The sequence below is a fragment of the Phragmites australis genome, chromosome 15 (genome assembly GCF_958298935.1).
Source record: "Phragmites australis chromosome 15, lpPhrAust1.1, whole genome shotgun sequence".
NCBI lineage: Eukaryota > Viridiplantae > Streptophyta > Magnoliopsida > Poales > Poaceae > Phragmites > Phragmites australis.
Window position 1 is genome coordinate 21386065 of NC_084935.1, and position 72089 is coordinate 21458153.

Sequence of the window (72089 nt, forward strand, 5' to 3'; positions counted from 1 at the left end):
GATGGACGGAGCATGGATGTATGATGCGCCAAGACATGGAGAAATATACATCAAAGGACTCTCTGTTTTTATTGAAGCCGCAGAGAAGGACGCTTTAATTAAGAAGACAAAGGAAATGTACTGTCCATGTTCTGACTGCAAGAACCAGAAATTGTGGGACAAATCAAGTGTAATCAAATCGTACTTGATCTTGAGAGGTTTTGTTGAGAATTACAAATGTTGGTCCAATCACGGCGAACAACGTACAAGCAAATCAAACCAGGACATCGCTGCTGATCAAGTAGATGGTGATGATGAGGGAGCAGTCGGAGCCGACAATGATTTTATGATGGATGATGAACCCGATGTTGATCGAATGATGATGCTGACTTTGATCTGGAGGAAATGTTACGCCACGCTGAACCGCATGTTTTAAGGGACACGAGAGGTTTAGATAATTTCGAGGCATTAAAAAAGGCATCGAACGAACTTTTGTATGAGGAATTGAAGGGCTGTGATAAGGAGTTCACGGTGTTGCATTCAGTCCTTGAACTTCTAAAGTTGAAGGCCAGCAATGGATGGCCCGACAAGAGTTTCTTGGATCTGTTGAGTCTCTTGACAAACATGCTTCCGAAGCCTAACTCCTTGCCCACCACCACTTATCTGGCGAAGAAGCTTATCTGCCCGTTGTCATTGGATGTGCAAAAAATACACGCGTGTTCGAACCATTGTATCTTGTACCGTAAAGAGTACGAAGCCTTGGATAGATGTCCAGTGTGCAATGCGAGTCGGTACAAGAGGAATGATGATTGCGAGGACGAAGTTTCTTTCGCCAACATGAAGAAGAAGAAAAGTAATGCTGGTCGTGACGAAGAAGACACTTCTTCCAACGCGGAGAAGAAGAGAAGAAGTCCTGCGATGGTGATGTGGTACCTACCAGTGATACCCCGCTTGCAGCGCCTGTACTCGAACCCTAGGGACTCTGAACTGATGCGTTGGCATTTCGATAAGCGCAAGAAGGATGGAACTAAGCTTCGACACCCCGCAGATGCTAGGCAATGGAGAAAGTTCGATGCCATGTATCTAGAGTTCGCTGAAGAACCAAGGAATGTAAGGTTCGCGTTGAGTACGGACGGAATGAATCCTTTCGGTGACATGAGCACCTCACATAGCACTTGGCCAGTAGTCCTTGCCATCTACAACCTTCCTCCATGGCTATGCATGAAGCAGAAGTACCTTATGCTGTCCACTCTTATCCAAGGACCGAAACAACCAGGCAACGATATAGATGTGTTTCTGGAACCATTGATGGAAGATATGGCGAAACTATAGAACGAGGGGGTCCGGGTATGGGATGAATTCCGACGATAGTACTTCACGCTGAAAGCAATGATTTTTGTTACCATCAATGATTAGCCTGCCCTTTTTAATCTATCTGGACAGGTTAAAGGGAAGCAAGGATGTGCAGTGTGCTTGGATGAAACAGCATCTGTGTACCTTCCGTACTCACAGAAGGTAGTGTACACCCGCCACCGACGGTTCTTACTCAGAATTCACAGATACCGCAATATGAAGAAATATTTTGACAACACGGTTGAGGAAGATACTGGCCCAAAACCTCGCAGCGGGGCACGAGTGTTTGAAATGGTCAATAGCATCAAGGTTGTTTTTGGGAAGCCGCTGAAGGGTACAAAGAAGAAGAAAAGTGAGACGTCGACCAGCACGCTGTGGAAGAAGATGCCAATTTTCTTTAAGTATTTGCCCTACTGGAAGGACTTGGACGTCCGTCACAGCATCGATGTGATGCACGTTGAGAAGAATGTGTGTGATAGCATCATTGGCCTCTTACTGGACATACCAGGCAAGACAAAGGATGGAATCAAGTCACATAAGGACTTGGTGCATTTTGAAATTAGGCCAGAGCTACACCCTAAAGACAGACTAAATGGAAAACATTATCTTCCGCCGGCTAGCTACTCTCTGACACCTGAGGAGAAAAAGGTACTGTGCAAGTGCTTACGTGGGGTGAGAGTCCCGACTGACTACTCATCCAACATTAAGAACCTAGTCTCGATGAAAGATTTGAAGCTAATCGGCATGAAGTCTCACGATTGTCATGTGATGATGACGCAGATGCTCCCTATTGCAATAAGGGGTATCAAGCCGAGATACATAAAGGTGGTCATCACACGGTTGTGTCACTTCTTCAACGCAATTGCTCAGAAGGTGATCGATGCTGAAAAACTGGGTGCTCTACATAGTTCGTTGGTAGAGACTCTGTGCCAACTTGAGATGTGCTTCCCTCCATCCTTTTTCGATATCATGGTACACCTCTTGGTTCACATTGTGAATGAGATAATTGCGCTGGGCCCCGTATTCTTACATTAGATGTATGCATTTGAGCGGTACATGGGCATTCTGAAGGGCTATGTACGGAATCGTGCTCACCCAGAGGGTTCAATGATCGAGGGCTACAGTACCGAGGAAGTCATTGAGTGTTGCATCGATTACATAAAAGATTCTAATCCCATTGGTGTACCTGTATCTCGACATGAGGGGAGGTTGTCTGGGAGAGGGACCAAAGGAAAGAAAAGATTCATCGATCATGATTACAAAGCAGTGGAAGAAGCACATTTCACCATATTGCAGCAGATCCAGTTAGTGGCGCCGTACGTCGAGCAACACCTAAAGGAGCTGTACACAAAAAATTAAGGCCGCTCGTATGATTGGATCTTGAAAGAGCACAAGCGTCGCTTCACCACATGGTTCAAGAACCAAAACCTTCCGGATAGTGAATCTCTAGATAAAAAAATGTTAAAATGTTAGCCTGTGGCCCATCAAGTTTAGTTACATCATGGCAAGCGTATGACATTAATGGGTACACATTTTATACCAAAGCAAAAGACAACAAGAGCACGACCCAAAACAGTGGAGTTCGAACAGAAGCCTATGACACAACAGGGGAAAAGGTCACCTACTATGGGTTCGTAGAAGAAATCTGGGAACTCGACTATGGAGTGAATCTACAGATTCCCGTCTTTCGGTGAAAATGGGTCAAACACCCAAATGGCGTGGCGGTGGACAACTACGGCTTCACAATTGTCAACCTCAACATCGTAGGCCACAAAGATGACCCGTGGGTACTCGCTGATCACGTCGCACAAGTTTTCTATATAATCGACCCCGCAAATGAAAAGAAGCACGTAGTTGTTGCCAGAAAACAAAGAATTATCGGAGTCGAGAATGTGGAGAATGCGGAAGAATACAATCAGTTCGATGACGTGCCGCCTTTTGGAGATCCAGAAAAGATCAAACTTGTAGAAGCAACCCTCGATAGATCTGTGATGCCGTACATGCGTCTGGATGGTGTAGGGAAAACAGTTCAAGGCAAATAGTGCAATGTTATGCGACATATTTTTCTAATGTGATAGAACCCTGAAATTTGTATACAATTAGGATAAGCTTTAATTTGTATTATGGACTTGTATGCATTTAAGATGCTTCAATATGTAATAGATTATTTAATATGCTTTAGTACGTAATAGAACATTTAAGATGCTTTAATATGTAATAGAATAGTATTTCCCAAACTAGCAAAAAAAAAAATTCAACAGGTTTCCACAGGCGGTTTACTTAAGGAACCGCCTATGGAAATGGATTTTCACCGGCAGTTCACCTAAGAAACCGCATGTGAAAATGATTTCCACAGCGATTTCTTAAGTCAACCGCATGTGAAAATCGTTCCTATTTATATAACCGCGCACGGCCCCGAAAACCCTAGTACTTTCAGAATACTTCGACCTCGCCGTCAGGCTGTCCGCCTCCCGCGCTCTCCCTTTCTGCCGAGTGCGACCGCACCGAGGACCCGCCGCCGCTGCCGAGTTCGGAGCGCCGTGGAGGAGCCGGCGCCGCCGCCGTTGCCGCCGAGTTCGACAGCGCCGAGGAGGAGCCGCGCCATCGAGGTCGACAGCGCCGAGGAGGAGCCGCCGCCGCCGGTGAGTAGTTCCATACCCCCTCCCAGCCGAGCCGTCGTAGTCGGTTCTCCGGCCGGTCGTGTGTTCCCCCCCCTTCTCTGTGATGCCGGCCATCGTGCCGTGGTGCAGCGCCGCCAGTGAGTAGCTTCGTTTCCCCCTCCCGGCCGAGCCGTCGTAGTCGGTTCTCCGGCCGACCGTGTGTTCCCCCCGCCTTCTCTGTGATGCCGGCCATTGTGCCAAAGTTTTAGAACCTAACATGTGAGAACTCACTCTTGTAATGAATATTTAGTTTGCATTTTCTCTTGCATAAGAACACATACAGAAACAGAATATAGCTTTGAATTGTTAGCTCAGCTTTGAATTCCCATGTCTTTTGTTGATTCTGAATAAAACACGAGTAGACCTACTTCCTGCTGAATCACATCATCGCAGAGGTGTAAGATAGTGCCTTTCCCACTATCTAGTTGTTTGTCATACATTGATTGAGTGATTAGGTTTTCCTAAAGGAGTCCAAACAGACACAGAGATCAAAGGTCTAGACTTCCAGCGCAACTGAAGCCTCCCCTTCTCATGTGCAACCCCACCTACTGAACAACCCAACCAGCATTCTGGCCTGAGCAATATTACATGCACTCAACTCACAAGACAAAAAACCTTCCATTATTCTTGAAATTTTTAAAAGCTAGATTTCATTTGAGTTGTTATTTCAATGCTAGAACACCATATTCTTCTGTTTCTAATTTCTGAACATAACTCCTACAGATATTCCATTTGATCTTTTGTTTGGTCTAAGTTGCTTGTCTATATCATGGCTATGATAAACATTGTACATGGGAGTACAAACAACACTATAATTGTGAGCCCCATTTGTTAACTAAACCTGACCATATCACTTATGAAATATAAATTGTTAGACCCTTAACTTGGTTCATCAATTTCACATCTATCCTTATCTTGGAGTATGTAGATGGATTGCCCAAAGATTTAAGTTCTCATTAAAAAATATGCATATGTGAAGGATGGTACAAGGGATAAGTTCAGTGTATATGACATTGTACCAATTCAGAATTCAGTTATCCTTCACCATAGACCATAGTAGACCAATCAGAGCATCTTAGGTACTTTTGGTACAAGGCATATATCAGTTTTCATTTGAATTGTTTTTTGTATGAATGATATACTAACAAATGAAAGTGATTCCCCAATCAATATAGCATGATGCTATAATGGGACAGCCAACATGGTAAGAATAATCGAGTAAGCATATTCTTAGGTAGTTAGCTGCTGAGATCAGGATTCGAGAAGAGGAAGGGTATTTGCATAAGAAGATTCTGAAAGCTGCAAAACTACAACCATAACTGAAAGAAAAAAATTAAGAGATGAAATCGGATACCTGTTTCTCTTGCTATCTGTCTTGACTTCCACCCCAGCCCACTTGATCCTCCCCTCAGCTATGCGACATACTTGCGCACGGAATCTGCAATCCATCACAGGTTAAAAAAACAAAGAAATCAACTGAGCTAAGTGTTGGAATGTAATATGTCAATTCCGTCCATCTCGGCTCTCCTTCCATTCTCGCCCGATAGTATTCTATAAATCGGTAGCTTGAGTATGTTTCTGAGGTAGAAAGCATAGTTGATACCAGGTGTATTAGTAACTAAGTACATGTAGAATAGCCAAAAGTTAAGTGCATAAAGTGCTATTAGAGCCAATTTTTTCTATAAATGGCACCACCCGTCTTGCAAACTTCACGTAGAAGCTTCCTTTCCCGTGTTATAGAGCAAATCCTTGTTCAAAAGCTTAATCTACCACAATGGTGATCACCAGAAGGAAGACCCTCATTCTTTACTTCAGGTTTCTAGACTTTGACATTGCGGCGTTCGAATAATCCAATATTGTCATTCTCTGCTCTCTAATTTCCATGCTTTTCTTGTGTTCTATGATACTCTATTTTGCATTTTACACTACTACTAAATTCCCCTTTTTTCGTACTAGCATACTTGTTAGCTTTTTCTGGACAATAATAATCCAGCAGTCGATTCAGTACTATGGGGCAGAAGAGGACAGTAACCCCGAAGAAACCAGAAGCAACCAGGATGTCGGATGTTGCAACAGAGGTCTCCCCGGCACAGAGGACGCTCGCAATAGAGGCCTCCCCGGCACAGAGGTCGGATAGGGATCCAAGCCCACACCAACCGTCCTCCTCCGACAGCAGCAAAAGCTCGGGCTCGTATCACAGCCCGAGCCCTGTTCCGTGCGAGCGGGAGATCCGTCATCGGGAAAGTGACAACGAGTACGATCCCGCCGAAGAGGTATTTAGTTGAGTCAATGCATTTCATACTTGTTACATGGAGGAATATCTTCTGTTGATTTCAACTCTCATTTATTTTCTCTCTAGAGGGTGAGGGTGCCAAGATCTTCACGTCGATCATCTGCGCCACAACATTCTGCGCCACAACCCACCGCTACATCTGTGCCCGAAACTGCGGGTCCCTCTGGGCCGACGCTGAAACGAAGAAGGGGCGAGCGTAGCAGGAACAAGTTGTCGTCCGGCATTTTTACAATAACACAGGTCGGAGTTGAAGGGGAGCCTATTGCACCTCGTAAGGCCTGCGCTAAATTCCGCAACGGTTGCGGATTCCTTGTCAAGGAGTACGTCCCAATCACTGTAACTGATTGGCGATTGGTGTCGGATGAGACGAAGGATTTTCTATGGGCAACATTGCAGAGAACCATCCGATTCCCCTCGGGAACAGAGGAAGCAGCCAAACAGAATGCATTGAAAACTATGGGAAAAAGTCTCCGGGGTTGGAAGAGTGAGCTCAACAAGGAATTCATGAAGAAGAATCTGGTACCCTTTAATAAATACGAAAAAATTACACCAAAGCAATGGGCAGAGTTTGTTAGGCAGAAGACCACACCTGATGCCATCAAACTGGGTGAATCGTTCAAGCAACTTGCGAAGAAGAATAAGCACCACCATCACCTGGGCACTTCTGGGTACGCCCCCAAAATTCCTGAGTGGAGGAGGCAAGAGGAAGAGGTTGCCCGGGTTGGGAAACCCAACCCTTTAGAAAATTGTGATGAGCGAAGCAGGAACTGGGTCTATGCTCGATCACAACGAATCGAGTCTGGGGACTTAGCCTTCAATAGCCCCGAGACCATGGAGGTGACCCAGACCATCCAAGGGCTTGCTAACGAAGGGTCTATAGAGGCTGACAGGGAGAATGACCTGCTTACCAAAGCCCTGGGGAACAAGGAACACCCGGGTCGCACTCGAGGCATCGGATCAAAAGTGGGCTGGAAGCATGGGTTCCCAAACGATGCGGGCCAGTACAAGACACGAACTAGATATAAGAAGACCCTAGAGGAACAAATACAAGAACAGGTTAAGGTCGAATTCATGAAGATGTGGAATGAAGAGGAGAAGGAAAGGGCGGCATTAATGCTGATAGAGCAACCAACCAGCCCAGGATTTCGGAGCAGCGTCGGGTCCACACATTTCGATAGCCAGAGATATCCTGTGGATGAAATCAAAGAGGCTACCCCTTGCATTCTTCATGTTCCGGTCGGCAAGGGAGACTTCACTGTCAAGGCTGCCACTGGCCAGGCCATTCCAGGCTGTGTGTTTCACAGTCAAGATATTCCGGCCGGTTACGCCAAGGTATAAGTGGACTCGGTGCAACCGATTTTCAGGAAGTACAAGCTCGAAATCAGCGCACCTGAGGGTATTGAGATTCTCGATGAGGCTGTTGGAAACTTCATTTTGTGGCTCAGACGGGATATCATAGTAAGCTGTCCGAAGTCACAATCGCCAGCGTCCCGCCTGTCCCAGGGCCCTGCATCTCTGCCTCAGGCACCACTGCCCTAGAGCCAACCCACTCCGCCTCAGGCACCTCAGCCCCAGAGCCAACCGACTCCGCCTCAGGCACCTCAGCTCCCGTGCCAACCCACTCCGCCTCAGGCACCTTCGCCCCCGCGCCTGGTATCTCCGCCGCAGGCAACTTCGCATCGTGCTTCACCGTCTACAACTCAGGCACATCCGCCTCCAGCGTCTCTGACTCCGGCGTCTCCGCCTCCTGCACATCCATCACCTGAGCATCGGAGAGTTCCTACAATGATTACCCCGTATGAGAAGATTGAGCTACCTGATCCGATGAAGAGGTGGCTTCTGTCCTCGTCAAAACCAAAGGCATCATCCGCACAGGAATCTCCAGCGAAGGGCAATCTCACAAAAGAGATCGTCAAAGCATTAAGTACGTCACAGATAGATTTTGTGCCTACACTGGATGTTCCCGAAAAATATGAGCACGGCAAGCCATTTCTGGCATCATTTCAACTCCAGGAAGGTCCGTGGGAGATGAGGAAATTCCACGAATGGTACATGAGGGCATGTCGCGCGGGCCTCTCCATAATCACTGCTTCTGTCCCCGCTAACGTTTATCTAAGCGGAGACAACTACCTCATGTTGGATTTCAAGGACATGCACGCTGTGTTCCGCCTCGACAAACTCGACATCAATCTCATAAGCGTCTGGTGCCTGTAAGTGCCAACAATCTATCTCTACGTTCATAAGTGTACCAATATATGTTATAGAAGCTAATGACTATTAATTTGTTCTGTAGGATGCAATTTAACGATGCAGATAAGTTAAAGAGGTATGTCGGATTCCTTGATCCGCAACGAATTTCCCAGCCAAACATGATCGTGAACATAAGGACTGATGACCCTAGGATTAAGGGGAAGAGTAAAAAGGACAAAGCACGGGTCATAAAAGAAGCAACCAAAACAAAAAGGCTCGAAATGTCAACCTACGTAGGAAGGGCTATGCTTGAAATGCAGGACAAGGACTGCATCTTCGCTCCCTACAACTTTAAGTAAGTGTGATACGTTATGAATCTAACATAAGTGTTCAACTTAGTTGATTGATCAAGAATCTAACAGAAGTATTCATGTAGCGATCACTACATTTGTATAATGTTGATGCCGAAGTCGAGTAGACTCGTGGTCTTTGACTCTGCCGATTTCTAACAAAAATCCTACCAAAATTTCATTGATATTATACAGAGGTAAAGGAAGTCTCCCATACTTAAAATTCTTATACATTATTTATGAATTGATAATTACTTGTTGGTATTCGAATAGGGCCTACAAGTGGTACGTAATGAAAGGTGGGATACACGATACGGACAGGCCGGATGCGATGACAGTCCGTACACATTTTTCGGTACTAACACAACTTCTAATTCTTGTAATCCACTATTAATGACGAATAGTTTTATTGAACTAACGAATACGCTGCGTTTTTTTAAGTGCCACAAGCAAGGTTTCAATACCGCTCTTTGTGGATACTATGTTTGCGAATTTCTTAGGATAAACGGGAGGTACACAACGAACCCTGAGGACGTAAGTCACCATTGCACCTGCACATTCTTATTTGGTTATGTTTCCGTTGTTAGTAGTGTTTTAACAATTTTAGTGTGTTTTCAAACCAGGCAAGGATAATTCAATGTGCGAACCAAGGTCTCACCGATAAAGAAATCCAAAACGTCCAACGTGACATGTGCCGGTTTATTATGCACGAAGTCATCCACAAGAACGGTAGATTCTTTAATCGCGGAGGCGAATTAGCTAGCCATCCGAGACTTTGTGTGTGGGACAACGACTCTTAGCTATATAGGCTTGTGATGTTGTAAATACTATTTTGTAAATATTGCTGTACTTGTGTTAAATGTTGAAATATGTGATATTATTCATATTGTTATTGAAACTGTGTGAAATCTGGATGAAATAAAATATATTCTATTTATTTTTTTTGAAATAAATACATACCACAGGCGGTTCTCCTACGGAACCGCCTGTGCAATCTTTATATCACAGGCGGCAGCTAATGTGGACCCCGCCTGTGGAAATCCATTTCCACATGCGGTTGTCTTAACGAACCGCCTGTGGAAATCCATTTCCACAGGCGGTCACTTTTGCGCCTGTGGAAATCGTTAGGCCTTCTGTTAGAGGCGGGTGCGCCAAACGCCTGTGAAAAGGCTTTTTCACCCGCTTGTACAGTATCGTTTTGTAGTAGTGATCGGGTCTGCAGTGTTTCTTGTGAGAGATGAATTTTCTTTCCCCTCCATCCAAGCTGTTGGCCAAGGGAAAGACTAAGAGTGACTTCATATGATTTTGTCACTGCATAGCAAGGCAACATTTTATCATATTTTGACACCTTGCCGCTTATTTTTAAATTTGGACATAACCAACCATCTTAGATTGTACTAATTTCGTCTCTGTTCTACCTTAGAAATTTGATATCTAAGGTATTAGTTTGTACTTTTATGTTTCCAAAATTTACGAACACTACATATCAACGCTTTTAAGTTTTGCAAATTCAAAATACAGATCTAAATGGACAACTTCTGGTTTTGAACATCCAATAGTAACATAAAAGTTACGACTTCAAAAAAAAAAGTTTAAACTTCCAACCATTATAAAATTGGATACTCTGGGTATAAAATTACATTTTTATTCTGACACTCTCTTATTGATATCCGACCTTGGTATTCGGGTTACCATTAAAATTTTGGTACCAACATGGAATTTAGGTGATATTTTTTGCCTAGCAATGGCGCCAAAAATGTACGGTTGAAGATTCCTCCATCATCAAATATACATATGGACACGTGCTTTCAAATTACTAGATGTGATAGCGCGTTACAGAAAAGAACTTGATGCAACTTGTGTTTGAGTTTTGGATGCTCAATGTCTTCAATTATGCGACTAGGATCTAAAATCCAACATCCAATCTATGTAACAAAACCATTTGATGAAAAACAAGTTGAATGAGCGCTCACGCACCCCTCTGACCAACCATGGAGGCATGGGCATCGAGTGGTAGCCACTCTTCTTTCATTTTCACCTTCGCCCTCATTTCTTTCCCTTTGACGAAGAACCTTCCTTTACTAGGATCCATGCGTCAAAAAAACTCAGTTTTGTTTGTAGTCACCTTGCAAGTAACATATGCATCCACAACCACCGTAGCTACTAAGTCCTGTTTGGTTAGGTTTTTTCTAGCTTTTATTTCTGTTGAGAAGTTGGTTTTTGAAAAGCTAGTTTTTGATGAAATAAACTAAAAGTTGAGAAGCTGGTTGAAAAAAACTTTGTAGCTTTTAGCGTGCTGAGAAGCTAAAAATTTATTACAAAAATCAATAGCAAAAGGCATTAACCATCAGCTAGAAATCAGAAGCTAACTTTTCAGCCCAAAAATCAAAAACCTCAACCCAACCAAACACAGCCTAAGTCGCCCCCACCATATTTTTGCGTTATTTTTTCACAGTAATATGTTAATATTGGGCTACGACAATATGAACTCAGCACGATACGATATGCCGTAAAATCGGTTTGGACACCTTGCTAATCAGATGGGTACCAAGTCTAATACAAATGACTGTCGTAACTCAATCAATTTGCAAATAGCGGCCCTTTGTATCACTAAGCTCATCTTCAGTAGATACTCTAATAATTCATCCCTTATAACACTATTATAACACCCATTAATACTATTATAGTACTATCTTTTTTTTTATCTCTAGCATATACTTTATTTTCTACCTTTTATTATTTTTCATCTCTCATTAAATACTGTAGCACTCCATAACTATTCCGCTAGAGTTGCCTAAAAGATTGATGTGTGATTTGTGGTTCCTGTTCTCAACTTGACCTGTGCGATTACGCCTTGGCTTGGGAGATTTGGAGCCAACCAACCAACCAACTACATTTCTTTGAAGTTACAAATTAGACAGCGAGCGTTCACTAGTTAGCAATCTCGTTTTCTCATCAGAGTGAAAATAAACTACAATGGGCCACAGTTTGGAGTAAAAGAAATGGCCGATTTAGGGGGTTTGTTTAGAGATTCCGAGAAAAAAAGAGAGCACCCACGATTCACGTCTACTTTGTTACTCCAGAACAAGTTTGAGCAAATTTTTTTACCAAGATTTGGAATTCAACTCCAAATCTTGTGAACTTTCGGAAAGAAATTCTTTCTAGCTCCTACAAGTTCTTTTTCCATTCTGTCCAAAGTGTGATCCAATCAGACTCGCTGGATGCAAAGTTTTTTTACATTGGACCTCTTTTACCTGATGTCTTTATTGGAGATCAACAAAGAATGCAATGCGGGAGGGTCAAATCCTGATGGACTCAACTCTACTACTAAACTTTATCACTAAACTCCTTACCTGTTCGCAACTGGAGGCAAAGTTTCTCGTTTTCTTTTACATTTAGGAGCAAAAGGTTGAGGTAACAGCGCAAAAGCAAATGCCATCCACAGTCCAACATTTGAGTGCAAGTGAGCAGACAAAAGACCCAAGAATCGCTCAAACATTACCCTTCCGTCATCCAGCATACTTTCAGAATTTCAGTACAGTACAGTACAGTACAGTACATACACCAACCCAAGATGCAATTCCGCAAAATCACCAACAATTCAGAGAAATCACTAGCTCGTTACTCCAAAAATCTAACAAATCAATCAGTCAGAATCGCCAGCGAGCTCGAGAGCTAGCAGTTCTTGTCGGGCTGGGCGAGCTTGCACTTGACCCTCTGGAACACGACAGCCGGCGTCCCCGGCGGTGCGAGCTGCAGCTTCAGCGGGCATGTCGCTGCCAGCTTGCACTTGGTGAGGTGCGCCTGGTACCTCACCTCGCCGGCGAGCGCCACCTCCACCTGGAACAACCCCGTCGCGTTCTCCCTTGCGAACTCGGCGAGGTCGGCGTTACCCAGCGCCACGTACGCGCCGTCGGCGCCGGAGGCCAGGTGGTACACCCGGGTCTTGCCGGTGGGGTGTACGTCGCCCTCGTCGGCGAGCCTGACGCGGTCGAACCGCTGGCCGTCGAAGCTGTAGTCCGCCTCGAGCGGCTCGGTGTTCTTGATGCTCATGGCCCAGTTCCGGTTGCGGACGGTGAGCGTGAGCAAGAGGTTGTAGGCGAACGCGGTTGCGAGCGAGGTCGGCGAACCTGGTCAGCGAGGCGTCCTCGACGGCGATCTCCACGTGGCGGATGAAGCCGTAGCGGCGACAGGGGCGGATTTTGGGTCTCGGCAACTGCGGCCACGGCCCCACTTGTGGCTCAAAAAATTCTAGTATCCCCTCAAATTTCGAGTTTTTTTAATTCTTATATTTTTTATTAAAAAATTAAATAAATAAATTCCTGATTTAACAAATTGCAAAACTTGGACGTCTAAGGAGACGATAAGACCTTTACCACCTCTGAAAGTGCAGTAAACATTGCCAAAGCCTCAAACCGCCCTTTCAGGAACGGTACAGCCTGGGGGCGGTAAGCATGAACAGTAATTCGCGATGAGCAGTACTTAAAATTCAATTTCCTCTACTATCTTCTCTATTACAGGCCTCTGAGTAATTCGCGATAAACAGTACTCTAAAATTCAATTTCCATTACTATCTTCTCTATTCAAAATAATGATGTTCTGTTGCTTCAAAAATTCTAAAAAATTTTGTACATGTTCCATAATTCATGTGCAACCCATTTTAATTGAATTCACCAAAAAGTCCTGTCCTGTGTAAAATTTAAACTAAAATTCTCCAAAAAAGGCTAATTTTATAATTTCTAGCAATTGTTAGGGCTCAAATAAATTTTTAAAAATCTGGTAAAATTCACTAATATTCTTCTTGGATGATGTGATAATTTCTAAAATTGTTTTCAGCACTATATTATATGGTAAAAAAGTGGATTCCTTTCTAATGCACCATTTATATGTATTTTTATAATTTCATGTGATATTCTTCTTTTAACTTAATTTGAATTAAAACATATATAAACCTACTACTAAAAATAATTTTAGAAATTATCTCATCACATAAGAAGAATATTAGTGAATTTTACCAGTTTTTTATAAATTTATTTGAGGCACTAACAATTGCTAGAAGTTATAAAAGTAGCTTTTTTTTGGAGAATTTTATTTTAAATTTTACACAGGATTTTTTGGTGAATCAATTAAAATGGGTTGCACATGAATTATGGAACATGTACACAAAATTTTAGAATTTTTGGAGTAACAGAATATCATTGTTTTGAATAGAGAAGATAGTAGAGGAAATTGAATTGTAAGTACTGCTCATCGCGAATTACTGTTCATGCGTACCGCCCCCAAGCTGTAAGCCTACCCAACTGAAAAGGCTGTAAGAGGTTTTGGAAATGCTTATCGCTCTTTTAGGGACGGTAAGGCTCTTTTACCGTTCACTGAGAGTATGGTAGGCGTTTAATTTTATAATTTATTTAATCAGGAATTTATTTATTTAATTTTTTAATTAAAAAAAATAAAAAAAGCTCTCAAATTTCTACGATTCAAACCGTTTTTCAATTAGTTGATCTCAGGTTTTCGTTTAGCCCATGACCCGGGTGCAGGCCCAACATAGCAGCCCGCTAGGTACCAGCCGGCCCATCCTTAGTAGTTCAACTCATTTTGGTTGTCTTCTGTCACGTGGTCACGCTCTGTGGAATCCCCACGACAAACACTCAAATCCCTAAATCTCGCAGCGGCGCGGCACAGCGAGCGGCGAGCGGGCGCGGTGCGGCACAGCGAGCGGCAAGCAGTCGAGCAACGGCGCGGCACATCGGACGGCGTCTCAACGAGCAGGCACGACATTGCGAGCAGCAAGCTCGCACAGTAGACGGCTACTTGGCGAGGAGGCGCGACGTTGCGAGCGGCAAGCAGCCGAGCAGACGCTGCGTGGTGCTATGCCTGTGAGGAGGAGCGCCGCTGCGCTGGGCCCGGGCGCATCAAGCCACTTAGCCGCACAATGCAGGCGCGCAGGGGTGAGCTCAAGCGCAACTCAAGTGCGGTGTGCAGAATAGCAGAAGTGCTCAACTTTTCATTTGTCAACTCGGCCTCTGCCTCTGCTCAAGAGTCAAGACCTCAAGTGAACAAAAGGTATAAAGTTGTTTGGTTTGGTAGATTGGTTCATCCGTTCATATGCAGTGTAGTATTTTTTTTAAGTTGATTGGTTCATATAAAATCTAGCAAAGTGAACAGAAGGTATATATATTTTTTGTTTTGGTTAGAATGCGTGTGAATTGAATATATTTATGCAGTATAGTGTTTTGGTAGATTGGTTCTTTAATTTGATTAAATTTTGTATCATTTGTACACATCTAATTATATTTATATTGCATCTTATAGATTATAGTTAATTGGTACTAAAATTACACAATGAAAAGGACTAAGACATTGTTATCTTACTTTGTTCCCACTCCTACTCCTGTAGTAGGATCTAACCAACCTCCTCTAGAATCAAAAAATGAAGAACAAGAAACATTAGAAGCAAAAATAATAGGAATAAGAGTTAGTAATGCTAATGTCAATCATCATGTTGTACCTGATTCTAATTAAATTATCAATGATCCTGATCTTCGTATACCAATTGAGCAAATGGATCCAAACATTAGGGATGCTGTCAAAAGGGAGTACATTTCGATGGATCCATACCAACCAAAAGGTCATAATTATCCACAAATTGTAATAAATAAATACAATAGGAGTTTTTATGAAGGATGGTGTAAAAGTCATGCTTGTTTGGAATACAGTGTTGCTAAAGATGTTGCTTTTTGTTTTTATTGTTTTCTCTTTTTAGAAACCAAGAGCTGAAAACTTTGGTATCGAATCCTTCACCAATGTTGGGTTTCGTAGATGGAAAGATGAAACTACAAGTTTGAATGATCATGCTAAAGGTATTGCTCACAATAATGCAATAAGTCATTATAAGGCTTATAAAAATCAGAGGCAAAGTGTGTCACATATGATGACTAGTGGAAAAAAGAAGAAATATGATGAATACAAAGGTCGTATCTTGTTATATTAGGAGTTGTAAGATTTTTTCTATTGCAAGTAAATGCTTTTTTGGACATAACGAGTCTTCTAGCTCAAGCAACAAGAGAAACTTTTTAGAGTTGATAGAATGGTACAAAGCCAACGATAAAAAATATTGCACATCTGCTTCGTTATAATCAAATGACTTGACCGGAAATTCAAAAAGACTTATGCAAAAAAATTACCCAAGCCATTATTACAAATATTGGGGATAGCCATTTCCGTATTCTTGTTGATGAGGCTCGAGATGCATCTATAAAGGAGCAAATGGCTATGGTTTTGAGGTTAGTATCTAATGTCTATTTGCTGTTTTTTTATTTAAGCGTTCACCATATTAGCATCAAACAATGCTTCTTCCTCCATGTAGGTATGTCAATTCACGGGGTCAAGTGATTGAGAGATTTCGCGGTCTTGAGAATGTTACTGACACAATATTATCTTCTCTAAAGGAAGCTTTGGATTTTATGCTTGCTTTCTATAGTTTGTCTATGTCTAAATTGCGTAGGCAAGGATATGATGGGGCATCAAACATGAGAGAAGAATTTCATGGGTTGCAAAGATGGATATTGGATGAGACATATGCTTTTTATATACATTACTTTGCATACTAGTTGCAATTAGTGCTTGTTTCGGTTGCCAAGTGTTGTTCTTCTGTCTTTAATTTTTTTCACACATTCACTTTGATTGTGAACACCGTTAATGCTTCTTGCAAGAGAATGGATCAATTGGCCCAACAACACCATGAGAATCTTGTGAGCCAATAGGACAACGGTGACATTTTTTCATGGAGAGGGGAAAACCAAGAAACCAACCTTGCACAACCCGGGGATACTCGATGGGCCTCATACCATAAAACATTGTGTCATATTATTCTCATGCAGGATGTAGTTCTAGAGGTATTGGAGAATGTGGTTGATGATGTCTCCAACGGGAAAAAGAAATACATGGCTTCGGGTTTGTTGAAACAAATAGAGTGTTTTGAATTTGTGCTTATATTACATCTTATGATCAGATTATTGCGCATAATTAATGATTTGTCATAATGCTTGCAAAGAAAAGATCAGAACATTGTTTGTGCAGTAGGCTTGATTGGGACCATGTTGCAGAAAATTAATGAAATACGAGAGAATGGTTGGGAGGACCTATTTGAGGAGGTAAAGACCTTTTGTCTCCTACATCATATCGTTATACTAAATATGGAAGATATAATAACTATTAGGGGTCGTGGTGGACAGTTGGTAACTTACTATCATCACTTCAAATATAAAATCTTTAATGTGGTGTATGATGAAATTACTATAGAATTAAACAATCGCTTTGCTGAAAGATCTACTCAATTATTGAGATGCATTGCTTGTCTAGATTCAAGGAACTCTCAACTACGATAAAGGAAATATATTAAAATTGGCTAAGATTTATGCTGCGACTTCTCCCAATATGACCTTCTAGTCCTTAGAGGCCGGTGAAGTCATTGACCTTCTTCTTGCTCTTCACTTGCGGTTCCTCCTCCTCCGAGCTCTCCTCTAAGCTTGAAGAGGTGTAGATGTTGCCAAGAGCCGCAACAAATGCCCTAGAAGCTGCCTTGGCCGCTTTCTTGGGCGTCTTGTCATGATTCTTTTTGAAGAAGGACTTCTTATTTTTCTTCTTGTACTTGTTGTAGTCGTGGTCATTGTCCTTCTTTTTGAGCTTAGGGTACTCTGCCTTGAAGTGATTGGTTTGACCACACTCAAAACAAGCACGAGAACCCCCTCTCCTTCATTCTCTTCTGTTGTTGTAGAAGTGAGTGAATTTTTTTACAATGAGTGCAAGGTCCTCATCATCCAATGCGTCCATCTGCTCCTCTGTGATAGAAACTAAGGAAGGCAAAACAAATTCACTCTGTGAAGTGTTAGCACAAGAAAAACTAGCTCCAGCCTGACTGCCACAATTAGGTGTAGAAACCAATGTCATGTTTTGAGATAGGGGTTTTTTGAGATCGATCCGAGTCGCCTTGACTATCTTGATAGACTTGAGCTTGCTAAAGGGTTCATCACAAGTTAACGTGTCGTAAGTTGGTGGCTCTTTAATGCTTGAGATCTTAACTTTTCATATGCTATGGTCAAGAGTATAGAGAAGCTTGATCGCTCTCTTATGGTAAGAATAAAGCAAAGCACCGGTGGATCTAAGATTACTAAGAATTCCATCAAACGAGCAAACATAGCATCGAAGACTCTTCAGGGTTCTGTACGAACATCTGGTATTCTTGGTTGTACATGCTCTGGCGCCTGACCCTGATCTAGTTAGTACCCTCATGAAAGATACTAAGAGCGGACTAGATCTCGCAAGCAGTACGGAGATGTTAACTCTGTCGAACTCATTACGACTCAAGCTAGTGCACAATATATTACGAGCCATGTTGTTGACCTTATATTATTCAATTTAGGCCAAAGAAGAACGAGTAACATGAATCACATAGTTGGAGTCCATAATCTCCCATATTACACTTCCTTGGCTTAGGAGATAAGCCTCCATGCACACCTTCTAGTATGAAAAATCTCAACCATCGAAGAACGAAAATTTTCTACTTCTCTCCATTGTCGCCTAAGGATCGCAAAGCCAACTAAGGTTAATAAATGATCAAATCGGCTCTGATACCAATTGTAGGACTGAGAACGATGACTAGAGGGGGTGAATATGCGCTTTATAAATTTCTTGCAAAATAGATGGCCTACTTCTTGTTCATCCAATGCTCTAAAAAAGTACAAACCGAAACATAAAATTTAGAGAGACAAAGCGAGAAAGAAAGTTGCAATGTAACATGATTCCACGGATGAAATATAAACCATAGGATCTATTCAAGACCATTCTATGTGTCTTTGAGCACAAAAGCTTGAAACTTGAACGAAGAACAAAGCAAAAAGATAGTCACCGAAATAAGCAACTCTCCAAGTTAATGGTCTAGAGACAATGAGATTCAAGACTCTCTCAAATACATGAGTATACGAACATTTATGCCTCTAGCAACAAGAAGAATAACTTCCCAAGTTTGAAAAATCGCAACTCAAAGGTAAAAACAAAAATCAACAAGAAAATAACAAACGAAAAAGGAAAACTTACAAATTTACAAGGGAACTAATAGAGAGATTGGAAGGAGGGGAATTTAAGCATATGCAAAAACATAAAGTTCATTCAAAGAGACCAACCCTATTTTAAGCAGACCAAAAGAATTTTTCTCTCAAAAACTCTCACCTATTATGTAGGCTAAGCACTCATCTTTCTCTCCTCTAAAACCATAGCACTAGACTCTCAAATATGTGACCCACCAGAGGCTTAAATGGTTGATTCAAACTCGCTCATAGTCCTCATTCAAATCTACTTCTAAGGCATGTGAAGTACCAGTTGTAGACAGATCCCGGAATAGAGGAATTGGCTCGCTCCTTCGCTCGCTGGGTAAGTGTAGAATGCACACCAGTCAGGTATCAAAGCGTACCTACTTGAAAAGGAGACTACTATGTTTCACAAACCTGCGGCCTATCCCTTACCAAGCTACCTAATAGCCCTGGCAGTAAATAAACTAAGTCCCAAACCTTACAAGAAAGTTCTTTTTCTATAGAATAAAAGAACTTCTTACTCAACTTTCTAGCTATATAAAAATAGTAAAAAGAGTCATAGATATGCCTGTAATTAGAAGGAATAACCGCCATAAAAATCTTCCTCCACTCTATTTATAGGTCTAAAAAACTTGATCCCTAAGTTTCCTAGTTTGTTACCAAAATACCCCTCTCTTGTAGTATACTCATACCTATCACCGTTTGATTCATTTCTTTCTCCGTCCATTAAACGGCCACGATGCTTTCACGACTTAGCTTTGCATCGACACAAGCTTTGCGATGGTGTTACATACTCCTCTAGTCCTCCACAGTTTTGAAGCCCAACTGTAAAACCCTCTGCATGCTTCTCAAAGTGTGATTCGTCACTTGCTTACACCTTAAGCAAGCGCTTTGATGTTGACATGTGTACTTCGTCTTACGATCCTGACCGCTGATAAGTCTCTCCTACTCCCGATCACTCGGACTGTCTTATCACTTGCACCGGCATCCCTTTCGTTTGACTTTGTCAACACGTCATCTTTATCGTCCATTCATGCTTTGCTTGACCTCTACTTGTACAGCTAGGATCACCCGTGACTCTGTCTGGCCTTCTTGATCGTCTAGCACCAAACACCTCTTTTGCCCCGATCACCCACCATTGACCACCAAGTTACATTCGTCACCTACATATTGAGACAAGCAAACACATTTCTTCAACTCCAACTACAGTTAGTTCATAATCAAAATGTTTAAACCAAGTTCAAGCAATCTAAAACTTAACAAATCAAATCGATAACCTTATCAATCACTCGTCACATATAAATCAAATTACATTTCAACTTGATTTCTCACTTTGTTTTGTTTAAGTAAAAGTTCACTTTACCTTCCTAAGCTATTTCATTGCTCCATAACCCCTGAACAATTTTTGTCTTAATTTGGTCTCAAACTATTAAATTGGGTCATTTCACTCCATAATGTAACTTATCTTTTTCTTTCTCCTTATATAAATTGCGCTTTGTCTTGAAAATTTATGGAATTATAGATGACTTGTCAGGGAATATTTTGTAAGTTTCATGACTATTTACTTTGAATTTCGTATCTTGGGGTTAAATCCGTTTTAGGTCCTCCCATAGTCCCAACCTATGCAAATATTCATGAATAATACTTAATTTTTTTTGCAACATAGGGTACGATGTCATTCATGCGTGTGATAGCCTTGCAACTACCCCCACGGGCCTCGTCATGCTCGAGGCTCGCTGCAGTGGGCACTGCCCAGGCCTCATATTGTCACGCCGATCCTCGCTGCAGGCCGTCGTGGTCCTTTCCGCCACACAAGGCCGTTGCGGCCCCGTTGAGCCACTTTGTTCCTCTCTATCCTTTTTCCTCTCTTGCACGAATCTCAGGGCAACGCCAATGTGAAGGGATGGTGCCTGAGCGGGCTGGCACAGTATTTTTTTTTTCCCAGGGACGAATATTTATTCTTTCCTTTCAAGCCCTCAGATGAAAGAGAGTCCCGTGCCAACTAGTGCCTCCAATTTCTTTTTTTTATTTTGACATTTCATAGTCTCCCAAACATGATTTCGATCATTACTATTGTACGGCTTACCTTAACAGCTATTAGTGAAATTATAATATTATGAAAGTCTTTAACGAGAAAACTAGTAACATTGTTTCCATCTTGCCAATCTCTATAGTTTTAAACATATAGATGATAAAGGTTTGACGACACGGATTCAGCACGGTAAATAACAACAAAAATGGGGACTAGACGTGTAAAATCGCACCAGATGCTAGGGATGGATTAGGATTTGTTTTATGGTACGGATGTGCTGGTACGGAGCTAGTGCCTTGGCTGCCGGAGCGCTTCACTGGACCGGGCGCTGCTCGCAGGGTTAAAAAACCGTCGGTAACCGCTCAAAAATCGCGGTTACCGACCTTCCCGGTCCGGTCCGATTTTAAAAATCGCTCAGTAACCGAAATTTGAATTCAAAAAATTCAAAAAAATAAAAAAATTTAAAAAAATTCAAAAAAAATCTTAAAAAAAACTAGACATAATTCTAAGAACTTCTGTGAAATTTTTTTTCAAAAATAATGTAGTTTGCATCATATTCTATAGGGAGAAAGTTTGAAAAAATGAAAAAAATTGAAGCGTGCGGCTCAATTATTAACTCACATTAAGGAAAAGTGTAACATGCAAACACATATTTTTCTTGTATAAAATGTATTTTAAGAGAATCTTTAAAATTGATTTCACTTTATTTAAAGTTTTATTAAATTCTCTATGATTTTTACAAAGTTCACAAGCATAAAGTGAATATGTTAAGAAACATCACTGTAATTAATTTTTTCATGTCTACTATTATTTTCTCTACGTAAATCATAATATAAATAAGCTAATGAAAAGTGGTTTCACTAATTTTTAAGGTGTGATGGGTCAGTTATGAATTAATCTAGTCGCAACACATTTACACAATCATGCATGTTACAATAACTAATTCATGAGTTCATATATTTTTAAAAGATATAGGATCATGTAAGAAGACTAACAAAATTAGTTTCATGATTTTTGGATTAGCAAAGAGTAAACTATGCATTTACCTTGGTTTAACAAATAAAATTTCTCACAGAAAATTTTGAACTTTTTTATGAGTATAAATACTTTTATCATGTAGATCATGTTACAAGGAAGCCAACAAAATTTGTTTCACTTGATTTGAAGCTCGGATGAATTAGTTATTGATTTTACAAGATTGAACCCTTTTTTAGGTTTTTTGTTGAACTGCGCTGAAATTCGATAAAACCGCTCGATAAATCGAGAAAACCGAGCGGTTACCGACCCAAACCGCTCGGTAACCGATCGAATAAAAAATGTGAGAAAATCGCTCGGTAACCGACCCAAACCGCTCGGTAACCGACCCAAACCGCTCGGTTACCGAGAGGGCAAAAACATGATTTTTTCGCAAAAATTTAAAATTTGCCAAATGAATTTTCTCCGAATTTTTTTGAATTTTTGACCGGTAACCACGGTTATCGCGCATTTTCGGTTACCGCCGGAGCTCGGTTACCGAGCTCCGATCGGTAAATGGAACCCTGGCTGCTCGTCGTGTGGACGGATCCTCTCATGTACTTTACGGTTACTATATATTTGTTGATATGTGAGTTCAGGGTTTAAGTGTCAATGGCTGTGTAGCCTATCAGAGGATACCCATTCTCGTCGTGTGGTGTTGTTGCTATTATAGTTCGAGAGTTTTTTTTAATTTTTATATTTCAAAAATTAAAAAAATTATAAAAGTAGATATTCGGTTGAAAAATTGTAAAAACAGGTTATATGTCACCCATCCAACTAATGATAGATCTAAAAATAAAAAATGCGTTCAATCGCTCTCAAAATTAAAAACACTATCAAAATAATCATGAATTTTTTTGATTTTTTTGAAAGTTTTTAGTGGTGAAGAGTATACTATGATCTAGCTCTTAAAAAATTTCAGATAAAAATATGATATATACTGAGATAAAAAAGACAAATTTTATTGTAAAAGCAATTGTTTGAGTTGAATTTTTTTAGCTAGATTATAGATCCTTTACACCATACATTTTTTTAGAATTTTTCATGGCTATTTCAATAATGTTTTAATTTTTGAGAGTATTGAACTATTGTATTTTTTTTAACTCGTTGCTCGTTGAAAGTGTGACATGTGCTTTCCGCCCTCCCAACGGAAGACAATAGCATATTTTTTAATTTTTCAAACAGACATCTATTTTTACAATTTTTTATTTTCGAAAAATAAAATTAAAAATTCGTCGCTCCAGATGTGGACTCTGTTAATGTCACAGCTTCCTCTACTGTCCACTTTCATCACCTTGTAAGGAGGAAGTGAAAAATAAATTCGGTGTCAAAAGAATTCCGAAGGAGCGATAAACAAAGTTGAAAATAGTTTGGGTATCAAGTGATAGCAGAGAGGACAGATGGGTGACCATGGTTTATTTTGTGGTCCGTCTTTTCTTTTTCCTTGTATATAGAAGATTGTTTGACTTTTGTGATGGAAATGATGATACGATAAAAGTAGATAAAAGTAGATTCTGTAGTGAAAGTGATTCTGTTTATTAAATCGTTTGTATGTTAGTGATAGAACTGATTTCTAAGAGAAGATTATGTTAAAATTGAGCAGAATTAGTTAAAAATCAGTGAAAACTAGATTTTTCGGTTCCTACCTCGTAGTACAAAATATGAGTGTGATTTCCTCTAATACTGACACGAAATAGATTTACCGGCTGGACGTTTGGTAACACTTCTGTCAATTCTAACACGAAATCAGCTCCAAAAGCACTACCAAACAGCTCTTAGTTTGTTGACTTGACTCCATAGAGTAGGCTAAAAAGAAATAGTTAACTGTCTTGCAACATTATGAATGTTTTCATTGTGTCCCCATGATATTTTCAAAAAACTTATTTGTCTTAACTATGTAATCCCTTCGTCGGGCGCGCAGCGTATTACAAAATTCACCTTCACCTGGTTTTCTCTGCCTTGACCGTCACCTGGTTCAGTCGTAAGAAACAAATGGACGCATGCATTGGTGAGGTTGAGGGAGCATCTATCTTTTTGCTGGTTCAGAGTCGACGTTTCCGGGTTTTCGGCCGTAGCACGGATCGAAAAGTGTTGATCGTTTTGCTGTTACTAACAAATATTAGTGAAGGTTGATATAATTGCTTATAGAGAAAAGTAGGTTCTTTTTGTGTTCTTTTCCGCTGCTCTTGGTAATGGAATTCCTAGGTGCGAGCCTGCTGTAGAAAAATTGATGAACTTGAAAAAACATCGGAACTTGATTGAAAAAAATGTACTCATGCGGTAGTTTGGATAATACACTTGTGAACATAGATTTTCACTATAGTTTTAAGTGAAAATTTTGTGCCTGGTCCCTTAATAATTCATCTATGGCTATCTGGCCCCATCATGAAATTTTTCTTGCTCTGCTCCTGGTTGAGCCAGAACTTTGTCTTTAGTGCTGAAACGTGATGGTGGCACGTCTGCAACTGAGGACGCTAAGGAACTAGCCCATTCTTTATTTCCTTTTCTCCTGGGAATTAGATGACGAAGGAATAAAAGGATCCCTAATCCTACCGCCATGGGGATTGCTACTTCTTCGAGGTGGAAAAGGCAGGGGTGCGGTTGTAGCAATCTCATTCAAAACAAATAATAAACTATATGGTCGCCCTAAGGATTAGAGTACAGGTTATTTTTTACTAGAATCTTGTTTAGGGCAAAAGTAAAATGAGTGCCAAACAGATTCGAACGGTTTAAGAGTAGGAGTGGTTTCAAGCTGCTTCTAAAAAATTTATGGTCAGCTTCGCAAAATCATCCTTATTTTGTCGTGTGTGTTTTGCAATACAATGAAATGTTGTCTGCCATTTGAATGAGAGCAAGGATCCCAAAAGGGAACAGTTCGTTTCAATGGGTAAGAACGCGATTAAAGGGAGAGTGAATAGGGGTCTTAATAATTTTTTTTAAAACGATAGTTTTCTCATATTCTGATCACCCAACGTACCTCAAAACTCAAATAGAAGCAAAAATAGAGAGAAGTTTTAACAAGAAAAAATCGAGGTAACACGACTTCACGGACGGTATATGAACCATATGATCCATTTAAGATCAATATATATGTCTTAGTACTCGGAAGATCACAACTTACAAAGAAACAAGAAAAATGAACACTCAGTAATGAATCTCTCTAAGTTGATTGTTTAAACGCAAGAAAATTCATGACCCCATCACACAAGCATGTGTATGTGAATTTTATGCCTCTAACAATAAGAAGAATGACCTCATAGGTGTTGAAATTTCAGCCCAAAAACCAAAACAAAAATCAAAATTGAAAATCGAAAAAACTTGTAAACTTATAAGGGAACCAATAGAGGGAAATTAGAAGGAAAGAAATTCAAACATATGCAAAAACATAAACTTCATTATTTAAAAAGGTCGGCCCTATTATATAGGTTAAGCATTCATCTTTATCTCCTTTAAAACTCTAGCTCTAAGCTCTCAAATAGGTGGCACAAGGGGCTTAAGTGGCTGGTTTTGACTCTCTTATAATCATACCCATCTATTTATAGGTCTGAAAAATTTGATCTCTAAGTTTCTTAACTTTTTCCCAAAATATCTCTCTTTTGTAGTATAATCGTACCTACCACTGAGGGTATTTTGATCTATTTTCTTCTCTATTTATCGGACGATCGTGGCTCCTTCATGACTTAGCTTCGTCTCGACGCAAGCTTCACAATGGTGCCATGTACTCTTCCAGTCCTCCCACGGTTTTAAAACCAAACCGCAAAACCACATGCACGCTTCTCAAAGTGTGACTCGCCGTCTTGCTTACACCTTAAGCAAGCGCTTCGATGTCGATGCGTGTACTCCGTTATACGATCCTAACCGTCGGCAAGTCTCTCCTGCTCCCGATCCCTCGGGTCGTCTTGTCACTTGCATCGGCATCCCCTTCAGTTGACTTTATCAATATGCTGTCTCCATACACCTTCCATGCTTTGCTTGAACTCCACGTGTTTAGCTAAAATCACCTTTGACTCTGATTGGCCTCCTTGATCGTCCTGCACCAAGCACTCCTCTTGACCCCGATCATCCCGCCGTCAACCGTCAAGTTGCATCCATCACCTACACACCATAAGACAAGGAAACTTATATCTCCAACTCCAATTCCAGATAGTCCATAATCAATATGCTCAAATGAAATCCCAAATCAATTGAAATCACATCAAAGCTCATGCAAAATCGAAGATCATCAAGCCAAATAAATACCAATATCAATCACTCATCACAAGTAAACCAAGACATATTTCAACTTGGTTTCTCAATCTCCTCCTTGATCAGTGCATTGACAACCCACAAAGCACAAAGATTTTGGTACGAAGAAATTAAGATAAACTCATCCAAGTGATAAAAACTCAAGAAAGAGCAAAATATGTCACTTGGTATAAGAAATGTTGTAAAAATCCTAAGAGAGGCAAAGACGAGCCAAAAATCTCAAAAGAACAACTCAAAAATCAAAGAACACATGCTCCTCCTTGATGATTGCACATATTCCATTTTTCTTTTATTTCTAGAAAATGTAATTTTCTCCCCCTTTATTGAATATTTGTTCATAAAACCTTTGGACATATTTTCTCTCCTCTTTGGCAATGCAAACATCAAGGATATAAGACTATGCAAAAGATGTGCAAATGAAATAAAAGCCTACAAAGCTTCACATATAGATCACAAAGCACTTGCAAGGACTAGAGATGTCAAAGCACTAGGAGCAGTAAATAATATAACTCAAAGGCGCACAAAGTCTCAAAGTGAGTTCATGTCATAAGCACTGGGAGTGAAGCGAGTTATGATCATGTTGTTCAATTATCCAAAAGATGTCACCACAAAAACATCCATAGTTTCATGATCAGTGCAAATATTAGAGAAACTAATGCTATATCAAGTTCAAACTAGGCAACCAAGTTCAACCTGACGTGCTATATAAACGCCCACATATCAATCTAAGCCTTAGTTTGACAACATAAAAAATAACATTCTTAGCACATTAAAAAACACAAGTTAACCTTTTCATTTGATCATTTAATTATCCTCAAGTAAGTTTTAAGCAACCATAGATTCACTTCTTTGGCAAACCACATAAAGCCTTAAGCCACCGTATTAGATTCAATTTTAACTCAAAACTTGATCATTCATTTTATTAACTCAACATAGGATTCAAGATATGCAATTTTTCACAAAGCCAAAATAAGTTGTGCCTTTGCGACATAAAAGAGCACATGCTCTCCCAAGGGTTAATCATGGGCTAAACATTTACATAGACAAAGGTCAATGATCCCCAATCCGCTAACTGAACAAAGCGGCCTAGCATAAACTTTTCACAGAAATAGCCCTAATTTAACCACTGATCAAGCTAAAGCAAACACTCAAGGATGACAAAAAATTATGTTCACATTTCAAGTTCATTCTTAGAAAAGACAAGCTTGCTCAACAGATTTTATGCCATATTTCAATAAGAGCCTAAGTTTACACAAATTATTATATATCCACTACACTTAGCATAAATTCATAACTAGTAAAAAAAATGCAAATAACATATAAGTGAAGCTTGCTAAAATAATTATCTTACAAAAATGCTATGCAATGTAAATACAACAAAAGTAAGATAGGGCATACACAAAGGTAACTCCCTCACACACAATGCCACAGGGATGACACACACCAAGCTCTCCCCTCAGAAAGGCAAAACTTATTGCATCTAAAGGCTTGGTAAAGATAAAGATGCCGGCTAGCTGGTGCTGGGTATCTATGTAGCTCAGCTCAATGTCTCCCCCCCTCATTGTGGTCTCTCAGGAAGTGGAATATCACATCTATTATGTTTGGTTCTGGAGTGTTGAACTGGGTTATTAGCTAAGCTTATGACACTGGTGTTGTCACACAAAAATGGCACACTCCTGAATTCTAACCCAAAATCCCTCAAGGTAGCAGCCATCCACAAAATCTGTGAGCAACAGTGACATATTCAGCTTCAACAGTAGACTGTGCAATGCTAGACTGTTTGCGAGAAGACCAACACACAGGAGAAGTACCCAAGAAATGATAAGTACTAGAGGTACTGTTCCTATCAATTCTACAACCAATAAAATCCACATCTGAAAATCCACGAAGATAAAGCGAAGATGATGCAAAAAACCAAAGGCCACACTCCAAAGTGTGCTTGAAATATCTTAGAATGTGTTTCACCACTTGGTGGTGAGACGTCCTCGGTGAAGCTTGGAAACAAGCACACAAGCAGACGGCGAAGTGGATGTCGGGTCTTGTCGCCGTCAGGTACAGGAGAGAGCGAATCATGCTTCTATACTCCCGCTGGTCCACCTCCTCGCTATCTTCATCCACCGCTGGTGAAAAAACAGTAGGGAGCCAATTGTCTAAGGCTATTAAACATTATAAAACAAGAATTTAGAATTTAAGAAAGAAGTCATGATAAAATTTATAATCATGAGAGTAAACTAATTATAGAAGAGAACCATAGAGGCTAATAAAAACTAATTGAAGGCCAGTTTGTCCTAATTTCACCTTCTATGTGTATTATCAAGATGTTTATTTTCACAAAAAGCAAGATGTTTACTCTGGCTATGAGGCCATGATTAGGGGTGGCACTGGGACCGAAGGCTAACCCACCTTGACAATCTTCAAGGGTGAAAGTGTCTCCTCCATCTCCTTCTTGGTTCCCGGTGGGGACCTGATACAAACCTGAATCCCACCGGGGAATTGAAATTCTAGCTTCATCATTGGTTTTACTTGTTGGGAAAAATTTGCTGCAGGACACAACTGAAGTGTGGAATTTATCATAGGACATGATTTTTTTAATGTATGCTGTCAGATACTACTAAAATGTGGTTATTTGTCAGAACACACTCTAGCCATTAGAATACTATCCTGTGATTTGGGTGAGAGAAATTTTTATGAATGATGTTGGATGCCCCCAGCTCACTACATGCCCCCTCTCATCTCGTTCCCCATTGCCATCTCTCCATCCCCATCCTGCTTGAAAATCGTTGCTGTCCCCTGCCTGAGAGCCATCGTCGCCCTAAGCGTGAGCCATCATCGCCCTTTGCAAGATGCGCTACCACCCGCCCTAGAGGATACACCCAGTTGGCCTCCCATCATCCTGTGGTCGGGTTGCGGCCTGGTGGCTGAGCCTTGTGCTGTGCCGAGGTGGTGCCGTTGCCCGGTGGTCAAGCTTTGTTCTGTGTGTTCCTACAGCTGCTGCCGATCATGTCTATCTGAAGGTCTGCGTCACGTCGTTCCTGACAATGCCTTGTGTCGTGTTGTTATCTAACTAGGTCATGTTCCAGCTGCCACCAATGTTGACTCCCTTTGCACGTTAAAGGTGCTCGCCCACATCCTCTTCGCTAACCAATCTCGCCACCACCTTCCAAGGCTCTTCCACCGACGACCTACTATAGAGGAGATCTTCTTGAGCCCCTGAAGCCTTGGCCACCATCCATTTTCCATCTCCCCACTGGAAGTTGCCACGCCGCGACCTTTCTTCTCCACCTCCGGCCAAAGGATCACGTGCACTGACGCCAAATTCATCCTCCATGGTGAGCCATCATCCAATCCCTCTCTCTCACATCCTTCTCACCCCTTAGCGTATACCCTTGACCCTACATCATCCTGGATTTGCAGCCCACTGAGTCGCATCGGCCATTTCTCCGTCCGCCGACCTCCATGGCCTTCGTGAGACACCTCATTGTCAACCGGCCGCTCTGATCCATCCACGACCGACCCGAGGCCGCGAAGAGCCTCCGCACGCTACATGGATGCCAATGTTCACGGCCATTTGGCTTGAGCATGACGACAGCCAGCCCTCCGCCATGTGACCTCGCTCCGCCATGTCGCCTCACTGTCGTCGTCCGTGCTCTGGTTGGGCCTATCGGCCGAATTCCCCCTGGCTAAGTTCACATTCGTGTGCTCGACGTGCTGCTACCTTCCTTTGGCCGTGCTATGGTTTAGCTCCCCATCAATCCATCGCCACCGTGAGCTTTGCCATCGATCGGCCGCTCTGAGCCATCCCCGACCGAGCCGAGGCCACGAAGAGCCTCCACACGCTCCATGGATGTTGATGCCCGCGGCCGTTTGGCTCGAGCTCGGCGATGGCCAGCCCTCCTCCATGCGAGAAGAACATTTGGGAGGGGATGAGGAAAGGAGAAGAGAAGAGATAATAGGAGGTAGAAGATAAATCTGACATGCGGGCCCAATGGTAAAAATGACATTTGATCATGTTTCAAAGCGGATATTAATATTTTAATGTTCATGATGTCTTCTGTCAAATATCCATATTTCTAAGTATCCATCAACATATATATAAAAAAATCGTGTCTTACAGCAAAAACCACACTTTAGTTGTGTCCTATAGCAAATTTTCCCTTGTTGTTAATGTGACTTCACCTTGAGGGAGCCCTTAATTGAGGCCCTCAAGCTAGAAGTACACGATGTCTAGATTGTAAGGCTAATCCCGATTAAGCTAAACAAAATCATGGTCTTCTTTCATAATTATACGCCCAATGCTTCATGCTAGACACGTGTGCTTAACCATAACAAAAGCACAATCCAGATAAGCTCTGCGCATGGACCATACAAAAGTGAAAACAAAGATGAAGCCTTAAAGGAGCACACAGCTACGCCTATATACTTCGCTTGTTTCCTCTCCAAAAGTATCCTCTCCCAGGCTATAAATTCTCAATATAACGGTTTCAAAATCCTAGCACGGCCTCCACATCTTCCAAGGTCCCAACCAACAAAAGCTCCTACGACGACCAGGCAACAATGTGCGGCTGCGATGACGACTGCTGCTATGGCGTCCCGGAGAACATCAAGAATTGCCTCATCATCCTTGGCATCCTCACCTTCCTCGCCGCCATTGTCCTGGTCCTTGTCCTCGTCCTCGCCTTCGGCTACCTCCGCCACGTCGCCATCACCGTCGACGACGGGTCCCTCACCCGCTTCGAGCTGGTAAAAGCGCCCGGGACTGCGGTCGCGTACAACCTCTCGCTGACGCTCACCATCCGGAACCCAAACTGGGCCATCGGCATCAAGAACGAGAAGCCGCTGGTGGCCGCGTACAACTTCGACGGGCAGCTGTTCGATCGCGTGCCGGTCGCCAACAAGGGCGACAAGATGGGTGCAAGGAAGACCATGGTGTACCACCTCGCCTCGAACTCGAGGAACACAGGCATGCTGGGCAACGCCGGCGTCGCCGAGTTCAAGAAGCAGAAGGCGACGGGCGTGTTCGAGGTGGAGGTGAAGCTGACCGGCAAGTTCAGGTACACGGCTCGCTATACCAAGTGCGAGCTGGACGCGACCTGCCCGCTCAGGTTGCAGCTCGCACCGCCAGGGACGCCGGCCGTCGCGTTCCAGAAGGTCAAGTGCACGCTCGCCAAGCCGAATAAGCATTGCTAGCTAGTGATGGTTTTATTTGGAGTGTCCGCGCATGTGGTTGTGTTTTACTCTTCGTGTCTCCGGTACCTCATGCATGCTGGTGCTGGTTGGTTTACATCGATTTGAAATACTCACTCTTTTAATATTAGTATAGATGATTGGGAAATTGATTTATCATTTCCAAATAAATCATAATCAAATACCACTACGTAGAATCGAAGTCCTATCAGAAATATTTCTAGAAATCTGTTTTCATCATTGGAATTTGTTTAACTGTTCCCAATTTACTTCTGGTGTGAAACATCCAGTCACTTTCTTCATATAATTCCTTTTCGCTTGTTCCTACTTTTTTTTGCCACATCATTCCAAACAGGCTATGAATTGTTGATATACAATATGAATTCTCGTTTAAGCAATGATCGCAAGACAGATCCGTCAAAATGGAGGTCACTCACATATTATATTTTCACCAGTGATGGTTGTACTGTGAGTTCTAAAGCGTATATGGCTAGTTTTGAAGATCATATACAAGCTATTTGTTTAATAGGTTTGTATATTGAGCTTTATGGAAACACTTTTTGACGGATCTACGGCAACACATTAATTTATTTTTTAACGGGAAGCACACGAATCATAAGTTAACCAAAGAACAAATATGACACAAGACTTTTTACACAGCTTCATGCCCTTTGATTGAACAGAGAGTCTCACAGTAGGATGCTTAGAGAATAAGTCTAATGGTCCTCTTGCGGTGGATCTCTATACTAATCCTACAATTCTAGTACTTCTCGATGTGAGAACTCCTACAGAATTGAGCTTATATGCTAGCCTATTACTACTGGTTCCTTATAGATCGGTAGTGATGGGTTTTCACTGCCGGTTCATAAACTATACAGGAAGAATCAGCCATTGTGACTTATGAATCCGGCAGTGATAAGGGTCATCACTGCCGGCTAATGAATTGAGCCAACAGTGATACCCATCACCCTCATCACTGCCGGCTGAATCTACTGACCGGCAGTGATATATGTACATCACTGACGGTGGATTATATGAGCCGACAGTGATGTCCTCCTCTTCTCCACCTTCTTCTACCTCAAGCTAACAGAGCTGTTTTAGAACTCTCTCCCTCACAAAATCTCCTATGACAACAGCCACTTCATCCCTTCTCTCACATTAATTCCCCCACCAATCAAGCTCAATTTTGGTCAAGAAGGAAGTCTAGATGAGCTCTATCTAGCTATCCAAACAAAATCCATTTCTTTCCTATCCATTTGCTCATTTGACTTTTCTTCATTTTTAGGGCAAGTGAACTCTAGATTTTTCCCCAACAGCAAGCAAGCTTTCTAGCAGGAGCCTCTTGAACTCAAATAAGTTAAAATCCCCAAGGTTAATCATATATTTAGCATTTTAACTCAAAATGTTACCTGAAAAACCAAAGTTGATCTTATCCCTATAGAGACCTAGGCAAATCTTCAAAGTTGATACTAATGAATCATAGGAATAAATTCAGATGTCTAAAATATAGAAACTTTAAGTAGAAGCATATTTATTTTTGATTTTTAATAAATTAGAAAAATTAACCATGATATTTAGGTATGTAGCAAGATCCAGTTGTATTTTTTATATTTTATTTAGTTAGCAACCTCTAATATAGAAACTTTAGGTATGAGCGTATTTATTTTTCATTTTTTCAGGGTCAAATAATAAAGAGAATTTTTAGGGATGGCACCAAAAAATACTCATCGGAAGAGGACGCGAAAGCATACAAAAGGCGGCTCGTCCAACCCAGGCCAATTGCTGGTAGGAGATGGTGAGGTAATTTATTTGTTGTTGGTCGCAAAATCATGTAGATATTTTGAATTTGTATTGACAATAATGATATAATTATAGATGGACAGAAGATGGATGTACGATACAGAGTAAAACAATGGCGTGGAGGGTTTCCTGGTAGCAGCCGCGGCGCACAAGTCAAATACACAGTCTCAATACATGTGTTGTTCATGCGTCGATTGTGAGAACAAGAAGCTGTTCTCCACTACCCAGCAGATACATTTCCACTTGATGCCAAAGGGTTTTATGCCTAGCTATACCCGTTGGATCGAGCATGTTGGCCGATGATGATCTAGAGGAGATGTTTGCAGACGCCAACGTCAATTATATGAAGTCGATGTTGTGCGATGGGGAGGGCAACTTCACCAATGAGAGAGTTTCAAAAGTTCCCGTGTATGGTAGAAGATTTTAAAATACCATTGTTCCCGGGCTGCGAGAAGGAGCACATAAACTTGCGTACTGTACTTTCACTACTCCAATTGAAGGTATGCAATGGGTGGTCTGATACAAGCTTTACAGAGTTGTTACTGTTCTTGGTAAAATTGCTTCCAAAGGAAAATGAGCTACAAGAAAAACGTACCAAGCCAAACAGGTTGTGTGCCCATTGGGGTTGGAAGTACAGAAAATACATGCATGTCCAAACGATTGCATGTTGTATCGCGGAGAGCATGCAGACTTGCAAGTGTGTCTTGTCTCTGGTGCAACACGGTACAAGCGTGATAGTGATGATATTGATGGTGAAGGAAAGAAGAAAAGGCATCCTGTGAAGGTGATGTAGTATTTTCCTATAGCCCCCTGTTTGGAGCGTTTATTCGTGAACAAAAGGCATGCCAAACTGATGTGATGGCACGTCGATGAGCGCAAGGATGATGGAATGCTGAGACACCTCGCTGGTTCTACGCAGTGGAGAAACATCAATAGGAAATACAAAAAGCCCTTTGCATAAGATGTTAGGAATATAAGATTTGGGTTGAGTACGGATGGGATGAATCCATTCGGCAACGTGAGCAGTAGTTATAGCACTTGGCTTGTGACTCTATGTATCTACAACCTTCCTCCTTGGTTGTATATGAAGCGGAAGTACATTATGATGTCGGTGCTGATACCAGGGCCGAGGCAACCTGGCAACGATATCGATGTGTACCTGAAACCATTAATGGAAGATCTTGTAATACTGTGGAATGATTGTGTGTGGGTATGTGATGCATACAAATGAGAGAACATCACCCTACGCGCAATGCTGTCCGTAACAATCCAAGATTGGTCAGCCCTTGGCAATCTATCAGGCTAGACTATCAAAGGCTATTGTGGATGTGTACATTGCTTGGATGAAACAAAGAGCTTGTGGATAAAGAACAGTAAAAAAATGGTGTACCTAGGTCATCGTAAATTTCTTCCCAAGGATCACCCATACCGCAGCAACAGTAGAGCTTTTCATGAGAAAGTTGAGACTCGATCACCTCCTAAACATCACACTGGGAGACAGGTATATGAGATGGTAAAGGGACTTAGGGTATATCCTTAGTTTTGCCTTGGAAATGGACGCGGGAGTACACCGATTCCAAAATCTAATCTTAGAGCTCCTATGTTCAAAAAGAAATATGTCTTTTATGACTTAGCATATTGGCTGGATTTGGTGGTTCGACACGTAATCGATGTCATGCACATTGAGAAGAACATGTGTGATAGCTTGATTGGTACGTTACTAGACATACCTGGCAAAACAAAGGATACAATCCAAGCACGGAAGGACTTAATATGTTTGAAACTTAGACAGGATCTACATCCCAAAGATATGGAAGAAGGCAACAAATATCTTGGCCTCGCTAGCTACAATCTGAGCAAGGCGGAGAAAATTGCAATATGCAAGTGCTTGCATGGAAGCAAAGTTCCATCCGGTTACTCCGCCAACATAAAGAGACTAGTAAACATGAAAGACTTGAAATTAACTAGCATAAAGTCTCATGATTGTTAAGTGATGATGATACAGATACTTCCAATTGCAATTAGAGGTATTCTGCCGCCGAAGGTCCGAAACCCAATCATAAAGCTGCGTTCATTCTTCAACACGATATCACAAAAGGTCATCGATCTGACCAAGCTAGATAAGCTATAGAAAGATGTTGTCGAGACTCTATCCCAAATTGGGTCATTGTTCCCTCAATCATTTTTTGAAATCATGGTGCATCTCATTGTTCACATCGTGAAAGAGATACGGATTCTTAGCCTCGTGTTTCTACATTAGATGTACCCTTTCGAGAGGTTCATGGGAGTTCTGAAGAAATATGTTCGTAACCGAAATCGGTCGGAGGGCTACATAGCCGAGGGTTGGGGAATCGAGGTCATTGATTTCTGTGTCGACTACATGAATCTAAAATCGATTGGTGTGCCTGTATCTCACCATGAGGGAAGGCTACATAGGAAAGGTACGATAGGTGCAAACTCATTCCGCACTGACAACCCCGTTTCATTCAAATAAGCACATTTCACAGTTCTACAACAATTAGTTGTAGTGGACCCGTATATCGAAGAACACTAGACCATGCTATGCACCAAAAACCCAGGGAAGTCCGATGTTTGTATCACACGAGAGTACCAGGATCATTTTGGCGCCTAGTTACGTAGACATGTGATGGATAAGCAAGTAGAGTGTGCTCAGTTGAATGTGTTGGCTCACGAATCGTCAACTACAATCCTCACATTCCAAGGTTATGACATAAGTTGCTACACATTTTATACAAGAGCTCAGGATAATAAGAGCTCCAACCAAAATAGTGGTGTTCGTATAGATGCCTACGACTGCAATGGAAACAGGGAGACCTACTATGGATTTGTAGAGGAGATCTGGGAGCTCAACTATGGAGTGCTAAAGGTTCCTCTTTTCCAGTGCTAATGGGTCAGACTCCCAGGGGGTGTGAAGATCGACAAGTACGATATGACTACAGTGGACCAAAAACTCGTTAGATACAGAGAAGAACCATTCGTACTTATCAATGATGTTATGCAAGTCTTCTATGTAAAGGACCCAGACCCGACTAACAAGGATGAGTGTCATGTGGTTCTTTAAGGAAAAAGAAGGATTACCGGAGTGAAGAATGTTGTTGACGAGGAAGACTACAATTAATTCGACACGCTACCTCCTTTCGGAGAGGATGTCGACCTAGATCCCATGGAAGACACCGACGAACCTCCCTATGTACGCCATGATCATAATGAAGGGCGAATCGTTAAGGCAAAGTAGCTAAATTGTATTAATTACTATGTATGAATTTGTTTTAGGTGCAATTATACCTCACTTATGTTATGGAAGTTTTAATTTGTAATTTAAATAAATATGCATTAGGATTTTAGGTTAACATAATATTAATAAATACAGATAGTAAAAAATCAATCGAAAACAATCGAGTAGTGCAGCGGTGTAGCATATTTTTCTTGGTGCAGCTCGTGGGTTTGAGTCTTGGTGACGCGGAGCCAAAAATTATTTTTTGCACCCCATGCCCCTACAGTGAAAGGGGTTTCACTGCCGATGGACTACTTTGGCCGGCAATGAAATATGTATTAGGATTTTAGGTTATGAAAATGTTAATAACATATATAGTACATACACAATAAGAAACATTAGAGTTTGTTCGGTTTTACTTGGAGAAGGTCGTGGGTTCAAGTCTTAGCATGCGCGTAGCCAAATCAATATTTTTTGCTCCCTGTACCTGCAGTGGAAGGGGTTTCACTGCCGGTACGCATATTCGTCCGGTACTTTCACTACCGGTGGACTTTGGGCCAGTAGTGAAACCTCTTTCATTGCTGGTTGTCCTATTGAACCAGCAGTGAAGGTCCCCTTTCACTGCCGGTGCACTTCTTCAACCGGTAGTGAATGTCCTCCCTCTATAAAAGTACTCGACGCCACGCGCCCTCTGACACTTAGAAATTTTTTCCCTTCCTCACAGCACCCCCCCCCCCCCCCCGATGCCGCCGTCCCTGTCCCAGAGCCCCGGCCTCCCCGTCCCGAAGCCCAGGCGCCGCCATCCCCGTCCTGGAGCCCCGACGCTGCCGTCCCTATCCCGAAGCCCCAGCCTCCCCTTCTCAGAGCCCCACCATCCCCGGAACCCATCGTCCCCGTCCCAGAGCCCCGCCGTCCTAAGGTTAGTGATGACATCTCCTGCTATCCTCCTCCTCTCCTATCCTCTCCTCTCCTCTCCTTTTGGGAGTTCCTAAAGTTGTGGCGGTATTTGCCGCCCTGAGCTGTTGTTGAACATCCAATGGCACTGGTCTATGTATGCCTCTGGTATTGCTGAAATGATACTAGAGTATTAAGAAATTTAGCTCGAGGAATGGTGGCCAATGGTACACATTTTCTGTAGATTGAAACTTTTCATTTGCAAATATTTGTGGATTGAATTTTAATAGAGGAACACATTGATTGAATTTGTGAACTCTGGAATTCCAGTTTGGGGTGTAATGTTGAAACAAGCAAAATGTATGTTCTTGTAGGAGTGGAAGTGTTGATGTATGTTTGCACATTTAGCTGCAATTCCTTGGCTTATGCAATTCTACAATCATCAAGGGGGCAAAGGTCTAGAATGGAAGTTGTATTGTGTAGTTTGAAACTTTGAATGAGGATTCCTTGTCACTGTAATGCAATGCACATTATCATGTATCTAGATGAGAATTCCTCTTGGATAGTTTCATGTTTTGATTGCTGGGGTGATAGCCACAAAATGGTAAACACTTGTATGAGTTGGGAGGGTGCTAATCGTTGGATACAAATGTTGGTATAAGTGTTAAGGTTATGTCAAGTGCTTGTGTGAACAGAACAAGGATCGAACATCTGATGCAATTAAGATCATGGAGCCTTGTTGATGACCTTTTCGGCATAGCAATTTTATATCAAAGTTGTATCTCTTGTTTCTGCATATCTAAACTGCACTGTTTTCTTAGTTGTTTTAGTTTTTCTGCAACTGATGAAATTGGAGAACTATTTACCATACATATGACTGCAAAGCTCAACTGAGAAAGTTATTACACAAGTACCTTGCATGTCTTTTCAATATCCCAATCGAGCTTCCAGTCGTATACAATTATCTCTATAATCTGATGCGGATCAATCAACTAATAGACTCTTTGTTGGTTTTCTTCTTTTGAAATACAATAAAATAGTGGTGATGATAATACAGCTCGAGGCCGTATTTCTTTATTACTTTTAGGACTTTAGTACTGATTACATGTTCGGAGAGGAAGCATTTTCTCAAGGTAGCATTTATGTGCGAGTCCTACTAGTTCAGAGAGTAGCTTCTCTCAAGACAATACTTTCTCTCTGAACATGTAATCAGTACAGAAGTCCTAATAAGGCCATTTGCTAGAGCTTCTATGATGCACATTTGCTTGATCTTCTGAAAGATAATATAATAAGTCGATTGGTGGAGCTTCGATATTGATGATCCAAAGGCTCTGAACAGACAGATCGAGATCCCTCGTAACCACTACACCACTACTCCGTGGTTATCAACTGTGCCAAGATGCGGTTGACCTTGCCAAGAAGGCTTTTCCTGCAAGCGAATCGAGAACACAAGCAAGAACATGTAGATGCAATCTGAATATTGCTAATTACCAATGAAGTACTCGAGTTTGGGGGTTAAACAAATCGATAAACAGGGAAACTGTCTAAAACAAAATAATCTAAGCTAAACGCGAGCCTAAACTATGATGGTTATTATATATTTAAGGGGGTCATGAGAGGTCAACCTAGGGTTGTGCAGCCATGAAAAGAGGCGTGCACAACCTGGACTCTGACCTTGACACGATTACAAAACCCAATAGGGTCTAGAACGGTGACTAAACTATAAGGAATATTTGGTCGAGCATAAATCCATTAGAAAGGGCTCGTCATAAGCTTTCCATCAAGTCCAAGAACGCCTAAAACGGACTTCGTATGAGAGAGTTATGCATGTTTTATTGACGTGCTATTTTGAGACTCGACCACGACCACGACTTCAACTAGAGCTCAGCCTCGAGTCCGAATAGACTTGGCCTTCGAGGGGTGATGTCCAGGTAAGGTTGTAGTGCTTCTCCCTTATTCCTAAACAATAAAATATCACACGAATCTAGTAGTAATCCATCCAAGGAAACATGAATAGCGAGAAACGAGTTCACCTGGTGGTCTAATTGTCGTGCATGTGTTCTTGTAATTGGACCTTTTACGATTTGAGGATTATTGGCGGTATTGATCGTATCCGAAGGAGTCATAGGCTCATCATCCTCTCCCTCTTGAACTGGAGTCATCCTCGACTCAAGTTCATCTTCTTCTCCCAAGTAGGGCTTCAAATCTGAAATATTAAATGTGGGACTAACCCTAAAATCTACAGGTAGGTCCAATTTGTATGCATTGTCATTGATTATCTCAATTATCTTAAATGGTTCATTAGCTCTAGACATCAACTTTGATTTTCTTAGTTCTGAAAACCTATCCTTCCTCAAATGCAACCAAACTAAATCACCAAGTTCAAATTTTATTTCTTTCGTACCTTTACTTCCAGCAATCCTATACTTTTCAGTCATTCTCTCTATATTCTTATTAGTTGTTCCATGCAACATAAGAATAAACTCAACATGTTTCTTAGCATCTAAATTAAGTCTTTCAAAAGTAGGCAACGGTAGTAAATCAATAGGAGCATGAGGATTAAATCCATACACTACCTGGAACGGACTTACCTTGGTGGTGGAGTGTACCGACCTATTCTAAGCAAATTTAATATGTGGTAAACACTCTTCCCACATCCTCAAATTCTTCTTTAGAACTGCCCGCAACATGGTTGATAATGTGCGGTTGATGATCTCTGTTTGAACATCAATTTAGAGATGACACGTAGTAGAAAATAATAGCTTTGTCCCCAATTTATTCCAAAGTGATCTCCAAAAGTGACTCAAAAACTTTGTGTCACGATCCGAGATGATAGTATTAGGCACTCCATGTAGTCGAACGATTTCCTGAAAAATAAATCAGCTATGTTTGTAGCATCATCACTCTTGTAACAAGTTATAAAATATGTCATTTTCAAGAATTGGTCCACAACTACAAATATGCTATCACTTCCCCTCATTGTACACTAGGAACAAGAAGAGGCACGTAAAGGCCATGTGGATTTATGCAAGACTTAGCTTTATTGCAAGTGGTGCAACGTGACACGTAGCGCTCGATGTCATGTCTCACGACTTAGCGTTTCGAGAGTGACGTTGACACCCTTCGGGCAACAGTGGTAAATATGTGGTGAGAGCTGGAGGAGGTTCGGGCATCAGAGGGGGCACTGCGTTCGGAGTGCCAGTAGTTAACGGCACTAGAATCAGAGGTGGCCCGGATTACCTCTGATGCCTTGAGCGGCCTAGGGGCTCGGTGTCGACCACTGCCCTCCGACTCAGAGGCATTGGTCATGCCGCTCTTCTGGCTTCAGTCTGCCGCGAAGGTTATGGTTAGGGCCGCGGAGGTCTATGCGAAGTCCAGCGCTCGTGTGGCTGCTGCACTTCTGCTGACCCTGCTGCACCAGGCGAGGGTTGGTCCCTTCAAAGCACTGGAGCGGCAGGTGGCACCATGGTCGAGGCCTTCCAGCCAGAGGCACCAACGGTGGAGATTGGCGCAGCCTTGCAGAGCTTCCATCGCAGCGTTGGGGCGAAACATGGCCGGAGCGTGACGTTGCACTTTATGGCCGGTCAGGGGACTCCGGGTGCCTCGGGGGGCCTTCGCCCGAGTTCTTTGTTGGGAGGCCTGGTGCTTCACCCTGAGTCCACGGACGCTTCGCGGCCCTCTAGGGGAGTTTTGTCTAGCGTTGTTACCCCTCCGGAGCCAAGTGTGGATGCCCCGGAGGTGTAGCTCTATCGTGGCTGTCTTTGTTTTCTTTTCTTTCCCAGGGAGGGGGGCTGAGTTCTAGTATGTTGACCGCCTCCTTCTGCTTTATGTATATAATCTTTCCTTTATTTGATGGAAACCGCGCATGTCTTCCTGTGTTGTTTCTGGGATGTTTGAGCCTTTGAGTTTTCACCGGAGTCTACTTTGCGTGTATAGGTATGGCGGCCCGAGGCCGGAGGAGGCCTCGTCCGTACCTTGGATAGTGCCTACAGGGAGGGATCAAGTGCGTCTGGTGCGTCGGGGGCTACTCTGTTCGTTTGTCGGTGGAGTCGCTTTGTTATTCCCCGTGATTTCGATGGGCGTATTAACCCGCAGGTGGCTGCTGACATTTTTGTTAAGGTCGAGCCAGAGGATCCCCTGGTGTTCGCTCTGGATGTATGCTTTACCGCAAGAGATGACTGGTTTGTGGCCCAAATGGCCCGGGAGGTTACCGGCAAACACTTCTTATGGCGCTTCATCCTTCCCCAGGGTTCTGACGGAAGGGGGCCATCGGAAATTCTCGAGTCTATCTTGGGTGAGGTGAAGGTGGAGGAGGCACAGGACGCGGAGGCCTCCTCGGCGGGGCAGGGGGAAGAGCTAGACTTCTCGGCCTTCGACTCGTATCCCTTCCCGGTGGATCTTTAGTCTTCCCGGGGTCGAGTCTTTGTTTCTGGCAGCAGCTCTCTTTGGTGGAGCGGGCTCGCGTCGGCCTCCCGTGCGCAGTTGTCGTGGATGACTCTAAAGGTCCTGTGGTGTGTCCAGGAGGCGTGGCAGTCGGGCACCCTTGTCTTCCCGTAGTGGTACAGGGGGGGCGTAGTAGGCTAGCCAGTTTGCTGAGCATAGATTCAATGTACATCGGTTAACTGTATAAAAAGACTTTTGTATGTTCTTTTTCCTCCCCCTTTTTTATGATTGATCGTGCCGATGTTTTGCCTGCCCCTTGTCCCAGCCCCTTCGCATCCTATTGTTGTCTGGCGGCCACGGGGTGCGAGACTTCGAGGGGCATCTGAAGGGTCGGGTGACAGACTCAGTTTTGTTGGGGTTTTTATCCCCTCGCCATGCCTAGGGCGGCCTGGCCTTAGAAATGACGGGGGGTGTTATGCCTGTCCGGTATGAAGGCACTACCTTCAAGATGCAGGAGCGGTCTTTGCCTATCTGACATTTTAGGTTCGCTAGGCCTAAATGATTACGGATGGAATGCCTGTCCAGCACGGAGACTTTTGTCTTGAAGATGCTGGAGTGGTCTTTGCCTATCTGCCACGTAGGTTACCTAGACCTTAAAGATGGTAGACGAAATGCCTGTCCAGCAAGGAGGCTTATGCCTTCAAGATGCTGGAGCAGTCTTTGCCTATCTGCCACGTAGGTTAGCGAGACCTTAAAGATGGCGAACAGAATACCTATCTAGCACGGAGGCTTATGCCTTCAAGATGCTGGAGCGGTCTTTGCCTATCCGCCACGTAGGTTGGCGAGACCTTAAAGATGGCGGACAGAATGCCTGTTCAGCACGGAGGCTTATTCCTTCAAGATGCAGGAGCGGTCTTTGCCTATCCGCCACGTAGGTTGGCGAGACCTTAAAGATGGCGGACAGAATGCATGTCCAGCACGGAGGCTTATGCCTTCAAGATGCTAGAGCGGTCTTTGCCTATCCGCCACGTAGGTTGGTGAGACCTTAAAGATGGCGGACGGAATGCCCGTCCAGCACGGAGACTTTTGTCTTCAAGATGTTGGGTTTTTTTTTGGTATTGAGGTTGGGGTTCTTTATACATAATACTTGCGGAGGGTCTCTGCGTTCCAACTGTGTTCGAGGGGGTCCCCTCTGTATCGGCCAGTCGGTAGGAGCCGGGTCTGTTAGACTTGAGGACTAGGTATGGGCCTTCCCATTTGTTGTGTAGCTTTCCCGGGGCTAGGGCACGTCGAAGCACTAGTTCGTCAGGTTTGAAGTTTCGCGGTGCAACCCTTGGATCGTACCAAGCCTTAGTTTTCTTAATGTAGTGATCTAGGTTTTGAATGACGAGGAGCCACGTGCCTTTGGTAAGGTCGAGGGAGAGCTCCCTTTTTCCGTCAGTTTGCAGGAGTTGTACCCTGAGTGAGCAGGCCTTGACCTCGGTGGGGGTCAAGGCATCATCTCCGTATAGGAGGCGGAAGGGTGTGAACCCGGTGGCCCACGCGACAGTGGTGCGAAGGGACCATAAAACCTTGGGTAATTTGTTGACCCATATGCCTCGAGCTAAGCCGACAAGGTGTCGATTTAGACTGAAGAGGATGTTGCTGTTGGCCCTTTCGACGGCTCCATTGGATTGAGCGTGTCGAACTGCTGCGAAGCATAATTCGATGCCGAGGTCGTCAGAGAACTATCTAAAAGACATGGAGTCAAATTGTGTGCCATTGTCCACTGCTACACCAGTGGCAGATTATGTTCTTCCAGAAGAATTTTTGGACATTTTTTGATGTGATCGCAGTGAGGGGTTCGGCCTTGACCCATTTGGAAAAATATTCCAATGCGACCACTGTGTACTGGAGGTTTCCTTTGGCACAGGGAAATGGACCAATGAGGTCCATACCTCAACGAGCTAGGGGCCAGAAAGGGTGATTGGTTGCAAAGGAGTTGGAGGTCGGTGGCTTCGTCGTCCCATCCATTGGCATCCTTGGCAGGTGCGGACAAGTTCTTCCGCGTCGGACATGATCGTAGGCCAATGGAGCCCCTAGTGAAGTGCCTTACTAGCTAGAGCACGAGGCGCCAGATGATTGCCGCACAGGCCTTCGTGTATTTCCCTGAGGATGGTGGCTCCTTCTTGTTTAGTAATGCATCGAAGTAGGGGAGCGCAGACACATGTCTTGTAAAGGGCGTTATTTATGAGATGGTAGCCCCTGGCGCGATGTTGGATGCAGCGGAGTGCAATTGGGTCATCTAGTTGTGTTGTTACTCTCAGGAACGATAGGAGGGGGGCCCTCTAGTCCGTAGTTTGGATGTGGAGGATGGCAACGGCTGTCTCATCAAGGGTTCTGGTGGTCGGCTGGTGCAGGGTCTCGAGGAAGGTGCCTATTGGTGGGTTTTTGCCTGTGGCTGCTGCAGCTTTCGCTAAGGTGTCTGCCAGATTGTTGTCCGCCCGTGGTATGCTTCATATTGATATGCCACGGAAGTGTGCCTCGGCTTTGCGAATGGCCTCGAGGTATGTTATCATGTCTGGATGGCGGACTTGGAAGTCCTTGTTGACGTGACCGGTGACGATCTAAGAGTCAGTTCGGATGATGACTTTGGCTGCTCCTAAGGCTCAGGCCTTTTAGAGGCCTAGGAGGACGGCCTTGTATTCGGCTATGTTGTTGGTCGTCTTGAAATCTAGGTGAGCGGCGTATTGAACCTGCTGGCCTATGGGGGAGATGAGGACCACGCTAGCTCCGGCACCCGTGAAGCAGTATGCTCCGTTGGTGTATATGGTTCAGATGTCTTGGGTGGGCGTAGTATTGGGTTCGGTTGTTGCCGGGGTCCACTCGACGATGAAGTCTGCCAAGGTTTGGGATTTTACGGCGGTGCGGGCTACAAACCTTACCACGAAGGGGGCTAACTCTACCGCCCACATGCTGATATATCCCGTCGCCTCCCTGTTGTGAAACATATCACCTAGCGGTTACGAGGTTGGGACAGTGATGTCGTAGGCAAGGAAGTAGTGTCGGAGCTTGCGCGAGGCCATCAGCAAGGCGTAGGCTATTTTTTTGAGCTTAGTGTAACATGTCTTGGCCCCAACTAAGGCCTCTGAGACGTAGTATATAGCCTTTGAGTAGGGCGACTGCCACTTTTTTCCTCTCGTACCAGGGTGGCGCTGATGGCAGATGTGGAGACGAAGAGGTACATGAGTAGTCCTTCACCGGGGAGGGGCATCGCGAGTGTTTCGAGGTGGGACAGGTGCGCTTTTAGGGCCTTGAATGCTTCCTGGCAGTCTGGTGTCCAGCTAAACGGCTCGAAGCCCCTTAGCGTTTTAAAGAAAGCGATGTTGTACTTAGCGGATTTCGCGAGGAAGCGACTGAGGGCTGCGAGGCGGTCGGCCAGGCGCTGTACTTCTTTAGGATTGGAGGGAGGCGACATTTCTATGATAGCACAAATCTTGCTCGGGTTGGCTTCGATGCCTCTTCGGGAGACAAGATACCCTAGCATTTTTCCACCTCTAGCGCCAAATATACATTTTTCTGGGTTTAGCCATACACCAGCGGCTCGGAGGCTGTTGAATGTTCATGTAGGTCGGCAACGTGGGTGGCTTCTAGTTGGTTTTTACCACGATATCGTCTACGTAGGCATCGACGTTGCAGCCCAACTGCTGTTGCAACACCTTGTGTACTAGGCGAGAGAACGTGGCCCCGGCGTTTCGAAGACCAAAGGGCATTTGCGTAGCAGTATACTCCGAAGGGGGTAATAAAGTTGGTCTTGTTCTCATCCTCCTTTGCCATCCACACCTGGTGGTATCCAGAGTATGCATCAAGAAAGCTTAGCATTTCGTAGCCAGCGGTAGAATCCACCAGCTAGTCGATGTGGGGGAGACGGTACGGATCCCAGGGGCATACTTTGTTTAATGATGTGAAATTCATGCACATACGCCATTTTCCGCTATGTTTTTTTGACCAGGAAGGTGTTGGAGAGCCAATCGAAGTGGATAACCTCTTGGATAACACCGGCTTTCAGCAGCTTCTGGACTTCTTCTTTGTTGCTTCTGCTTGCTCCTGGGAGATCTTGCAAAGCCCCTGGCGTACGGGCCTTGTCTTCAGGTCGACCTGGAGCGAGTGCTCGATGATGTTGCGGTTGACTCCTGGGAGGTCTCGTGAGGACCATGCGAAGATGTTGAGGTTACTTCGTAAGACGGCAAGAAGTTGGGTTTCTTGCCCAGAGGCGAGGTCTGCCCCTATTTGGAAGGTCCGGTCGGGTTGGTCTTGGTGTATGGGGACTAGCTTTATGTCTCCTTCGGGCTGTGGCCTCGGAGGGCAGCGGTGCCCGGGGTGCGCCGACGGAAGATCTTTCGAGTCCTCCCATGTCATACTGTGGATATGGTGACTGGGGAGCGGAGCAGGGTGCCCATAATCGATGCGTCTAGCCAGGTCTTGGTCGCCGTGGATGGTTATTAGCCCTTGAGGTCCAGGTATTTTCAAGCAGAGGTAATTGTGATGGAATACAGCTCCGAATCTGTTCAGGGTCCCCCGTCCTAGGATGGCATTATAGGCGTATGGTACGTCCATGATGTCGAAGGTGATAACCTCGGATCATGATGCAGAGCCCTCGCTGAAGATGACCGGGAGTTCTATCTGTCCTAGGGCGTTGAGGGGGGCTCCATTGAATCCCTAGAGGGCTCTGCTGCTTGGTGAGAGCCGGCTTCGTGGAATTCGGAGCTAGTCGAAGGCATGCATGAATAGGAGGTCCGCTGAGCTGCCTCCGACGACCAGTATTCTTCGGACCTCAACTTCGGCAATATTGGCTGAGAGGACCAGGGCATCAGAGTGGGGAAATTTTACTTCTTTAGAGTCGACGACGGTGGATGTTACGGGGGCGTCGGCCCAGTTGGGGGCCTGTCGGTGGATGCTAGTTGCTTCGATATGGTGCACCCCATAGACGTAGTCTCACCGCTGTCGTTCCGAAGTGCCTCCGGAGCTCGCTTCGCCAGTAATGGTAAGGATGATCCGTTTGCCCTGCGCTCCTTCGTCATCGTGTGGTTCTAGGGATGACCGGGGTGGTGAAGGTAGGGCCAACTGCGGAGGATTTTGTGGGGCCAAGTGGTCTACCCGTCGGTTGGCCGATGGCCTACGATCTTCGGGCTGCCCCTTGGGGGCCCCACCGTTGGAGGCGAGGGCCGCCTGCCTCCCGAGGTACTCCTCTCGGAAGGTGGTGAAGGTTCGGTAGTTATCAGTATTGTGCGCTCATCCCGCGCCGTGTAGAGTACACTAGGATTCTTCCTCGGAATGCTGGTTTGAGGCGTAGCTTCGCTCCAGGAGGGCTCCGGAGCATCCTCAGCCGCGTTCCCTGGGGTGGCTTTGGTTCGGAGCCCCGTGGCTTGGGCTGATATTGCTGATGTTTTGGCGTTGCCGTTGCTGCCCCCCTTTGGGACCCGGCGGTAAGGGCCTCCTCGAAGCTCCTTTTTGCCGGGGGAGCCAGGGTGTGTGATGATCCGGCCTGCGAGTGTGATCTCTCAGTACTGGCATTGAAAGCTTCGCTAGCTTGTGAGCGCCTCCAGTGGAGCTTTTCCTCCTCTGCCCACGCATATTCCTCAAACTTGCTCATGAGGATTTCTACCGTGCTATTGGGTGCCGGTTTAGTCGATCATACAGGGGGCCTTCGGTCAGGCCCTGGGTTGCGGTATCGATGACCAAAGAGTCCGATATGCCCCTAATTTGGGCTTTGGTTTGGGAGAACCTTTGATAATAGTCCCGGAGGGTTTCTTCTGGCCCCTGCCTGATAGTGAACAGGCTGCCGGAGGTTACTGGTTTGATGAAGGTTCCCTGGAAGTTGTTGCAAAAGAGGTCTCGGAGTTGGGACCAAGTGTGAATGGTGCCGGGGTCCGGCGCCTAGAACCAGCGTATGGCCACCCCTTCTAGGGCGAGAAGGAAGCATTTAGCCATGGTGGCCGTCCTCCCCCGCTGGCCTCTATGGCTAGGGTGTAGGATCGGGCAAACTCGTTGGGGTCTGAATCGCCTTTAAATTTGGGCAACATTGGGGTTCGAAAACCCTCTGCGAAGGGCGTAGCCTGTAGGTCGGCCCGCAGGGAGAGTCATGGTCCTGCAGGGGGTCCTCACGACACCGGCCTTAGGGCTCCGGGGACCGAACGGGTTGTGTCCTTGCGCCGAGGGGCTCACCTGTTCATGGAGCTTGGGCCGAAAACGCGTCGGCTGTCCCGGGAGCAGCGGCGAAGGTGTGGGCACCTTCCTGCTCGGCCTGTAGGGTCGTTCGTAGCTCCTCCATCTGCGCCAGGAGTGCCGCCAAGTGTGATTGCCGCTCGGGCAAAGTGGTGTTTCCGGCGGTAGCGCCAGCCGCAGCCCCTAGGGGCGCAGCGGGGGCCTCGTCTTGCTGCTGCTGGGTTTCCAGGGTAGAGAACCCTTCGATGTTGCCCATGGCTGAAGTTATGACTGGGTCGGTGATGGGCATAAGGTTCCCGTTCCCCTGGCTGGGGGGGTCATTATCGGTGCTGGCTGGACTACCGCGAAGGCGTGACTGGGGGGTCGGCTGCTGCCGATGCGGCCTTGGTGGTCTTTTTCTTGGATGGTATCCTACCTCTCTTAGCACTTCGGTGTTCAACTCCCCATGGACGGTGGTCTGTTGGAGCAAGAGTTTGTCTTCCCCAGCAAATACGGTGAGAGTTTCTTCTAAGGAGGAGACTCAAGCTTGGAGACGAAGTTTAAGCGGAAGGAACACCACGAATGTATTAATGGTAGAAAAAATGGATCGATCTTGGGGGAGTATCACAGTGTGACTTGGTGTTTTTCCACATCTATGTCTTTCTGTCGTCTAGCCCTCTCTTGCCCAGGCAACCAGGGCTCCTATTTATAGGGCCATGCGTACCTTGGCGTACAATTTATCACAATGTACAAATATCTGGGATCTGACTGAATCACTGGGCCTTATCCCGAATAACTACTTTCTACCTTTTTTGGGAGATAAATATTCACCGTAGTAACTATCATGGTGCCTGGTGCCTGCCCCCTGAAAGGGGCGAGCCGGTTGCCAATTGCGGCCCAGCGTTGTGTCAGGATAGGTACCATCATGCTGGGGTGTCAGAGCGGCATCCACTAGCTAAGACATTTGATGTCGGTCACTTCCTCGCAGGCAAAGTACGACTGGTTCTTTTTTTTTGGCAGATTTTTTCTGAGGCCTGATGACTCACCCAATAACCTCTGGGAAGCTAGCCCAGGCAGCGGGAGGCCGAAGCCTCAGGGACCAGGCCTTTAGGAGGCTGAGCTCCGGCAGGTCGGGGCTTCGGAAGGGGGAGGCTTCATAAGGCTGAAGCCTCGGAGACCGAACCTTCGGGAGGCTGGGCTCTTGAAGGTCGGGGCTTCGGAAGGCGGAGACAGGCTCAGCCTTTGGGAAGCTGAGCTAATTAAGTCAAGGGGTCGTCAGGGTCCTTAATAACAACCCTTAACAGGCATCGTCGCTCATCACCACGGAAATTTATGGGCGATAGGATTCCGATATTTCTATTTTACCGGTTTGGCCCGGTAAATTTCTTTATCACCCAAATTTTTCTTTTTTTATTCTTACCTAGTGGCACACCGGTACACCACTATCATTATATCTTTAAATTAGTGATACTCTCTTATTTCTATATTATTATGTGTAGTTTTTTATGTTAAATGGTTTGAATACAATCGTTGTTATTTTCTAAAGAAATTGAGTTATTTCTTTTTGAATTTTGATCGAAAAATTTATCTATCGCTGATAGAATTCCGATATATCCAGAAATCTCGTTTATCGGTAACCCCAATAAATTTCTTCTACGGGTAAATAAAATCATGTTCATCACCACCTCTATTGTGATGTTTTCCTTCCTAGGAGCTAGAGGTGGGACTTGGGCCGGGTCGGGCCGGCCCGACCCTGCTCCTTCGAGCCTCGGGCCTTTCGGGTTGTGCTAGGACGGCCCGAGGAACTGTTTGTGCTGGGCCGGATTGGCCCAAGCCACCTTTAGCTAGGATCAGGCCCGGCACGAAGGCACGATGGGTCTTGTCGGGCTGGGCTGGCATGGACCCAGCACCGCTCGTCCACCGCGCTAGAGGGTGCATCGACGCAGGCATGGTGCCGCGTGTTGGTGCGAGCTTTTTTCGTGCTGCCACCCAAGGATGACCTATTTTTTATGCCGGGCCGGGCCACCCATTGAACCCCATATCAAGGCTCGACCCAGCCCATAAATCATGCTGGGCTGGCCCGACCCATCAGTGCTCGTGCCAAGTCAGGTATGGGCTGGACCGGGCTGTGCCGTGCTTGGGCTGACAAAAAGCACGATCCAAAGTCCTAGCTCTACTAGGAGCAGCAGCATGGATAACAGCTGTGCTGCGCCTGCATGTACATCTCTCCATGGTGGCGAGCATCCAGGCAGAACCACCTCCCGGGAGTGTTGATATTGAAAACGTGGCCTCCTTTAGTAGGAGCGATTGTTCTTGTCTTTGTTAATTGTGAGGAAGCAGAAGTTCTTGTTGATGATGGAGTCCTTGGTGCTGGTGGCGAACTTGGCGTCGCAGGCCAGGGCGATCGCTTCGATCCGCCGGACCATCGGTGGGATCCCTCCAGAACCGGACCCTGCCTATCTGCACCGTGACGACCTATTTGATCTCCTTGTTCAGTTGTCAGCATAGGTGGGCCGCGGGCGTGTCATGCGTGCATACGCACGAGCACCGTGCGTGCCTCGTCATCGTGCCCGCGCATGGCGAGCCACCAGGGCGACTCCGGCGCGCCGGCCGCGAGGAGCACCGATGGCACGATGCCCAAGGCGAACATGACACTCCAGACGAGGCGCAATAGCAGGCAGGTCGGCGAGTGCGTAGTTGGAGACGGTAGCTGTTTGATGAAATAGCAGGGACGACCTCGGTGGCGTAGACCGGTGCGACGAAGGTCGCAGACCCGACACCAACGCAAGTGACAGAAGCGTGCGTCCATGTGCGTGGCGTAGCATCCGCTGGTCGTTTCCGTAGATGGATCTGTGTATCTTACAAGCCATGGCGGACAGCTCGCAGGTGGAGGTCAGTTTCCTAGGGTTGGTTCTGAAATTTTAGTGGTTCAGGATAAAACTAAAAATGATCCTATAAATTTTAAACATAAAAATTTACTAATATATAAATTGTAAAGATTATATTCAGTATATTAAAAATTTTGTTTTCGATAAACACTTAAACTTTGAAAAACAATGTCCACCTCAAACACTTTCTACAGATTATCTTAAATAATTTCTTCTATTAGACCCTGGTCTTTTTAATTCCTATTAGTTCGTTCCTCCATAACAATTATCACCAACTCATTCAGTTTCTTTAAACTTCCTGTATTACTCTTAAAAAATTTATGAATGGCTCATTTTATCTACTCATTTCCTTTTTCTTCTTTTTTATTGTTAGATGCATGCTTTTTAGAAGACATAATATCAAGACGTGTTGAAAATTGAAAAAAATATATTAGTGGTTGAAAACTAGTGGAAAGCTATAAAAGTACCGAATCAACTTAAAAAAAATCTTACCAATTATCATGTGAAACTCACAGGAATTTGTATCCACAACCCATCAATTGATGGCTTAGTGCAAATTAGATTGGATCTATAAGCAATTTAAAAACATGTTAAGACAATTTAGATCAGGTGTTCAACAAATTTTGTGAAATTAGAACCATTCAAAGGTAATATTAGATCTAGCTGCTACATATTTTCAATAAAAAATGAGAATAATATGTGAACAATTTTGTTGCAAGAAAATTTTAGAAAAACAATTTTGTTTAAACTCGCAAGCGATTTTGTATACTTTCAGAGTAAATAAGTGTGCATGCTATAAGACTAAAGCATACACATGCAATTTTTAGTTTTTTACCTAATTATAAATAGCTAAGTGTCTGTGTATTGCAACTAAAACATAAACATTGTACACAGTAATATCAAGTGCAAACTCAAGGTATGGAGATAAAGATGTATCATAGGTGCACTACTGAACGAATACGTCGGGAGTGATACTACAGTTTGATTTCAGATGGGATCTGAAAAGGGAAGATGAGATTATCTGCTAATTTTTCTTCTAATTTCTTCATTTATTTTTATTAGTAAAATGAGTCACATATACGTAGCTGGTAACAAGATGGGGATACTGGAAGACTAGGGTTGATGGTAAAAGTGGGTAAATTATTCATATTTTAGGGGGGGTTTATTAGATGGAAGAAGCATATTTTAGGGGGTTTTATTAGATGGAAGAAGAGTAGGTAGAAGAGGTGATGTGGGAATCAACTCGTATTTTATATAGTAGGTATTCATATTCTGAATTAACGTTGAATGCTTTACTTTTTTCTGAGAATTTCTAGGCTATTTCTCTCTTTTTTTTCTAGCCACCGTGGTGGGAGGGTCATCTCCTTTTATTATTAAATGATTGGACTGATTTCTCTATTTTTTTAGAGCTATTTATAAAACTAATTTGTAAAATGATACTACCTCTGTTTTTAAAATAGATGTCATCCTAAAATAGGTTCAGTTAAATTTGGAAACTTTGGCCACTAGTAGACATAAAACTATTAGTATGTAGTATATAAAAATGATACTAGTGTATTTATCGTAAAAAATACTTTCACTTCATCAAATTTTTATCAACTCTTACTTAAAAGTGTATGTGAAAAGTAATGATCAAATATGTTGGAGATCATATTGATATCCTAGACGACAAGTAAAAAAAAATGAAGTTAGTAAAAGCTAACATAGTTAATATATTTTCGAAGGATAGATCCAGGTCCCTTTGATTTTAATTTCCAGCTGTCCAAAATTAAACATAAAGATACTACATTTTAACTCACACTGACCTAACATTAATGAGCATTTGCAGACTAACAATTCATTAGTATGACCATAGTTATTAAACCAGAATAGACCGGCGGTTCAACAAAAAAGACCGGGAACTAGAGCCCAGCCATGTTCATCTAAATCAAACAGTTTTAAAACCGAAAAGAGACCTCGTTAAATGCAGGAAGTGGCCTTTAAGTACACTTTGTATTTAACAAGTACTGGGCGTCACGACTATACCACATCTTTTTGCAATCAGAGGGAGAAACCAAACAGCACTTTGGATAAATTATCTAGTACATGACAAGCAAATTACACATTAACCAATATCGAACTGCAATACACTATAAAAAAAAGAGTCATCCGTGCCAGCTCATCAGTGTCAGTTAGGCTAAAATCGACACTAATAGTGTATCAATACTGGTTCGCAATACAATTAGGCAAACACTCATCCATTCAGGTAAAAACCAGCACTGATAAATATTATCAGTGCCAGTTTATAGAAAAAACTTTAATAATATCAATGCCGGACTTTTGTTATGAACCGGTATTGAACGAGGGAGTCAGACTCAAAAATTTTGTTACATTCATTTAATACTTCACGTCTCACATCCGGCTCTATCTCCATCCTCCCCCTCTCTCTCTCTCACGGCTCTCTCTTGCACACTCACGACTCTCTCTCTCTCACACACTTATCTCTCCGTCTCTCTCGCTGCGCATTCCGACCTCCTCGATCCCTCGAGCTCGTCGACCTTCCATTCTCCTCCCCCTCGATCAAGATCGCTGGCCACCCGCTCTCCACCCCCTCGGCTGCGCTCCAACCTCCCTGTCTCCTCCCCCACTGCCCCTCCTCTCCTCCCCCCTCACAGCCTCACCGCCAGTGGCCTCTGACCTCCTCATATCCTCCCTCCTCACTGCCCTCGCCTCACCACCCTAGGTGGGATCTGCGGCACGAGGGCAGCAAGATCCGAGGCGTCGGATGCCAAGGACCTCCTGTCCTCCCCCTAGGCCTCTTCAACGACCTCCCACCCTCCTTGTCGGCCTCCTCAAGGGTGTGGTAGGATCCAGCAAGGGGATGGTGGGATCCGGCGCGGACGGCCTCAATGACGAAGGCGCCACGGCGGTGGCCACCACACTGCCCTCCGGCCGCCTTGGCCAGCAACAGTGGCAAGTCTGCTGCTAGCGGTGGAGTCAGAGCATGATGGCAGTAACAACGTCGATGAGGTGGTGGGCTCTGATGTGGGGTTGTTGGTGGGCTGCAATGTGGGGCCAACAGCGGGCTCCGGTTCGATGGATCGTGCCAGCTCATTTGTTGGCTTTTTTTTCTGGAAAGCCTAACAGTGCCGGTTTAAAATTAGCACTGATAGTCGGAGACTATCAATGCCCCTTATGGAGTGACGGTTCCAAACTTGGCACTGATGAGATTTTGCAACTGGCAATGTTGACCTATTTTGGTGTGGTGATACAACAAAAGCTTACAGCCTAGCACAGCGGTCACTACGTAAGAAGCCAACATAGGAGACACCACATTAGTGACAGTTGCTTAGAAAACGTCACTACTGTTATATTAGTGAGGGGTCCAATGACAGCCCATCACTAATATGACGGGTTAGAACCCGGCCAAGACCCACATCATTAGTGATGGGAGAGGAAATCACCTATCACTAAACACCGCATTGACGGTTTATATGAAAGCACATCACTAATGACAGAGATGGCACACGTCATAAAAGATAGCCTCTAGGCTGCATAGTACAGTGGCTACTCATTAGTGACGAGTAACAACTATGACCTATCGCAAATGTGAAAGTCATTAGTGACGGATGATAGATATAACCTGTCACTAATGATTGGTCGGATCTCAAGCACTTGTATGAGGATAACCGGTCGGAAGAACACACATTAGTGACAGGTTATAGCTATGATCCATGACTAATAACTTTTATCATTAGTGACAGGTTATAGCTATAACCCTAATGATTGGTCGGATCTTGAGTACTTCTACGAGGATAACTGGTCGGAAGAACGAACATTAGTGATGGGTTATAGCTATGACCCTCACTAATGATCTTCCGACCACCCTTGTCCCTTCTGACCAGTATAAAAATGCTACTTAAAATCTGAATAGAGTCATTAGTGACGGGGATAGCTATAACACGTCATTGATGATTAAATGCAGGTTATTTTGGAAATTCATAACTTTTCATATAGGGTTGAATGAAGAAAAACTTTATATAAAAATTATAGTTCTCAACGAGATCTATAACTTTGTAGTTGATCATATTTTTGTTTGAAGCCATATAGATGCACAAATAAATATCTAAAGACTGTTAAAGCAAACCACACACTTGATCGCAAACTAAATTATTGTATCTAGTGTAAAACTAGTAGGAATGATTGAAAAAGTCACACATATAGCCACAAAGTTGAAACTGCAAATTCAAAAAAAATTATCATGACTTTGGTAACTCGGACTGATGAAATATCTACGCAGCACTAATTTTTAGATGTAGTACTATGTCCTCCAAAATTTTCAAGCAAATTGGACAAGGTCAATTTTCAACCAAAAACTTTAGAGGTCCTGTCGAGGATCTTTCCAACCTTTTTTTTTGTCAAGAAAGGTATATGTGTAAACACATTTATTTTTTTCAGATGCGCCTTCTCGTTAGTTTCAAAAGTAGAGGTTGAACGTCGAAATCGGACTCCATATACAAAATTTTTGCTATTTTATTGAACACTGTACGGATTGGATATCAACTTTTTCATACGAAGTTAGATGGGGACAAACTTTATATAAACATCGTAAAACTCGATGAGATCTATAAATTTGTAGTTGATAACTTTTTCAGTTAAAGCCATATAGATGCTCAAATAATCGTCTAAAGATTTGAGTAGGAAAGATCAAAAGAATAAATTTTAACATAACCATCAAGTAAGACTGTGAGATAAGATGATAAGGAAGTTTTTCGCGTGAGGGCAAGGTCGTCGGTTCGAATCTTATAAAATACACGAGTGCGGTTCAAGTGAAAGTGACCACATGAGTTGTGGGGTTGCAGGATTCGTTCGTCAAATGAAAAAAAAAATATTTTTTTTAAATACACCTATTATTAATATATAATCATTAATGATGAGCTGAACCTGACCAATAAGGATCGGGTCTAGATTTTTCTGCAACTGCAGCACGACGGCAGGTGATCCAGGACGCCGCGAGCTTGCAAGCGCGCGCCACCCCCAACGTCAAACAAGGCCTGCAACGTTATTTTCTTGTCCAGATAATTTACCAAATCTTTGCAATCTTACAAAGCTTGGTTGTGACTAGTTAACTGCAGAAAATTAAACTACCAAATTGCACATTTCATAATTAGTTTGTGCAGTAGAGACTAAACGCAATACACTTACACAAACATGATGTCACTTCAAACTTCTGCAAATCTTTTGACACCAGCCAAATAAGCTAACCCGAAGCCATCACTTGATCACTAGCAGTTCTTCTCCGGCTTGGCGAGCTTGCACTTGACCTTCTGGAACACCAGCGCCGCCGGAGCCTCCCCTGATGATGCGAGCTGCAGCTTGAGCGGGCAGGTGGCCTCGATCTTGCACTTGGTGACGCGCGCCGTGTACTTCACCTCGCCAGTCAGCGCCACCTCGACCTCGAACGTCCCCGTCGCGTTCTCCTTCTTGAACTCGGCGACGCCGGCGTTGCCCAGGGACACGAACGCGCTGTCAGAGCCGGACGTCAGCCGGTACACCCTGGTCTTTCCCGCGGGGTGCTTGTCGCCCTCGTCGGCGAGCCGGACGCGGTCGAACTGCTGCCCGTCGAAGTTGTACGCGGCCTCGAGCGGCTTGGTATTCATCATGTTCATGGCCCAGTTCGGGTTGCGGATGGTGAGCGTGAGGGTGAGGTTGTACGCGAACGCCGTGATGGTCGTGTTGACGAGCGCAAGGCGGGTCAGCGAGGCATCATCGACGGTGATGTCGATGTGGCGGATGAAGCCGAAGGCAACGACGAGGATGACGATGATGGCGACGACGAAAAAGATGGCGAGGCAGAGGACGCACCACCAGAAGTCCTTCCAGCTGTAGCAGCAGTCGTCGCAGCAGTCGTCCCACGCCCCCATGAACAATGCTTGCTCTTAGCTGCTGGAGAGTGTGTGTGAGTCTGTCCGATGGAGGCGTCTAGTATCTGAACTTATCTTGGTGAGTTGGTGTAGTAATTTGCTTTCTGAATCTTGATGAGCATGTGCTTGTATATATATAGCTTGAATGCGTGGACTTGACTCTTAGTTTTTTTCTTGACTTGACTTCGTATATTGGATACAAACTGGAATGGCTTAAAGTTTTGTGTCCACCAATAATATAAAATATTATTTTAGAAAAGATCATCATTAATGATTTAAAAACTTTATTATCAGTTTTTAAAACAGCAGTGATAATTCATGATTATCACTGTCGGTTTTTGAGCTTACGTTACCGATTTGTATACTTATCACTGCCGGTTTCAGCTACGAACCGGTAGTGATACTTAATCTAGATAAAAAAATTAAGCAGTTAGATAATAATTTAACTAAGTTTTATATTACTGATTTCCATAATTAGAGCTTTATATCACATTAATCTATAGCTAACTTATTAAATCCAACATTGTACACAAAAATCAAAAGACATGCATGGCCGCGCTGTAGCATCTAGACCACTAGGTTAGTGGTAAGTGTTTTGGTGATTAATGATAAATGTATCATTGTGTCTAACAAGTGTGTTTTTGAGGGTATAAAAAATTTTAGTTCGCAATGATGATTAGATATTCTTGGTTCCTAAGTTAATTATATGGACGATCAAAGGACTTGTGCAATTAAGATTAAAGATCTTCTAGTTCTAAGTGTCATAAAAGAGATGAAGAACATTTAGAGTAGTATATGTCTCTTTCTTAGTCTTTTTCATCGTATTATAAAGAGATACTAAGAGTAGTAGCTTGATCTAGTGAGTCTAGATTTGGTTCAATGAACACTTATAAATTTTTAGCATTAGGTAGCTCATAGAAGCCCTTGTTTAAGTCGTCAAGAAATTAAAGCTCAAAGAGGGTTGAATTGGACGAGCTCAGCAACAAATATACATCACCGGATAGTCTGGTGACTTGAAAAGGATTCTCACCGGAATTTTTCTTTTAGTTCAGAACAAAAGAGAACTTAGTGCACAGGATGATCTGGTGTCTAACTAGTGAAATCATTGAAAGCATTTCTCGGTGACATGTGTTCAAAAGTTTTTGAAGTGTTTCACTGGATGGTCCGGTGTTGGAGTGGTGAGTGAACCAGACTATTTTCAGTAGAAGCAAAATTTAAAAGAGAAAATGAATTTGAGCTCGTCGGATTATCAGGTGATGGAAAGAGGTTTCTTGCAGAGGCAATTTTCAAGTGCAGAAAAATGGAACTCTACTGTCCGAATAGTCCGGTGTTTATGTTGTGCTTATAGGACAAATGCACCGAAGCAATATTGTAGAGAGGTTCAGAAGAGGCTTCACTCACCGGATGGTCCAGTGTAGGCAAAGATGATTTCACCGAACTAATTCTTGCAGAGAGGTTTGCTACGAGTGTTTTGGCCTGGTTCTTCTGACCAGATTGACCGATGTTATTTAAATGGTCACCGGATGAGTACACCGAAGGATCAACAGCAATGACAGTTGGCATAGGTATCTCTAAAGTTTCTAAGCACCGGATTGTTCGGTGTGTGTGAGATAGTACTCACCGGACCATTTAGTGCTAACAGAAAAGATGGGTGGTTATGCAACGGCTAATTTTAGATCTCTAGCCTATAAATACCTCCTCACTTGGTTTTATTTCTCGCTGTTGCGACCAAGAAGAGTTCATACACTGTGTGAGTCATCAAGAAGCAAGAGAGAGCACTTAAGTTGATTTTTAAGTCCCTAATTGAAGATTAAGGACATCATTAGTGTTTGGAGAGTAGCGAGTATGCATCTAGCTATAGTCTAGGCTCGATCTTGGTCAAGTAAAGCTATTAACTTGTTACTCTTGGTGATTAGCAACAGCTAGTCGGTCTTTGATGATCGGAGGTGTCTCATTGAGCTCTTAGAATTCTTGTGGGAGTCCCGGGACGAGGTATGTACTTGATTTGATACCTGCCAATTCGAAGATAGAGAAGTAGCAATCATAATGGAGCACTTGAGTCTTGGTGACTCAAGGGGGAGCAATATCCTTGGTGGATGCTCTAACGAGGACTAGGGGGAGTGCTAACTCCTTGATACATCGGGAAAAATATTCGATGTTCTCTTATCCATCTCTTTACTGTTTTGTAATTTAATTTGATCATCTACATTATTGCAACCTTTCTATTCTGCATTTTCTTAGTGTCTTTACTTGCTTGTCTTGTTGATTTCTCCTAGCTTGATCGTGTAATTGTATTTCCTTTGTTCTAGGTTAAGGTTGCTATTTATTCTAGATTACGGTAGAAGTTTAAATTATCCAATTCACCCTCCCCTCTTCGACCATTCGAACTATTTCTTGCATAGGGAAATTCCAAGTGCAGAAAAATGAAACTCTACTCATCGAATAGTCTGGTGTTTATGTTGTGCTCACCGAATAAATGCAGCGAAGCAATGTTGTAGAGAGGTTCAAAAGAGGCTTCACTCATCGGATGTTCCAGTGTAGGCAAAGATGACTTCACCGGACTAATTCTTGCAAAGAGGTTTGCTACGAGTGTTTTGGCCTGGTTCTTCTGACCGGATTGACCAGTGTTACTTCAGTGGTCACCGGATGAGTACATCGGAGGATCAACGGCTAATGATAGCTGGCACAGGTATCTCTTCAGTTTCTAAGCACCGAATTATCCGGTGTGTGTGAGATGGTACTCATCGGACCATCCGGTGCTAACAGAAAAAGTGGGTTATTAGGCAACAGTTAATTTTGGATCTCTAGCCTATAAATACCCCCTCACTTGATTTCATTTCCCTCTCTTGCGACCCAGAGGAGTTTATACACTGTGTGAGTCATCAAGAAGCAAGAGAGCACACTTGAGTTGATTTTCAAGTCACTAATTGAAGATTAAAGACATCATTAGTTTTTGGAGAGTAGCAAGTGTGCATCTAGCTGTAGTCTAGGCTCAATCTTGGTCAAGTGAAGCAATTGGCTTGTTACTATCGGTGGTTGTCAACACCTAACCGATGTTTGGTGATTGAAGGTGTCTCAGTGAGCTCTTGAAGTTCTTGTGGGAGCTCCAGGACGAGCTATGCACTTGGTTTGTTGCCTACCAATCTGGATATGGAGAAGTGACAATCATGAGGGAGCACTTAAGTATTGGTGATTCAAGTGAGAGTAATATCCTTGGTAGATGCTCAATGAGGACTAGGGGAGTGCCAACTCCTCGATACCTCAGAAAAAAGTTTGGTGTTTTCTTGTCCATCTCTTTACTATTTTGCAATTTAATTTGAGCATTTACATTCTTGCAACCTTTCTATTATGTATTTTCTTAGTGTCTTTGCTTGTTTGTCTTGTTGCCTTCTCCTAACTTGATTATGGTAGAAATTTTAATTGCCCAATCCCCCCCTCTTGGACCATTCGATCCTTTCACGCTCACAAAAACCCTAAATAATCGATGACATCTACTCGCGGTCGTTGGCCACGACGACGAAGTAGTAGTGGTCCTCCTCCTCCTCCTCGTCGACGTCCTCGTTGTCCTCACCTTCGCCACCGTCGTCGCCGGCCTCCTCCTCCTCATCATCCAAGCTCGGCCGTGGCTTCTTCGCCTTCGATGGCTCGTAGAGGAAGAAGTCCCACACGTCGTCCTCGGAGGGGTACCCCACTGAGTTGCCACAATCCAAGGTCTTCGCCTCATCTGACAACCTAGCTGGCGGGTCCTCCACCTCGTCGCCAAATGACGACGCGGGTGTGGGAGGAATGACTGTAGAAGGTGGAGGTGAAGGCAGTCGTGGAGTGGTCGGAGGGGGAGAAGCATCGCGTGGATCCATGGCCGGAGCGGCGGCGGCGGTGGAGGGGAGAGGGTGAGAGCAAGGGGGGCGGGGGGAGAGAGAGAGGGAGGGAGAGGGAGAGAGAGAGAGAGAGAGAGAGAGAGAGAGAGAGAGAGATTTTAATGGTGCTTGGGGGAAGGCGAGCAGGTGCGAACACAAGAAGTCGTACAAATTTTGAGTATCACTGCCAGTTTGTAAATACAATCGACAGTGATAGTCATTATTATTGTCGGTTATTAAAGGCACGTCATTTGATGAACTAATATCACTACCAGTTCAGTGAAGAGCGGATAGTGATTATTTAAATATCACTACCGATTTTATTACGAACCGACAGTGATACATTATTATTACAGGTTCTTGATGGCTCGGTTTTTTATGTGTGTTTAGAGCTTACGAACTAGTAGTGATATTATCACCCCCGGTTATTACTGAACCGGTAATGAAAGACAAACAGAAATAACCCTTTTGTGGTATTAAAATGGCTCATACTCCTTATGTAACGATGACTTAGTGTTAGGATAGGATTACTAACCCTATAGTCACAAATAAGTGATTTGAGTAATGTTTCGTTAAAATATATGAACTTGGACCATCGATATCTCAGTACATGTTGAGATTCAGCATTATATTAAGGAATGATATTGGTAGATTTGTCTCAAGTAGATTTTTGCAAAAAAATAATAATAATGCATTTTTCGGGCCACGACATGCACGTTGGGGCTTGGCGGGTGTTTGACAACGAAATAGCTACCACTCCTGCCATTTTCTTTACTAGACACCCTAAGTCCGGTGCGAAGCTAGAATTTTAAAGACACGAATGCACACTTGATATATTTGAATTTAGATAGTGCACTTGTTTAAATTTTAATAGTTCATAAAAAAATTAAATTGTTAATAATTGAGATTTTTTTTTTCTTGATGCCAGTGCACTTGGATCAGCTACTGTTGCATTGCCCTGCCGTAAGGACATGTCTTATCTTCCTTGAATTATTTTCGAAACTTTTAGGTTTCGATATACTCCAATTCCTTTTTTGCGAACTAGCTAAAATCTTAATAATAGTAGAGAAAACTACCAAAGATGAAGTTCGATTCTTGGTTTAGCCTGTCTGCCGTTGCATACGGCTAGAGGACATTTTGGGATATTAATAGTACATGTAGTTCCTTCTTCATATCGTTCTTTTATATAGCAATAATCTCAAACACGTTTTCTAAGTATAATCATTATTATTGCCTTATAGATGGATCCTATTTTTTATTCAGATTAGCTCTCAGTTTCATACTATCTTTATTTTCATTTACTTATCACCAATGATTTACTGTAGTAATTTTGACCTTGTATTTTTTTTTCTACGAAAAGTTTATAGATATTTAAAACTTTCGTATCATTAGATTTTTATTAATATTGTATATTTTTAAATATTCGTAAATCTTATTAAAAACACATGGTCAAAATTACTATAATAAATTATTGGTGATAAAGTAAATAAAGATTGAGTAGTAGTATTTAACAATGACAAAAGTACCAAACGATGTCAGTCCCTTTAGTCTTTACTCGCAGGATAAAAGCATCATGAGATGGGGACAATAGCTGCAGTGACGTCGACGTCTTACGCGGGAACGCGGTCGCGACGCGGGGGAGCTGCTGGCTGCACCGCGTTAGAATGAACCCGATCCACTCGCGCAAGTGGATTGCGTGAATATACGTCACCTTGTCGTACCTGCTCGTGCTGCGTAATTACATGCAATTTACTTTGAGTTCGACCGCATTTAATATTCAAGTTGCTTTTTAAACCAAGACAGCTATAAACTCGACGCTTGCAGCGTGCTATTGTAGCACCCTGCTTTACAACTAAATCTAATTATAAGAAGAAAAAAAGAAAATTTTGACAGCATTTCCTCTATAAGAAGGTATAACTGACAAAAAAAAAAATCACAGACAGACAATATATGATATAACCAGCATATATAGCAAACTTCACGACGCTACCAGCGTCTTACCACAATATAAAAAAAAACAAATAACAGACCACCACAAACACAACTTCTAAACACCGGTTGAGTCATCGACATTGTGATGAGGTAGTGTGTGCAACTACCGAGATCCATCCTCAAAATGCACGTCAATATCTAAACATACCTTTAAAAGATTTAACAAAGGTGAGACGAGCTCAGCAAATAACAGCTATGAATATAAACACATCTCACTTAGTTCAAAAGTATTTGGGAATTGAACCTTCTTCTCATAACAACAAAAAAATACATGGTTTTAAAGAGAATAACCTTTCAGATCATTTGTCGAGAAAGTAACGACAAACTCCAACCCAGTCTCCCAAAAAAAATATAGCATTCAACTCCCAGAATTCTGTATTCTCCATATATCATAAAAAAATGTATGAATGCCATGATGCAACTCCATTTGAGAGCTGGACGATGCCAACATCTCATGCAACTCCATGTACCGGTACGAATCACGCACGATGGCAGTGATCGGCCTTTATCACCGTATGAAGTGCATAAATGCATATGTATGCATGTGAATTGACGTCAATTCTTAATTTCCTTTTCGAATGACTCGTGATAAAAAAACACCAAACTGATTCATGATGACGACGGTACAATCCAAATCAATAAGAAATGTATAGATTTAAATAATTAAATGCAACATCATCCATGATTTGAATGAATTAGAAAAAAATCATATACTTCGATTTTTATTTGCAAAAGAAGTAAGACATGAATATAAACATAGCACGGAATCACACCCCCACGTTACTTGCCTTTTAACAAAAGCGACGAAGAAATTTCGATCAAGAACGCCCAGAAGCAGTACCACCTGTACAGGTATATTATTAGCACTAAAACACATTTAAACACACATAAAATACGAAGCGTCAACCCTACGTCTGAAAACGTCGCATATACGCATATATTTCGGAAAACCGAACAGAAAACTGTATCACATGAAATGATACACTATTTCCAATTCAGAGTCGAACCAAAATTCTCACTAATTAGACTTTGCTCCGATGAACGAAAAGAATACTTCGACTCGAATATCGTATCTTCGAATCAATAACGATTATCGAAACAAATCAGACTATTGATCACATGAAATGATACAACAGGAATTGATTGATTTGATTTAATTCAACCACAAACGTCCAGGAATTACTGAGAAATCACCTTCGAAGGGTTGACGACGAATCCGACAAAATTACGAAATTTCTAACTTTTCCCTTTTTTCTTCTTCTTCTTTTTTTTTCTTCCCCTTTTTTTTTCCCTTTTCTCTTTTTTTCTCTCTCCATTTTTTCTTTTCTCTTTCCTTTTCTTTTCTCCTTTCTTCTTCCCGGCTTCTTTGCTCGGCGCTGCTCTGGCTTGCTTCTTCGGTGCTGGCTGTTGGCTTCCTCGATCAGGACATAGAGAGAGAGGGAGCGCGGCGGCCGGCGGCAATGCACTGCAGCCGGCGGCAGCGAGCGGCTGGCGCGGTGGACGGCAGCGCACGGCGCGACGGCGGCGCCCGGCTCATAGGCACACGGCTGCGCGCAGTAGCGGCAACGGCGCAGCACCCGGCGGCAGCAAGCGGCCGGTGCGGCGGGAGGTGCGGCGCAGAGGCGGCGGGGACGGTGCAGCGGCGGCAGGAGCTCGGCAAGCGGCGCTCAGCAACGAGGAGAGAGAGAAAACACGAAAACGTCTGGATGGATCGGGTTGAGGGCCGATCCATCCGATACTTATCTTTTTTTCTAAACAACGAACGGTCTAAATTTATTGGGCTTGCTACGGGTCACAAAGTGCCCGGAACGGACATATGAATAGCAAAATGGGTTCGTCTCGACGAGATGAATGCAACCACGGTCTCCGATCATCCATATGAGCAACGGATCAAAAAGTCAATTTTTTGGTCAAAACTCTCTTTTTTTCCTCTCTCAAAAATTTGGTATTACATCTATCCCCGCGCGCGTGAGCAGAGGAAGTCGCGTTTCCTCCGGACAGCTCAAAAACTTTCCCTTTTTGAAAAGTTTTTTCAGTGTTTTTTTAAAGTTTTCTGGCTCAAAGTTTGAGAGAAAAGTTTTTAAAATATAAGAAAAAGTTAAAAGAAATTAGGAAAATAAGTTTTCTGTGAGCTGCAACTTAGCATGTTACGTGGACCGTCGGTTACACGCGAGTTCTATGGACCACTCACTCGGTTGCACACAAGTTAAGCTACTCGCGTGCAACCTTGAAATAGGAATCGTCTATAAACTCAAACCTGATAGAAATAAACTTGGTTTGATTGTTAATAATTAGGTATAGATTTTCTTAAACATAAACCTATAAAATTGCAATACAAGATATATTGCCACCCCAAGGGCTTCCTGACTATAAATAAATAAATGCTGTCCGGGATGGTTCAGCCCTTTCCAAATATTTTACATGGTGTCCACAAGTAGTAATCCGTCGATCTTATAAATACATGATAAAGTAAGAGATACTTTCTCTTGTCGAATGAGCACTAAAAGAAAGAGATTTATACAAATTTAAGCCTCTTGGTGAATGATAACTCTATGTTATGTGTTCATGTATTGATCTTCCAGACAAATTACAGGAGGGTTTTAGCTAGCCTAGATGAGATCTAAACTTAGGCGAAGGCTCTTTCACTACGTAAGAAACCAGTAAAAAAGATAGCACATTAGTGACGACTGCTCAACGCATCACTAATGTCTTATTAGTGATGGGTTCAATAAGGACGCGTCACTAACGTGCCTTCTGATCATGATCAAATATAAACCCATCACTGATGAGTGGTCATTAGTGACAAATCGTAATATGACCTGTCACTGATGATAATAGTGACGGGTCAAGTTGTGACCCGTCACTAATGATAAGGTCATCAGTGACGGGTCATCCTAGGCCAGTCATTAGTGACAGGTCAACTTGTAACCCGTCACTAATGATCAGGTCATTAGTACTGGGTTGTCCTATGCCAGTCATTAGTGACGGGCACAACTTGACCTGTCACTAATGATCCACTCATCAGTGATGGGTTATCCTATACCAGTCATTAGTGATAGGTCAACTTGTAATCCGTCACTAATGACCAACTTCAGTCACTAATAACGGTATTCGTAAATATTTTTTATTTTTATTTTATTTTTCTCTTATTTTCTCACCTTAGCAGCATTAGAATAGGAATCATTGTACATTTTAGTCAAGTTTGATGTAAGGTGTGGCAGCTATGGATACAAACGTATGTTCTGAAAACGGTGCAGAAACTTCCGAGTGTGAAAACTCAATCTTCTAAGCCATTTTTTGGCCTCGAAAAATTCTCTGAACCCGACAAAGTGGGGATGAATGGATGTAACTTTTTCTATAGATGTCCGTAGAGTCAAAAAAGGTCAAAATCGGAGTCTGTATGCAAAAGTTATACCTATTTTACCGAATGCACTCCAGATCACCTATCAAATTATAACCCTCGATAAAATTTAGCAAAATTAGTCATTAGTGATGGGACATGGTTATGACACGTTACTAATAACCTTTGGTAAAGAATGTTTAAAGGATAAAATATCCGGTTTCTATCACAACTACGTGATAGCGAGGTGGTAAGGTGGCTACACGCACGTAGAGGAGGTCGCGGGTTTGATTCCCATGGAACGCAAACTTGAAAACAATTTGAAAAAAGTGTGGCTTGTGAGGCATATGGGATGTACCTCCGTTAGGATGGTTTGGGTGGAAAAATATTTTTTGACTTTTTTATATCTAAAAAATACAAAAAATATTCATTGGTTATTAGTGACGGGTCGGGATTACAACTCGTCACTAATATTCAGTCAATAGTGACCGGTTATGGTTACAACCCGTCACTAATGACTAAATATTAGTGACAAGTCACGGTTATGACCCATCATTAGTAACTCATTAGTGATGGGTCATGACCACTAATGACCTATCATTAGTGATGCGATAAGAGTGACGGGTACAGGACCCCTCACTAATACCAGTTATCACCCGTCACTAATGACTTTTTTTTCAAGTAGTGCTCATATGTAGTCTCAAAGAGATGTCGATGTAGATCACGATTGCAAAAGGCTTGTGGCTTGTTGCGAGTTGTTTAGCGTTTGTTGTCTCTTGTCCTCCGCAGGGTCCTCTGACTCCATATTTATGTAGGGGTTGTCATGTAGCATCTGGACTGTTTTTTTAAGAAGGATTCTGTCATCCTTAAACTTAAGGATATATTTCCTTTTTTAATGGATATCCTGACACCTGCAGGTAGCTTCTATAAATATAGAGACTCCTTTCACAGATATAGTCGTATGCTCCGAGAATCCAGAAAACCCTAGGTGATTCATATACGTATATGACAGTCATATATGGTAGTTTTATACTACTCATCTTCACATGTTAATCGAAGCCGAATCATTCTCTAATACATCCACAATGGCATCCTCCTGTTCCACGGGATTGGCCCTGACTCTCTTGGTCAACTAGTCTCGGAAAAGCTCGGCAAAAGCAACCATCTCATGTGGAAAGCTTAGGTCCTCGTCGCTCTGCGAGGTGCCCAGATGGCTGGCTACCTGGACGGCACCATCCCGTTTTCGAAAAAGATGATTGTTGTGGCCTAGTGTGACAAAGAAACTGAGAAAGTTGCCAACCTTGCCTATGTGCAGTGGGTGGCTCAGGAACAAGAAGTTCTTAGTTAACTCCAGTAACAACTAATTTTCACCATGAATAAAAGATATTTTTATACAAAAGAAAATAAAAGAATAAGATAATTAAAAGCTAAAGGAGTATATACATACATATATGTATATACAAATGGTGTTAACATTTGTTAAATTGTTTGCTTTATATATATACTCAAAAAATTGAACAAATAATATTTTTACTGTTTAAAGGAAATCATATACCTATATAAGAATACAAGGAATAGACGGGAAAAGGAAAAAAGAAAGAAAAGGAGAAAGGAAATCATCTCAGGCTGAAACCTAATGACCCATCCCACCTTCACTCTTTCTCTTCTCTCCGTCCACCCGGCCGACCGGCCTACTTAGCCAGCGTGTCTGTCTCCTCTTTTACCTCCTGCCTCTCCTCTCTTTCCTTTCTAGGACGTGTTCTAGCCGAGCCGGCCTGTTTCCTCCACGTGATGCCAAGCCAGCCTAGCTCACCCTTCTTCCACCTCTTGCCCTCACTCTCTCCCTCTTTGTGCTTGTCCGGCAATAGCACGACAACAAGAAAGGATTGTGCCAAAATGTCATCCCTAAGTTGGATTTCACCTAGAGATCACCAAAATGAGTTTGTCAAGGCTTCTAGAAGGGATAGCCCAATCTATCCTCAATCGAGCTTGATTCAAATGGGATTCAGAGTTCAGAAGTGTCACATCGGCCGAACACAATCCGAAGAAATCAAGTCGAGTTAGTATTTGAATCCAACTAGAACCTGTCCATATAGTTTTCGTTAGCTATCCATGAGGTTTGGCCCACTTTATCTCTGGTTGAGCGCGTTCAAATTGAGAAATTGATCTAGTGTTGTCATGTGGACACCTTGAGCCCTAATTTGAATCGATCTCCTCCCCTCTTGCCTCTTGACTATAAATAGGCAACTCTAGAGCCTCCCATAGCACCCCAAGTCTTTTGCCCAACATCTCTATGCGAATTCAACACAGGAGAACCCTAGCACCGTAGCTCCAAAGATCACTGCTATCATTGATTGTTGCCAAGTTCCAGAGACGTTCGCCGATGACGATGTATCCCCTAGGTGAGTTCACCTTGGTCTCTTGTTCTTGTTCCGCTGGTCACCATTGAGAGCCAAGTGTCATAACACAATTCTGATGAGAAGCATGCCTTCCTCTGTCATGTTCTAGCTACTGCCAGCATCAGAGTCATTGAAACTGAAGGACCCATACCTAGAATCCTCTATGCTCTTTGTATCAGTATCTGGATCAGTAGCTGATACGCATAGTGTAAAATTTGTGGCATCATAAACATACGTTGTATACATAATTGAAGATAATTTACAATATTACAAAGTATTTAAGTTTTATAGTATTTTACAATCATGGCCAACCGGGCCAATTGGTCAAAACAGAAGTACAATAGAACACTAAAAGTAACCCAATCCATAGGATACTTGGGTGTGGATGTGACTCCTATGACTACAATTTGTCTTCTCCTCTGGCTTCGGTGAAGTTAGCATCTATCTTGTTATCTGAATAATAGAAAGAAATGAGTATGGAAGGTACTCATCAAGTCCTATATTACTTTTAGGAGTCGATAGAAGCATAACGGATAATACAAGGATTAAGGTTATACGTCATAGTTTTTGAAATGAGTTTTATGCAAATATTCAATTATGTTGATTACTGTTAACTTGAGACAAGGTAATAAGGTACTAATTATAATGAGAGTTCTTGTCCTGAGATGGGCTATTCCACACTCCGCAATCCTGGATAATGAGGCTAGTGTACACGGAGTACCACTCAGCTCTTGATCTTTCAAGCTATATTTTTTTCATATGCACATCTAGTCCACACACTCACCAACAAGATATTCACACCATAAGACTAATCAAGTGAGGTCATTGCTTCGCATGTCCATATTCGTGGATACAACTATTTAAATAGATTTATACTCTGCGGAGGTGTACTACTTTATCCACATGATATTCTCAGCCTCCAACCATTGTGAACGGAGGAGCGATTCATACCAAGACACTTCATTCACCCTTCTTTATTGGACTCATACTACAAAACATCCAAGTGCTATTAAATTTCCATGGACAATAATCTTGATAATGATAACAAGCCTCCATAGAGTGCTTGGTTCTGCAAGTCCCACGTAGGGCACTTATTAGCCACATGGATTCTCGCTGCTCTCAACTCTTCTAGTAGTGTGTTGAACTTGGTCAGGAGAAGAAACGTCAAGTTCCGCCCATTTAGGAACATGTGGTTACACTGCATTGGCTCAGTATAAAAACGCGATGATTCGGTCCTTATGTAGCTGAAGAAGGTATCTTTATAATCGATACGAGCACCACGAAAGCCACTCGTATTCCCAAGAGTATTTTCCCAAAGACTACACATGGTAAAAGGATGCATTAATGTTCAATGGAGCGACACCTCCAAAGAGATGTATTCACTAGCAATATTTTTGGAGAAATATATTCAATCCTAAACATACTAGATGGCAAGGCGTCATTTGACGTTAATATAGATAATGACAAGTAAATCCTAGGGCAACATGAAATCATGATGACAATATTCATGGTATTTAACATATGGGATTTTACTAATACAATAATTGAACTAGAATATATATATATATATATATATATATATATATATATATATATATATATATATATATATATATATATCACATGCGACGATAAATCATGTTTTAAGTTGGTCATTTTTATTTTAATAAATGTAGGTTCAATATGTTCAAGGAAAATAGGACTTGCCTTCTCCAAAATCCTCTTCTAATTCTTCCTCATAATCTGAGTCCTTCGGATCCTCTGCGAAGTCTTCCGATTCTAAAAAGTGTGACATATGATTAATAGCAATTTAAACTATTGAAGTAAGTAGTATCAAAAGAAAAACCAAATATTCCTTAAAAAAGATTATACTGAGGTGGAGTGGTGGATCTTTAATTTAGATGAATTTAGGTGTCATCGGAATCAAAGTTAAAACGAACAAGTTTTGACTTCGGAAAATTGATTTTGACATTAATTTGGAAAAGAATAGGAAGGGAATATTTCTGATTTCTTTAATTTTGAAAGAACCGAAATGGTATTGTTCATGGACGGGCCACATTAACAGTAAAGGTCAATAGTCAATTTAATTGGGTTAGGGTTGGGCTTGGACTGGATTTGATTTGGGTTGGGTTGGATCAAGATATGGTAAACTAGGATGTTAAATGAATTGGCACATTGTTTATTTTGGAATCAGGCTGAAGGGGATGGGCCGTTTTGAAAGATAAAGGATCGAAGAGAAAATTGATAATGGGTTCTGGTTGGGCTTCAACGTAACTGGGCCAGGTTTTCATTGTGCTGACAGGGGAGAATTCTCGGCCCATCTTTGAGCCGAGGTCATCCCGGCCCACGCGGTGCACAGCCACAGCTCGGTGCCACGTCGTCTGGTCAGAGGAAAAAAAGGAGCACAGAATCTTTGCTCATGGCGGCGCCTCACCAGGACCCTCGCCGGAGTTGAGTTCTCAGTGTCGAATCATGAAAGATATGGTGGTGCCGTAGCTTTGAGGTGGGAGTTGGTCGGGCCGGTGTTCTTGGTGCGGCCCAGGTGGGAGAGGAGAGTGAGGGGTTGGATGACGACAGGTCGAAATGAGTGGGGTGATCAATTGGGCCAATGTGGGTGGAGGGAAGGAAAACACAAAGAAATGAAAACAAAAGGGGTCCAAAAAATAATAGAACTAAAGTTTAATTTATCTTTTGGTTGATCAAATAAATGCCAAATTTTGAGAGGGTTTGGTTTGAAGAATTAAAATGCAGTTTATTATCTTAGAAAAATATTTCAGTGTATATTGAAATACTTAGTCAATAAAAAGAAATTTATTTGAATGTAAACATATATACATATATATTTGTGCACAATATAAATTTACAAAAGAGTTATTGTAGAATTTAATTTAATATATTTTGGGTACTCAACCAATAGTAATATGTTTTAAAAGAATATGTTTACACACATATATAAATATTCATGTAAAAGTATACATGTTCGATAAAAAAAATATAAATATACAGATTTATATGTATAATATGCATACGTGCATATGTGTATGTTTTAGATATACACTTCCTGGGATTTAAAGTAAAATAGAGAGGTTTTAAAAGGAGTGTTTTCACTATTTCTAAATGTTAAGAATTTTAAAGTTTTACAGGAACTGAGCCAGATCACCCATCAGTCATCCGATCATATGCCGATGGCCACAATTAGATTGTCGCGTACCCCTTTGGTCTATTAGATCTGAGCTATACGATCTAGATCTGACAGTCCGTATTTAAATAGCCTTCAGCCCGATCAGCCGCCTAGTTATCCGGCCATGTGGACACCATGTTAATAATCCAGCCGATGTGTCAGCCTCGAGTCAGCGTTTTATTTTCTTTTCCGAATTGTTTTTTGTCGCTAACTTCGTAATGTTGTTTATTGCGTAATAATTAGGTTTCCTAGTAAAAAAATTATAATAACTAACATAAAATTGATAATAGTTTTAATAATGTAATTCTATTTGATTTTTTATATGGTTTAATCATTCAAATAAATACTAATATATTCCAGATAAATCCTAGAAAATTGCATAAAATCATAGAAAAAATCCGAATCACATAGTTTCACCTATAGTCAATCTTTTTGTATTGTTTTAATCTTCTAAAAGTTATAACTTGTCAACTGTAGCCCCGATTTGATTTGTTCTTTCGCCAAAATTTCCAGAAAAACCTAATTGATATTGTTTGGTGTGTGCTATTTAGTTATGTTTGGATCTTGGTGTTTAATTGTTTCCTTTTCTTTTATGTTCATGAGTAGACACTAACGTTTCGGGGGAGCCAGAAGTACTTCAGGATCA

The 72089-nt window shown here is 42.8% G+C and overlaps 3 protein-coding genes and 1 pseudogene across 3 annotated transcripts; 1 reads left to right on the plus strand and 3 right to left on the minus strand.

Moving 5' to 3' along the window:
• Positions 1 to 12388: 12388 nt before the first annotated feature.
• On the minus strand, positions 12389 to 14603 carry LOC133892198 (uncharacterized; annotated as a pseudogene).
• Positions 14604 to 30725: 16122 nt separating this feature from the next.
• Positions 30726 to 31415, plus strand: LOC133891896 (NDR1/HIN1-like protein 10). Its single transcript, XM_062332600.1, has one exon. It carries the CDS (start codon positions 30759 to 30761, stop codon positions 31389 to 31391), a length of 633 nt encoding a protein of 210 aa, XP_062188584.1. The 5' UTR covers positions 30726 to 30758; the 3' UTR covers positions 31392 to 31415.
• Positions 31416 to 55793: 24378 nt separating this feature from the next.
• Positions 55794 to 56764, minus strand: LOC133892837 (NDR1/HIN1-like protein 10). Its single transcript, XM_062333802.1, has one exon. It carries the CDS (start codon positions 56672 to 56674, stop codon positions 56036 to 56038), a length of 639 nt encoding a protein of 212 aa, XP_062189786.1. The 5' UTR covers positions 56675 to 56764; the 3' UTR covers positions 55794 to 56035.
• Positions 56765 to 60165: 3401 nt separating this feature from the next.
• LOC133892199 (formin-like protein 14) lies at positions 60166 to 60531 on the minus strand. The gene has a single exon (XM_062332907.1). The coding sequence runs from the start codon at positions 60529 to 60531 to the stop codon at positions 60166 to 60168; it is 366 nt and encodes a 121-aa protein (XP_062188891.1).
• Positions 60532 to 72089: the final 11558 nt, after the last annotated feature.

Excerpts from the sequence above, each read along its gene's own strand:
- LOC133892199 (XM_062332907.1), bottom strand. The coding sequence starts at position 60,531 with ATGGATCCACGCGATGCTTCTCCCCCTCCGACCACTCCACGACTGCCT.
- LOC133892837 (XM_062333802.1), bottom strand. The coding sequence starts at position 56,674 with ATGGGGGCGTGGGACGACTGCTGCGACGACTGCTGCTACAGCTGGAAG.
- LOC133891896 (XM_062332600.1), top strand. The coding sequence starts at position 30,759 with ATGTGCGGCTGCGATGACGACTGCTGCTATGGCGTCCCGGAGAACATC.